The sequence below is a fragment of the Bos taurus genome, chromosome 3 (genome assembly GCF_002263795.3).
Source record: "Bos taurus isolate L1 Dominette 01449 registration number 42190680 breed Hereford chromosome 3, ARS-UCD2.0, whole genome shotgun sequence".
NCBI classification, from domain to species: domain Eukaryota; kingdom Metazoa; phylum Chordata; class Mammalia; order Artiodactyla; family Bovidae; genus Bos; species Bos taurus.
This window is the reverse complement of record NC_037330.1, coordinates 24,757,188-24,829,276: the sequence shown is the minus strand read 5'-3', so window position 1 is coordinate 24,829,276 and position 72,089 is coordinate 24,757,188. Positions and strand designations below refer to the sequence as shown.

The following is a 72,089-nucleotide window of genomic DNA, read 5'->3' as shown; positions in this document are numbered from 1 at the left end:
TCCAAGGCACTCTCAAGTTTTCTCCAACACCACAGTTCAAAACCATCAATTCTTCAGCGCTCAGCTTTCTTTATATTCCAACTCTCACATCCATACATGACTAACGGAAAAACCATAGCCTTGATTAGACGAACCTTTGTTGACAAAGCAATGTCTCTGCTTTTTAATATGCTATCTAGGTTGGTCGTAACTTTCCTTCCAAGGAGTAAGCATCTTTTAATTTCATGGCTTCAACCACCATCTGCAGTGATTTTGGAGCCCCCAAAAAGTCTGACACTGTTTCCACTGTTTCCCCATCTATTTGCCGTGAAGTGATGGGACCAGATGCCATGATCTTAGTTTTCTGAATGTTGAGCCTTATGCTAACTTTTTCACTCTCACTCTCCTCTTTCACTTTCATCAAGAGGCTCCTTAGTTCTTCTTCACTTTCAGCCAAAAGGGTGGTGTCGTATTTGGTGACACCTCAAATATCAATATCTGAGGTTATTGATATTTCTCCCGGCAATCTTGATTCCAGCTTGTGCTTCCTCCAGCCCAGCGTTTCTTATGATGTACTCTGCATATAAGTTAAATAAGCAGGGTGACAATATACAGCCTTGACATACTCCTTTCCGGATTTGGAACCAGTCTGTTGTTTTATGTCCAGTACTAACTGTTGCTTCCTGACTTGCATACAGGTTTCTCAAGAGGCAGGTCAGGTGGTCTGGTATTCCCATCTCTTTCAGAATTTTCTACAGTTTATTGTGATCCATACAGTCAAATGTTTGGCATAGTCAATAAAGCAGAAATAGATGTTTTTCTGGAACTCTCTTGCTTTATCAATGATCCAGCAGATTTTGGCAATTTGATCTCTGGTTTCTCTGCCTTTTCTAAAACTAGCTTGAACATCTGGAATTTCACAGTTCACGTATTGCCGAAGCCTGGCTTGGAGAATTTTAAGTGAGATTTACTTTACTAGCGTGTGAGATGAGTGCAATTGTGCGGTAGTTTGAGCATTCTTTGGCATTGCCTTTCTCTGGGATTGGAATGAAAACTGACCTTTTCCAGTCCTGTGGCCACTGCTGAGTTTTCCAAATTTGCTGACATACTGAGTGCAGCACTTTCAACTCACATGTAAAAAATGCTCCTCATTATTGGTGAACATAGAAATTCAATTAAATGTTAATGCAAAAAGAAATATTACTACAGACACCTAGTATTGCTAAAATGAAAAATTATTTACAACACCAAACAGTGGAAAGTCTGTAGAAAAAGAACTCTTATACATTATTAACAGCAATACCACTTTGAAAAAAAACATGGGGCAGTTTCTTGTATATTAAAGTATATACCTACCTGAAGTCAGTAATTACACTTGTGGGTATTTATCCAAATGTAATGAAAACATATAATCATAAAAATTCTTGTACAAACATGTCATAGCAGCTTTATTCATAATAGCCGAACTGAAAACTGCCCATATATCCAATAAGGACAGAATATATAAGCAATTATGGTATATTCATGTAATGGAATACTACTCAGCAATTAAAAAAAAGAAGTCAAAGAGTGCATATTGCATGATTTCATTTACAAGAAACTAGAAGACAAAAACTGGAGAAGGCAATGGCACCCCACTCCAGTACTCTTGCCTGGAAAATCCCATGGACTGAGGAGTCTGATAGGCTGCAGTCCATGGGGTCGCTTAAGAGTCGGACACGACTGAGCGACTTCACTTTCACTTTTCTCTTTCATGCATTGGAGAGGGAAATGGCAACCCACTCCAGTGTTCTTGCCTGGAGAATCTCAGGGACGGGGGAGCCTGGTGGGCTGCCGTCTATGGGGTCGCAGAGTCAGACATGACTGAAGCCACTTAGCAGCAGAAGACAAAACTAATACACTGTGAAAGAAATCTGAACAGTGCTTGCCTCTAGCAGGTCAGACTTGAGAGTGGGACAGGCGTGAACCTTCTAACATGACTGAAATATCCCACCTTTGATAGGAGAGGGGGTTACATGGGTACATACATTTGTAAATATTTAAACTCACAATTTAAGATTGTACATTTCACTGGATGCTAATCATGCCTTCAAAAAAACAATATAAACCAATCTCTCATAATTGTAAGTTTACTATTTTTCAACATTTGTTTTTTATTTTTTGAGGCTATTATAGTTAGGCTATACGTATTATACACATTGTATAAATATACATGTTACATGTGAGTATGTGTATAACCAATGAATTGACTGTATAATCATTATGGAATGTGCCTCTTTATTTCTAATCATCTTACAGCCTTGCTGGGCTCCGTCATGTTCAACTCTTTGCAACACCATGGCCTATAGCGCGCCAGGGTCCTCTGTCCATGGAATTTTCTAGGCAAGAATACTAGAGAGGGTTGCCATTTCCTCCTTCAGGGCATCTTCCCAACCCAGGGATTAAACGCGTGTCTCCTGTGTCTTCTGCACTGGCAGTCTGATTCTTTACCACTAGTGCCACCTGGGAAGCCCCCTAATCTTTTCACCCTACAAATAAAATCAGCTTGTCTGTTTATCGGTTAGTGTTTACACTTTTGTATTTTCCATTCTTTCACTTTAAACCCTTCTGTCATTTAAAAGGTACGTTTGATAAAGAACATATAGCTTGTTATTTTTAAGTTGTCTGATAATCTTAATATTTTATTAGGAAATATTTTGTTTCCTTGCACTTGACATAATTACTAATATATTTGGGCTTCAGTCTATACCTTACAAAATTTGTTTTCTACTAGCTTTGTAAATTCTGTGTTTCTTTTTCTCTTTTTTTGGGGGGGGGATTAATAATTCTCATTTTTAAAAGTTTTCCCCTCTATGAAATTATTGGTAAAAATTTAGAATTGGTCTATTTTGTTTTTAATTATAGTTTTTGCTTTGAGACATTTCAAGCATACAGTTAATAGGGAAGGTAGCCATTCCCTTCTCCAGATGATCTTCCCAACTCAGGGATTGAACCCAGGTCTGCTGCATTGTAGGCAGATTCTTTACCAGCTGAGCCACCAGGGAAACTCTAAAATCTTAACATTTTGCTACATTTGATTTAAATCTTTATTGTGAATTTTAAACATACACATACAGTTGAAGTCTCCTGTATTAATTCTCTTTTTAAGTATTTATTACTGCAGCACAATTTACATGAAAGCAAAATGACTGGGGAGAGTTTCTCTTTTACACAGAATTATTTCAAACATCACACACTTCCCAAGAGAAACAGTTGTGTCTCTTTTCTTCAGTGATGAGAAATATGTATTTAAATTACAGGATCTATTTCTTTGAACTGAATGTGCTTCATTTAGACAAAGTGCTCATGTTCAGTTGTGTCTGATTTACATTTCTGAAGAGGATGAGATGGCTGGATGGCATCACTGACTCGATGGACGTGAGTCTGAGTGAACTCTGGGAGTTGGTGATGGACAGGGAGGCCTGGCGTGCTGCAATTCATGGGGTCGCAAAGAGTCGGACACGACTGAGCGACTGAACTGAACTGAACAAAACAAAGGCAACAGATAATGACTGTTCCTGTTCCACTTATTGACATAGGACATAAACCTGGCACTGACCACTTTTTTTTTTTTTTCACATCCTGCTTGCATCTTTTTTTTTGAGTCTCACCATTCTTGGTCAGTTATTTCCTATTCTACAATCCTAATTTCCCTATTCAAAGAGACATCTTTAAAAAGGAACAAAGCTTGAGGAAATAAACAGTCCCTAAATATGTTCCTCCTGTACATGAATTTTCAGTTTCCAAATCTCCTTGACTTACACAATCGTAGTGAACTCTCAACACAACCCTGTGAGGTAGGCTGACAGATTTTATTCTATTTCACACAGGTGAAAACTGAGTTCTAATATCCTTGCCTAACATCACAAACTCACTCAATGAGGAAACTGGGGAGGAAACAAAATTCTCTAAAGCTCTTTTTACTGACCACATTTTAAGTGAACTTTCAAGAAGGCATCAAAATGTGCCTTCCATGGTGTCTTCCTAAATTTAACTTGAATCTCTCATTAGCCCAAGACCTGCCAGGCTTTTACAGCCTTCTCAGAGCTGCTGCTTGCTCCCATACCGAGAGCACTTCTCTATCTTGTTCTTCATTTTGACATCCATACCATATACTTCTGGTCTTCACCAGTGCTAAACAGCTCAGCTTTTCATTCTTTGGAGGCTGTGTTTTTGGCTGGGTGACAGGATACAACTTGATAAATTGATAGCCAGGGCATTTTTATTACCACCATATACCCAGAACACACTGGCATTCTGAAGGCAGAGGAGACAACATCTTCAGTCAAGTCAGGAATCACAATGATAGGCACTTTAGTGTCAAAAGACCAAAGATGAACACGAACACAGTTTAACTGCATTGGATAAAAGTCCCATTAGAAATAGTAGTCAAAGACATAGATTAATTATACTCTGTGAACTTGGAGCCCCAAGGAAATGGAAATCATGTTTCTTCTTGCCCACATCCTGTATAATTCCCTATACTGTAGGCTATGTGAAAAGCTGAATGCCAAATCTGTTTGATGATGCTGAACTCTCATTCCCCTCAACTTTCTTAACATCTCAAGGTTGCCAACCTGGGAAAGATATCACATCTTATTGCTTTTCCAGCCCTTAGTTCCAAGGGTAATAAGGTCCCTAGTTACTCCCATAAAGCACTGAGTTTGCTATCCACTTTTAGGCTGTCCATGTATCTGGAGGTGTAACATAATCCCTGGTTTTTAAAAAAACATGATAAAGAGAAAAATGTACAAATGAGTCCCTGGCTCAAGAAAAACCTTTTCAGCATCAAGTAAGGGAAAGGATAGGTTAAAAAAAAAAAGATATGACCTCTGTAAAAAAACAAGCACAGTTTTTTTCTTTGACAGCTAGCTCTGAATCACATATTCTTTGGTGTTAAAAGTTTTATTTCATACTGTGACAATACACTGGAACTGATCTGAAGTTTCTTCTTCCAAAGGCTCTTCTATCCCTCAGCCTCAACCTTCAATCTGTCCTTTTTCCTGTCCCTTTTGTCTCTTTTTCCAGTCTTCAGATTGTGAATTTCCTTTGGAGGGCTGTTTTCTACCAGGTCAGATTTTTGTTGAATGCCCAAGAGCCTGATGTAATTCTGACCAGTATTGATGAACTGAGCAAAGTCACTAATCATTAAGTAAAAGTTACTCCAGACAAAGGAGGAAGGGGGTTGAGAGGAAAGATGAGGCAGGGGGCCTGTGGAAAAGCAGTAGTGTTTTGACTTTTGAACTTAGCAGATTTCAGACAAAAGCTGCTATATGTTTTACACGCAAAACATCAGTGTAATGGAATACGTTAATTGCTGTCATCAGGATTTTAGATGCAATGGAGAGTTGCTGGAAGTCCTCACATGTAGAATTACTAGGAACACCCTCGGAAGAAGAGGAGTTAAGCACTGATTATAAAGGTGCGTGAAAGTCAGGCCTGAGGACAGGGCTACAGAGAGTTGTCAATTACACCTTTATCCCTGTTATCCATATCACAAATTTCTGGATTTTTCATTATCCTACTTAAGGAAGCACCAGGCCAGGGTGTCTGCCTGTTCACCACCATTCTGCCTGTCTAACTTGCTAACTAAGGATTACATTTATTGGTATAATGTGACAGCAACCATGATTTAAAACTCAACACTATGTAATTTTTTAAAATTATAAACTGTCAAGTTTTAAAATCACAGGCTCTCAGTTATCCACCCACCCCAGAATAACAGATGAAATACTCTTGGATTTTCTATCAAATCTAAGTATATTTTCCATTTTTAAAAGCATACATAGAGGATTTTTTAAAAGAACTGACTGTAGTTTAGTCCATAAAGCAAGTCTCAACAATTTCCAAGAATGAGTGTACTATAGACCTCACATTCTAACCACCAATCAAATAAATTAAAAAAGATATAACAGAATCTTGGAAATAAGTAGAAGTAAAGGGGAATTACAATACTACCTGTGAAAAAATTTTGGAATACAGCTAAAGTAGTGATTTATAGGCAAATTTATAAGCTTTAATGTTAATGCTTATATTAGAAAGTAAAAAACACTGAAAAGCAAAGGGCTAGCATACAATTCAGAGAAGGCAATGGCATCCCACTCCAGTACTCCTGCCTGGAAAATCCCATGGACGGAGGAGCCTGGAAGGCTGCAGTCCATGGGGTCGCTGAGGGTTGGACACGACTGAGCGCCTTCACTTTCACTTTTCACTTTCATGCATTGGAGAAGGAAATGGCAACCCGCTCCAGTGTTCTTGCCTGGAGAATCCCAGGGACAGGGGAGCCTGGTGAGCTGCTGTCTATGGGGTCGCACAGAGTCGGACACGACTGAAGCGACTTAGCAGCAGTAGCAACATACAATTTAAGAAGTCAAAAAAGGAATGACAGAATAAAACCAAAGACAGAAGAAAGTTTAATAAAGAACATACATCAATGAAATAGAAAGCAAAGAAACCGTAAAGACCTCCACATTGCCCAATTTGGATTCAGTTACTTTTCCTCATTAAATCTACTTTGTCCTAGAAGTCAGTTAAACTACGGGTGGATTACTTTTACTGTGTGATCACTTGATTTTAGACTCCATAAAGGTTGGCCTTTATAAGGTTTTCCCCTTAGTCTTAAAGTGAAGTGAAAGTGAAAGTCGCTCAGTCGTGTCTGACTCTTTGCTACCCAATGGACTATACAGTCCATGGAATTCTCCAGGCCAGAATACTGGAGTGGGTAGCTTTTCCCTTCTCCATCCGATTTTCCCAACCTAGGGATAGAATCTAGGTCTACCGCATTGCAGGCAGATTCTTTACCAGCTGAGCCACAAGGGAAGCCCCTCTTAGTCTTAAGGTCAATATTTTAGTCATGAGACATAATCATCATGCTTAACGAATGATCATTCTGTGGTTTCAATGCAAAGTCCAAGCCTCTCTAACTGGATTCAAACACTAAGCCTTTGACTCCCCTGCAATGGAAAGGCATTAAAACATCTGCTCAGCACCATCAGCCTTACAGCTGTTGTTTTTTTCCTTTGTAGTCTTTCCTTATGCAAAGACAATTCAGCAGTCAGTCAAGAGTTCGAGGAGAGCTGATCTGTAGATGTGAGGGATCCTTCCACTGTGGCACATTAGTTTTTAGATTTCTACTCTCTGTCTCCTCAGGACACTTAGACTGCAGTTTTGTGTTCGAGCTCCTCAGCACCATATAGATTTGGGACTACCCTCAGAAGAAAAGTCTTATAAATATGAATCTCATCTAGTGTGATCCCCTCCAATCAAGTGTCAAAGCCCTTTCCGTTTTTGATTACCTTTGGTCCCCCTCCAGTGCTTTTTAACAGTTGATTTTTATATTTTGTGCAGAGTTTATACTTGTTATTGGCAGGAAGGTTAGTCTGATGCAAACTACTCCACCATTACTCAAACCCGAAATCAGTTCTTAAGCTTGACATACTTAGAAAATGGTATGCTTCCGATGGATTCTTAAATAAATTCAGTACATAAAATAACAATTCTACTGCAGCATATTTAATCTTGAGGATACTTTATTCTCCCAAAACTTACATGTCTATGCCGAAACTTTATTGCTGTCCTTCAAAGCTTTTAATCTACCACTTCTTATATGAAATAAACCTTGATTTTTTAAAAATCCATTCACCAGGCACTGATATGTGTTTAACAGACATCATTTTTTTTTTCCAACCCTCACAACAACCTGAAAGGGAGGTAGTATTTCAATGTTCATGTCATAGCTGAAGTCAGCTTAGAGAGAAAAACTAATATGTCCAATACTACACAGTTTAGAAACTAAGAAATCTGGGATTTGAACCAAGAATATTCTATATATGCTCTTGCACATTATGTTACAGCCTCTTGGCATAACTCTCCAACCAAAATTTCTTTTTTCTTTGAATTCCCTTAGCACATTAAATCCTTTTGGCCATTAATCATACTCGGCTTCATTATCAAAGTGTGTTTCTATTCTTCTACGGGTCTTGAAGTCAGGGGCCATATCTTTTTTTTTTTTTTTCATGACCTTTCATGAGAAACTGTAAAAGAGACTTGGGTCTAAATCCCACTCTCTCACTTCCTGGATGATCTTGTACAAAACCATATAACCTTTCCAAAATTTTCCACTCATCGAGTAGAGACCACAGTACTACATATATTTATAGTAAAAATTAAGACGATGTACCTGACTCTCAGTAATCATCAGTAAGTTGTAGCCAGTGTCATTAAAGTTCTTTGGAGGCATTTTCATATATAACATCTTATTTAATCACCACCACGGCTACAAAGTCATTTGTATCTCCATTTTCCAGAAGAGAAAACTGATGCTTTACAAGAGCAGTATACTTTCAGCAACTGTTTTTGAATGACCATCAGCACAGCCTTCAAATACTTCTCCAGGCCCACAGATTCTTGCACTAATAAGGAACCCTTGCCCACCTTCCCCCTTACATGGGGGCAAGGTGAAAGGTTGGGTAGCAGCTCTCAAATCAATCTTTGAAAGTGAAAGCAGTTGACCCTTTGCCAGCACTCTCTGGTCTAATTGACTTCCCGCAGTGAAACCTTTATTTTGAAACAGGACTCCAGAGCCACCACTGGCTAAAAAGACAAAAATAATGTAGTTAACTGTGTTTATTTTGCTTGGGATAAAGTGTCCTGAACTCATAACAAATGTCCTCTTGTTAGCAAATGGAAAGGTATAATTAAGACAGCTTTTCCACCACTTTTAACGAGCTTTCAGTTTCCTCTCTACCACACCCCCTCATTTTTTTAATGAGATACCAATTTCCTCCTGTCCAGCACTCACAGATACTTTAAGCAATAAAACAGACAGCTTTGATTTTCATCTTAGTGTGGAGTTTTGGTATTAATTTATTCATCTGCGACCTGCATCACATTCATCTTGTGCTAAACGGCCTGTTAATCTTGAAAAATTAACAAGGTATCTCAGGCCAAAATATGAAAGAGAAAAGGGGAAAAAAGTGAGAGAAGGAGGCTGGGGAAGGGAAAGAAGGTTTCTTCTTAGGGTAGCATGGAAACATTGATATTTTCACCCTACTGCCTTGAACTTCAGCATCTTCAGGAAACACAGGCCCACAATGAAGACTTTTTCCTGGTTTCCTGCAACCTCTCTCCAATTAAGGTGCAAGTGTAACCTAGTCTGTCCATAAACAGGGAAGCTGGTTGGGGCCTGGCTGACATAAATAGAGACCTTGCTGTGGGGCTAGGAGTAGTGCACAGCTCTGGGAAGATGTGTAGGTGGTAAAGGGCAGAGAGAAAGGCGTTTCTAAAGGCTGTAGAATCAACTCAGCCCAGCCTGCTGCCTGCATAGATTCCTGTCCAGGCTTCCTTCCTAGCCCAGCCTTCTCTGGAGAGAAGCGGCTTTGACAGATTTGGGTAGCAAACTGCTTATTCACGAAAAGTTTTTTAAAATAACGTTAATAGCTCTTTAAGACTTTCAGAAGTCCTGGAAATGAGTTCAAAGATTAGATCTGCACTCAGCAAAAAACTATATACCTTGTTCTGTATATGCTTTACCCCTCCTTACCAAAGGCCCCATTTATGTACTGTGAGTTGGAAACCATGTGACCCTATTAAATCAGATTAGCTGTTTCTAACACAAAATGTACTTGCTTCCACTTTTATCTGTGATCGTACTTTTGTTTCTCCTCCATGTAAACAACTTTAAAAATCGTCATCATAATTAAGCTTCACTTTTTAAAAACTCAAAATTATACTGAGATATAATTAATGTACTGTAAAATTCACCCATGGAAAGTGTGCAATCCATAGTTTCAGGATAATTGGAAAGTTGTGCAAACATCATCAGAATCTAAGTTTAGAACATTGTCTTAATCCTAAAAAAAAACCCCACAAAACACCTTAATACATTAGCAGTCACTCCGCATTCCTCCTCTACCACCCCACCTCCCACCCAATCGCAACCCAAGGCAAACACTCATCTCCCATCTCAATAGATCTACTTATTCTGGACATTTCATATAAACTGCACCATATGACATATGGCTTTCTGTCACAGGTTTCTTTAAATTAGCATAATGTTTTCAAGGGTCACCCATGCTGTTGCATAGATCAGTATTTCATTCATTTTTTATAGTCAAATAATACTTCATTGTATGGATATACTACATTTATCCGTTCATCAATTGTAGGACACTTGGGTTTTTTCTACTTTTTGGCTATTACAAATAATGCTGCTGTGACATTCAAGTTTCTGTGTGGATATGTGTTTTCAATTTTGGGAGTAGTCAAATTGCTGGATCATTTGGTAACTCCATGTTTAGTATTTTGAGGAGGTGCTTCTCTCACTTTACATTCACACCATCAGTGTATGAGGGTTCAAATTTCTTTATGTGTCCTCAAGACATTGTTATCATCTGTCTTTGTGATAACAGTTATCCCAGCAGATGTGAGTAGTCTCACTGTGACTTTGTCTTTCCTTAACAACTAATGAGCAGTTTTTCACTTGCTCATCAGTCATTTGAATTCCTTCTTCGTATAGATGCTTATTCAAATCCATTGCCCATTTTGAAATCAGGTTTCCTTGTCTTTTTATTGCTGACTGCAAGAATTCTTTACATATTCTAGATGTCACTCCTTTATCATAAGTTCCAAATATTTTCTCCCATTCTGTGAGCTATCTTTTCACATTCTTGATGGTATCATTTGCAGTACATACGTTTCCAATTTTGATGAAATTCCATTTACCTATTTTTTCTTTTATCTCTCACGCTTTGGGTATCATTTAAGATTCAAGGTCATAGAGATTTATTCTTATATTTTCCTCCAAGAGTTTTATGGTTTTAATGGTAATGTTTATGTCTACGATCCATGTTGAGTTAATTTTGTATTTGATTAGAAGGGGTCCAACTTCATTCTTTTGCATGTAGGAAGCTAGCTCTCCTACCACTATTTGTTGAAAAGATTATTTTTTCCTCCTTGGATTTTTTTTGTACCCTTATTGAAAATTAACTGACTATTGAAAAAAGATAAACGTTTATTTCTGTACTCTAAATCCATTCCATTGACCTGTATATCTATTGTTAGGCCAGTACCACATTTCTGGGTCCTATAGCTACAGGAAATCATAGCTACAGGAAATTTGGAAAACATAAACTGTGAGTCCTTTAACTTAGTCCTCCCTTTTCTATTTGGCCATTCTGGGTGCCTAGAATTTCCATGTGAATTCTGGGATAAGTTTACCAGTTTCTGTAAATAGGGAAGCTGAGATAGTTATAGACATCATTCAAAATATGCAGATCAATTTTAGAGGCACTGCCATTTCAACATTATTAGTTCTTCCAATCCATGAACATAGGATATATTTCAGTTTTATGTCTTTTAACTTTCTTTGATGATGAAAGTTTTATAGTTTTTAGTACAAGTTTTGAACTTCTTTCCATAAATTTACTAAGTATTTTCTTCCTTTTGATGCTTTATTATAAATGCAATTGCTTTCTTAATTTCATTTTGACTTGTGTATTGTTTCTGCATGGAAATACAATAGATTCTGTATAATAATCCAATATCTTGGAGTTTTGTTGGACACGTTTCTTAGAGAAAATACATTTTTTTTAGTGAATTCCTTAAGATTTTTTCCATATGCCTCATCATCTATCAGAGGTAGTTTTACTTTTTTCTTTCCAATCTGGACATCTTTCTTTCTTTAATGTAAAGTGTATTTATTTTTTTAAAAAAAGCAAAATAAACTACAAGTCTGTCTTTGTTTATGGCTTTTCCTTGTAGTCTTTTACCAAAGTAGGGTCTTTCTTTGCAGCTCTAGCCAGGCAACAGAGAAGATACTTTCCATAAAAGGTTGTCTGGGACGGGGTGAGAACATATCTGGTCCATATTTTCTCTGGGGGAAAAAGTAGCTTAGTCATGGCATCTAACCCCAGTCTGCCTCTAGCCCTTGAGGAAGACCAGGCAAGGGGCGGAGAGAGGTGCTCAAGGCATTGCCAGCTGTGCACACATCTCTGTCATGGATTCTGAAGCAAGAGGCAGCTCTGGAGTACAGATCTGGTGGCTGGAATGTTAAGGGTTCTGGGATGCTGTTCGGCAATGAGCTGGAAAAACTAAGGAGTGAAAGCATTTTGGCCATTCCTACAGTTGGGTGACTGTCATTACTGTTTTTTCATTTCTTTTTCTTACCTATTTACCCTGAGTAGAATCTTCAGTACAATGATGAACAGAAGTGGTAAGAGCAGACGTCTTATCTTGTTCCTGATCTTTGTTGCGTATTTTTCACAGAGGCATGTCATCATTTGGAAGAAGTTCCCTTCTATCCTAAGTTTTTTCTTGAGTGATTTTATAAGGAAAGCATTGTCTTTGTCCAGGGCTTTGTCTTTACCATGTGGTTTCATCCTTTTCCTATCAATATGATGTGACACTGATTTCTGCATTCATGGAATAAATCATGGTGTATAGTCCTTTCTGAATCACGCTAGATTTGGTTTGCTGGTACTTTGTTGGAGATACTTGAGCCCATATACATAAGTGATATTTGTGTATAGTTTTATTGTCTTGTGATATCTTTGGTATTTCTATTATCAGTGCAATAGTGACCTCATAAGATGAGTTAGGAAGTTTCCTTCTCTTCTGTTTTTCTAAGAGTTTATTAGCAGGTGTATTAATTCTTCTTTGAATATTTGATAAAATTCCCCAGTGAAGTGAATAAAGCCTGGGCTTTCCTTTGTGGGAAGTTTTAAAATTCCTGGCTAAATATCTTCATTTTTATAGATCTGTTCACACTTTCTCTTTCTTCTTGAGTCAGTTTTCTTAATTTGTGTTCTTCTAAGAACTGTCCATTTCTTCTAAGTTATCTAATTCATCGGCATACATTTATTCAGAGTATACTCTTAACAATATTTTTCATTTCTTTAAGGTTGTTTGTGATGTCCCTTCTTTCATTCTTGATTTTTAGTAATTTTTTTTTCTGGGTCAATCTAGCTAAGTATCTGTCAATTTTGTTTATTTTCTTAAAGAAAAACATGATTAGTTGATTTCCTCTATTGTTTATATTCTATGTATTATTGTCTACTTTTAATACTAGTATTAATAGTTTATATTAATATTGTCTACTTTTAGTATTATCCCAGCTATCCTCTTCATCGATACCCTGTACTGCAAGTCATCCAGGCTGATGTCACTTGGAGAAATGTGGCTTACACTAGCAGTCATGTCCCATTACTGTCAGTTTCTCACAACAGTCATATAGCCATTTGCCCTAAATAAACAAAAGAACTAAGGGAGAATGAGGGAGAACAAAATCACCATTTTTTTGGTGGCTTTTTCTCCAAGACTCTCAGAATTCCTCTTTGGTTCCTTAACTTTATACTTGGAACCACCTGTTTTACAAACTGACTCAGCTAAGATCCAATACCAGGAATGCCAAAAAAACTGGTATGCATATCATCTCTGTCCCTTGCCCATGGAAGACACTGATTATCTTATAATTTTTTCTAGGCTCATGTGACCTTACAGCTCTCAACACAGGGAGACTCCACATAACCACTACCAACACCTATGGTGCAGGGGTTGTAACCCCATCATGTATACAATACAAATGCATATATATGTTAACCAAAGACATATACTAGACTTATTACATCAACACTGTTTGTAACAGCCTCACAGAGAAAAAACTACCAAATACTCATCAACAGTATTTTGAATAAATCAGCATGGTATCTTTACAAAATGGGTGACTACCATACAGCAATGAAAATGAAAGTTCTACAAGTATGGTGGATAACATAAATGATCCTTACTAACATAACGCTGAACCAAAGAAGCCAAACATGAAATAATATATATTGTAGGATTCTATTTATATATAGATTAAAACCATGCAAAATGAATCTGTGTTACTAGAAACCAGGATAGTTGTTACCCTTGGGAGGAAATTAGAATCATGAGGGTGGTTTCCGGGGGATGGATAATATCTGTTTTTTGATAAGAGGCTCAGTGTCACCCAGACTGTACTGAGTTTGTAAAAATCTTCATCTGGTAGTCTTATGATGTAAGTATTTCTCTGCATTATATTTCAGCATCACTTTTTTTTTTTTTTTTTTTTTTTACCAGTTTGGTTTACTCATCTCCTTAAGCAGATAGTGAACTTCTCCAGTTTTTGGAACCATGTTTCTATTTCATTGAATGTCCTTTAGAATTAGGCCAGTGATGGAAACACAACAGAAATATGTTTGCTTTACTTATTTGCTATTCCTCCTCTACATTTCAAGTATTCCAGTCCCTACTGAAATCCCACTTTTTGGAATCTGGCATCTATTTGATTCTGTAATTTATCCTTTATCCACTCAGTACAATATCCTTGGAAAATTTTGTAACTTATTCCAAGCCAGACTAACTCCATGGTGTCCCTACTCACATTCTGGTTGCTATTTTTGATACTTCAACTTTCTCCTTTTGGTGTTAGACTTTGACAAATTGTAGGATTAGGACTATTCCCTAATAACCTAGGTTGGACAAATTAATTGGGAAAATGTGAAAGAAGAAAATTTATTGGCACAGAAGCTTGTAGTGTATCTAGAAATCATACTAGTCACATGCTGTTCAGCCCCCAAACAGAAAAATGTTTAAGTACACTTAAATGCTACAAGGAGATCAAACCAGTCAATCCTAAAGGAAATCAGTCCTGAATATTCATTGGAAGGACTGATGCTGAAGCTGAAGTTCCAATACTTAGGCTATCTGATGTGAAAAGCTGACTTACTTACTGGAAAAGCCCTGAAGCTGGGAATGATTGGAGGCAGGAGGAAAAGGGGATGACAGAGGATGGATGTGTTGGTTGGATGACATCACCAACTCGATGGACATGAGTTTTAACAAGCTCAGGGAGTTGGTGATGCACAAGGAAGCCTGGTGTGCTGCAGTCAATGGGGTCGCAAAGAATCGGGCACAACTAAGCAACTGAACTGACTGAAATGCCATAGATATTGCCATTTATATATGTAGCCGGGCCACTTTCAGTAGCTTTTGAACTGGGGCTTCAATGTTTATGAGTGTTATGTGTTACCTTGGAGGCTGATACAACTATACCTAACTTTAGGCCATGCTCAGAGAAGTCAGTTTGGTTAGGTAATAAAGAAGGAATTATGTTGTGATGACAAATAACCTCCAAATCTCACTGACTTTTGTAATAAGCGGACTTCCTTGGTGGCTCAAACAGTAAAGCGTGTGCCTACAATGCAGGAAACCTGGGTTCAATTCCTGGGTTGGGAGGATCCCCTGGAGAAGGAAATGGCAACCCACTCCAGCATTTGTTTTTGTTCAAACTATATTCATTATACATCATCTATGGCTCTGCTGAACCTCATCTTCTATCTAGGACCCTAGCTGAAGGAATGATATTTTTCAGGGACATTCCTAGTCTTGTGGTAGAAAGAAGAGAGAATATTGTGTTATGGCTTTCTTCTCAGAAATGGCACATATCACGTCTGTTCATATTTAAGTGGCCAGAGCAAGCAACATAACCAAGCCCAACATCAACAGGGAAAGGATACATAATCCCTACATGTGGGAAAAGAGTATTTGTAGCAATAACTTACCATAGCAGTAACACTGAAAGGAAAAGGACACGATCCCTCCCTCTATTAATTTATAAACAAATGAGGATAATAATCACATTCCATATTTTTCTACTTTTGATTTAAATTCTTATATTTTTAGCCTGAACAATTAGGGTGAGAACACGAACTAGACATTAGTTGAACAGAAACTATCTTTGTTACAACCTTCCTTTGACCTTTCCAGAGTCTTCTCTCCCACACCCCCACATAATGTGGAAAGATGGAGGCAGGTGTCTTTCTCAAAGCATCTGGTTGATGGAAATGGGCATGCGTTCACTGATGTACCTGGATCCATTTATAGAACTATCCTCATTGAGCACAGGTATGTTGTATGAAGAATAATAAAGATAATAGAAGACAGACCATCCTAGACTCTGCCCTCCACTTACAGAATGAATGAGCCATTTACTATTTTCTAAAAATGTCTAAAGATCGCTTTTGAGGGAAAAAAAAAACCTGAGGAGGGAAGGACAAATAGAAAGAACACAAAGGATTTTTAGGGCAATAAAAATACTTTGTATGATATTATTAATATAATGGTGGATATAGGTTATCATAAATTTGTCCAAATTCATAGAAATTACAACACCAAGGGTGAACCCTGAGGCACACTATGGACTCTGTTTGATAATGATGTTTCAATGTTGGTTCATCAGACACACCAATAATGTATCCCACTCTGGTGGTGGGGGGCTGCTGACAATGGAAGAGGCTATACATGTGTTGGGGACAGAGGGCAAATGGGAAATCTTTCTACCGTCTATTCAATTTTTCTGTGAACCTAAAACTGCTCTAAAAAATAAAGTGTATTAAAACATTATGGAAATCTTCCTTATTCTTGAAAAGTCAGAACAGGAGACTGTAAAATGCCTAGAGACGTGCTTCCTAAGTCATGGAAGTGGCTCTGCTAACAAGACAGCTGCCCTCTGCTCTGTCATAACAGAACTGGTCAGTACTGCATCCTCTAGGTAGTCCCTACAGAATGCAGATCACCCGACAGGTAAGCACTGTTCAACAGAGAGAATTTCTAGTTAGCTGGAGTAGATGAATTGAGCTGCCACTGTCCTGATTAAACAGATCAGGCACTACCTCAAAGCTGCACAAACAGCCAGGTGTCTAGATGAAGGGTGCTGAGTGAATCAGTTGGATTTCGTTTCCCCTTTGATTCCAAGCACAGGAAAGGTCTGTCACTGCTGTTTGTGCAAAAGAAAGAGAGGGTGGGGTTGAAGAAGGAAAAAAAGAGGCAATGCAGCACAAAGCCCATCCTTAAATTCCTCTGAAAGGAGGGTGGCGAATGAAGAGATGAGGAGGAGGGGGAAGATTAAAAAAACAAATGTGTGCCCGGGATCCATCTGGAAGCCAGATACTCAGTGTGTGGGCAAAAACCCTCTTTGGTTCCAGGTGCCGTCTCTGGTGGCTGTGCGGCTCAGTCTGCCCCTCCCTTTACCCAAACCACAAGCCATTCCTACTCCTCTGCAACTCCTCCAAGACACATAACTTAAAGTCCGAAAGACGTTTTCTAGCAAAACCAACTAATATTATTTTCCCTACCTATTGTCTCATGAAGAGGATTTTAGATTACATAATCATGAGCTGTTGGACCATGAAGGGACTTGAGAGAGGAGTGTCATAGAAAAAAGGGATAGTGGTCAGATGTGAATTTCAATTCTGACTCCCACTCATGAGCTAAATAAACAAGTTAGTTAATTTCTCCAAAACTCAGTTTTCCTAATTTGTAAAATGGTGATGAAAACAATATAACCCTTATTCTTTATACATTCATCCATCTATCTGTTCATTTAACATATATCTATATAGTGCTTACGATGAACCGGACATCAACATATGATGTGTCCAGTACATACAGTAGAGACCCAAGGTATAGTTCTTGGCTTCACATGGTTCTTAGCTTCATGAAGCTTACAGTGTCTCTGCTGGAGAAGGCAGATATCAATGATGAATCGCATGAATAAATTAATAAATGTGATGTGAAGTCAAAAGGATCTCTGGGGTAGTAGTATTAGGGCTGAGATATGAAGGATGAATAGGAATTAGTGTAGTGAAGTACAGTAGTGAAGTACAGTAGCAATGGGACAAAGTGGTAGATTTGTCTACTTTGGGTAGAGGGAACAATCTGTTTGACAGTGCTGAGGGATGACTGTTGCTGCTGTTGCTAAGTCACTTCAGTCGTGTCCGACTTTGTGCGACCCCATAGACGGCAGCCCACCAGGCTCCCCCGGGATTTTCCAGGCAAGAACTGGAGTGGGTTGCCATTTCCTTCTCTAATGCATGAAAGTGAAAAGTGAAAGTGAAGTTGCTCAGTTGTGTCCAACTCTTCAAGACCCCATGGACTACAGCCTACCAGGCTCCTCCATCCATGGGATTTTCTAGGCAAGAGTACTGGAGTGGGTTGCTATTGCCTTCTCCAGAGGAATGAGTAAGTTTTCATAAACAACAAAAACAACACAAAGAACATGAACAAAATGAAAATAGCACAGCCAGGTAGAGCTAAAAGGAAGAAAGGATGGGTAGCAGACCATTTAATGTATTTTGAACATTATCTGAAGTGAACAGGGCAGCCAGAGAAGGGCTTTCAGCAGAGGAATGCCTATTAAATATGTGTGTAAAACATCATTTTGACGGGTATTTCATAAGATGTTTCTGTGAAAAAATGCACAGAAAGTGTGTTTGTGAAAAAAAAAAAAAAACACAAATAGTCTCATTTCTTCATTTTTATGATGAGAAGTCATAAAACCTATCACATGATTTCAGAATGACTGAAGAGAATAAGAGTACGATCATGCTGAGTTGTGAAATGGGCTTCCTTGGTGGCTCAGCTGGTAAAGAATCTGCCTGCAATCAGGAGACCTGGGTTCGATCCCTGGGTCAGGAAGATCCTCTGGAGAAGGGAATGGCAACCCACTCCAGTATTCTTGCCTGGAAAATCCCATGGACAGAGAAGCCTGGTGGGCTATAGTTCATGGGGTCGCAGAGAGTCAGACACGACTGAGCAACTAAGATTTCTTGAAACAAGTTTTTATTTGGATTGATATTAAATAAGGAAAAGATTATCTATTTGACTTTTAATCCAGGAATATTCTCCTTGGAATGGCCCAGGAGTCATGGCATTAGATCCATGGAGAAAATATAATCCTTGCTCAGGGCAATACCTTGTAGGTAGTTCACCAAATAAATCACAAGGTATCAAGCTAAATTCAAATTTCAGATAAACAACACTCTTTTAGTATAAGTATGTCCCAAATATTACAGAGAACATATTTATACTAAAAAAAATTTGTTACCTGAGATTCAAATTGGGCATCCTCTAATTTTATTTGCTATAGGGAGCATCAGTCACATCATTTGTAATACTATTATTTGTTGGTTCTCAACTTTTAGAATTGCTCTATAGGTGATATATCAAATATTTAATATTTATAGATCAGAATGTAAATTTTAACAATTTTTCATTGTTAAAAAAAAAGGCATATGGAGTGGAGGGTGAGAAAATGGGTGAAGGAATTTTTTTTTTTAAATGAAGGCAGGCATGCAAGACAGAAGATGGAGAGAGAGGAGAACAAGGAAAGGCAGAAGAATGGTGGTAAAGATCTTTATCTTAAGTAGAAGGCAGTTGAGATACTGGTAGACGTTGATGTGCATTGCCTTATCCATCTATTTCAGTGTTTTATGTGCCAGAAAAAGTTGTAGGAAATTTCATGTACCATACTTAACTTAAAGCATAAATACTGATTGCTTCTGAGTGGCCTTTTTTAAAAAATATATATATACTTTCAAAGTCTGGTTTGTACCACCTTAAGAAAGGAAGAGCACCCCCAACTTTATTAACTGCTATATAAAGTAGTTCACTGAAAGTCATCTTTATCCAATGTGGTCAGGACCAGTAGTTAATGTGTTGGTCAAAAAAGCCAGTTAAAGTGAGAAATCATAAAAAATGATATACACATAGCTTATGCATTTTATTATAACTTAAAACATGTGAATGACTATTTATGTGCCAATCTTTTGATGCAAGGCCAACACTTTTTCTTTGAGTATGAATCCTTGAGTATGAGTTCTGTGTCACCAAAAAGCAGCATCTCTCATTTCCATTTATAGTTTCTATAAAATGTAATGAGAATTTAAGTACGTTTTTAAAGCAATCCGAGTGCAGAAGCCTGTGTTTCTAAAAAAATTTCCTTCACCTTCCACACTGTCTTGCCTACAGCAACTTTTAAAATGATTTTACTGAATCTTTCCAAAGCATTCAATATAATTTCTTGCAGAAAAACCCAAACAACTGTTTCTTTGCATTTATATTCCATTGATTTTAATACTCTTTCATTACATTACAGAATTATATAACCAATAAGACAGGGATATACTGGGCAAACTTTTATAGTAGCATAGAAAATCTACTACTACTGGTACTTTTTTTTTTTTTAATTGAGGTGAAATTCACATTTTGTTTCCAAGGCAGTGGAAATAAAACAGTCAAACTATTTAGGCAAGTAAATCTTCTTAGAGGATATACTACTGGGAAGAAAAAAAAAAGAGATTAAACAATTTTTGAAGTCCAGTTTCATTCAAAATGTCACCATAATATGTATACTGATATCATTATTCAGTTTCTCAAAATGTGACATTTTCTACTTTTCTAAAATTGTGGTACTTCCATAGAAGGATATTATACTTCTTTTGCAGCTTGATTATTTCTTCTTTCCTTGACTCCCTTAAGGGTGGCACAGGGGAAAGGGGAATAATCTATTTGTTTAAGAGCCTATGAAAGATAAGTGGCAGGTTATGCTGGAGATAAATTCTCAGAAAACTTATTATATCCTCAGTTCCTTCAAGAAATCTATTTTAATGAATGTGTAATCTTACTTTCCAGGCTACATTCAGCCAGAATGCTGCAATAGAGAAAATATAATCACATTATGGAAAAAATGTTTCTATTTAGTTTTTTTCAGAATCCTAGCACTCCTGGCCTTATCCCTTCTCAATCAAGAAGGTCCATGTCCTAAAGCATAAAATTCCTTTTTGCTTCTAGAATTAAATTCAGTTTCATAGACCAGGCTAGTCCCAACTTTCTTAGCCATAAGTATAATGCTTTCCATTAATTTTTAGAATTCAAGTTTAAATTGGGCTGTTTTCCTTATGACTAACTTTCAGTAAAGCCAAATTTTTGCAAGTAACTTTTTAAAAAGCTTCTTATATGGATTTTCTGTTTTCAAATGTTTCTTTAAACCAAGAAAAGAGATTCATTGTTGAAATGATGGATTTTACTTTTTGTTAAAAAAGACAGAGTGCTCAGGGTGGGGTCTGGTCATTTCCTGCTTAAAAACACAACTATAAAGATCAGTCATGCGAAAGGCCTAAACAATCTGACAAGATCCCTTTAAAGGCAATAGCATATAAAGGTAATTCCCAACAGGGAGCTTAGGGAAAGGTAGCTGGGTTTAATTCACCCTTAATGAACAGTTTCTCCTACTGGTAACACTGCCTCAGTACAGGAGCCATCAGGGCAGGCCAGGACACTCCTCAGGAGAGCACGTTTCCTTGGCTAAAATGAATGGATCTTTTAAAGACTTAAAGGGCTCTAAGTCTGTTGAAATCCTATTCTTCCTTACAAACCCAGATTAAAGGCTACCTCTTTCCTCGATTGAACAAGTCTGAATTGACTGCCCTTTTCTGAAATCCCATTGTATTTGCTTCCTTTATTTTAGTTCACAGAGACTATACTTATATTTTACTTTTTAACAAATCTGACCTCTCCACTAGATTCTAAGCAATTTGAGGAAAGGATTCTGTATCATTTGCCAGTGTATCTCCAAGGCACTGTGCTAGGAACAAAGGATATAAGATAAAATAAAGATGCATTCATTCTTAAGATCATACTGTAATGGAGGACAGTATTCCCTAAATAAATGTTTGAAATACAACTTGCTAATGGTTATGTTAAAAGTGTGTACAAGGCATTATGGAAACAAAGAGGAGGGAAGAAACTTATTTTGTTTCAAGATTTAATAAAGCATCACAGTTTTACACATACACACTATCTTAGCTAATCAAATGCACAAACTTCCAATCCTAAAATGCACCTATTTATACATAGAAACTTGAGGTCTACATTTGACATATTTTTAAGTTGTCTGAAGAGCCCTCTACTATCCTTTTCTAGAAAGTTCTACTTGACTCCCACTTCAGACCATATTTACTTCTGACCCCATCATTTAGCAGTAGGTGACTAACCCAGGAGAAGGATCTACCTCAAGGTGGACTAATCCAACAGGGAGTTGCAAATGTTGTGTTGCACTGGATCCGTCATACCTACCAATACTTCTCATCTTATGCTACTCTAGGTACAACCACTGTATGCATAGCATTAAACCTGTACTGAATAAAAAATCACACCCTGGAAATGAACTTTGTTAAATAAGTCAATAAGACCAATATCAAAACTTACTGTGTCAATATACTTACGGTCAATTAATTTATGACAAAGGAAGCAAGAATATGCAATGGAGAAAAGATGGTCTCTTCAACAAGTGCTGCTGGGAAAACTGGACAGCTACAATTAAAAGAATGAAATTAGAACATTCTCTAACACCACATACAAAAATAAACTCAAAATGGATTAAAGACCTAAACGTGAGAACAGAAACCATAAAACTCGTAAAGGAAAACGAGGCAGAACACTCTTTCGCATACATTGCAGCAATAGTTTTTTTGGCTCTATCTCCTAAAGTTCAGTTCAGTTTGGTCACGCAGTGATGTCTGACTCTTTGAGACCCCATGGACTGTAGAACACCAGGCCTCCCCGTCCATCACCAACTCCTGGAGTTCACCCAAACTCACGTCCATTGAGTTGGTGATACCATCCAACCATCTCATCCTCTGTCGTCCCCCTCTCCTCCGGCCTTCAATCTTTCCCAGCATCAGGGTCTTTTCAAATGAGTCAGTTCTTCACATTAGGTGGCCAAAGTATTGGAGTTTCAGCTTCAACATCAGTCCTTCCAATGAATACTCAGGACTGATCTCCTTTAGAATGGACTGGTTGGATCTCCTTGCAGTCCAAGGGACTCTCAAGAGCCTTCTCCAACACCACAGTTCAAAAGCATCAATTCTTCAGAGCTCAGCTTTCTTTATAGTCCAACTCTCACATCCATACATGACCACTGGAAAAACCATAGCCTTGACTAGACGGACCTTTGTTGGCAAAGTAACGTCTCTGCTTTTTAATAAGCTGTCTAGCTTGTTCATAACTTTTCTTCCAAGGAGTAAGTGTCTTCTTATTTCATTGCTGCAGTCACCATCTGCAGTGATTTTGGAGCCCCCCAAAATAAAGTCAGCCACTGTTTCCACTGTTTCCCCATCTGTTTGCCATGAAGTGATGGGACCGGATGCCGTGATTTTAGTTTTCTGAATGTTGAGCTTTAAGCGAACTTTTTCACTCTCCTCTTTCACTTTCCTCAAGAGGCTCTTTAGTTCTTCTTCACTTTCTGCTGTAACGGTGGTATCATCTGCATATCTGAAGTTATTGATATTTCTCCCGGAAATCCCGATTTCAGCTCGTGTTTTATCCAGCCTAGCATTTCTCATGATGTACTCTGCATAGAAGTTAAATAAGAAGGGTGACAATATACAGCCTTGATGTATTCCTTTCCCAATTTGGAACCAGTCTGTTGTTCCATGTCCAGTTCTAACTGTTGCTTCCTGACCTGCATACAGATCTCTCAAGAGGCAGGTCAGGTGGTCTGGTGTTCCCATCTCTTTCAGGATTTTCCACAGTTTATTGTGATCCACATGGTCAAAGTTTTTGGCATAGTCAATAAAGCAGAGAAAAGGAATTAAAAGCAAAAATAAATAAATGGGGCCTAATTAAACTTAAAAGCTTTTGCATAGCAAAGGAACCCATTGACAAATTGACAACTTACTGAATGGGAAAAAATACTTGCAAATAATATGACAAGTAATGGATTAATATCCAAAATATATAAACAGTTCATATAGCTCAACATCAAAAAATGGGCAGAAGACCTGAATAGAAATTTTTCAAAGAGGATATGCAGATGACCAACAGGCACATGAAAAGATGTTCAACACTGCTAGTCATCAAGGAAATACAAATCAAATCAAATATAAATCAAAACTTTTCAGAATGGCTTTCATCACAAAGAACACAAATGACAAATACTGACAAGGATGTGGAAAAAAGGGGTTGGTGCAGCCACTGTAGAAAATAGTATGGGGATTTCTAAAAAAACTAAAAATAGTACTACCATACAACCCAGCAATTCCACTCCTGAGTATATATCTAAAAAAGCCAAAAATACTAATTAGAAAAGATACACACACCCCAACGTTTCTAGTGGCATTCTTTACAACTGCCAAGATATGGAAGCAAGTTAAGTGTTCATCAACAGATGAATGGATAAATAAAATGTGGTATATATATATATATATTATATATGTGTTTGTGTGTGTATTTATATATACACACATCAATATTATATTGTATATACACACATATAATGGAATACTATTGAGTCATAAAGAAGAATAAAATTTTGCCACTTGCAGCAATATGCATGGATTGGGAGGCTATTATGGTAAGTGGAATAAGTCAGACAAAGACAAGTACTGTTTGGTTTCACTTATCTGTGGGATCTAAAAAATCAAACAAATGAATTAATTTACAAAATAGAAACAGACCCACAGATATAAAGAACAAACTAGTCGTTAGCACTAGGGCTTCCCGGGTGGCTCAGTTGGTAAAGAAGCCACCTGCAATGCAGGAGACCTGGGTTGATCCCTGGGTTGGGAATATCCCCTGGAGGAGGGCATGGCAACCCACTCCAGTATTCTTGCCTGGAGAATCCCCATGGACAGAGGAGCCTGGTGGGCTACAGTCTATGGAGTTGTAAAGAGTTGGACACGACGGAGCGACTGAGCACAGAACAGTGGTTAGCAGTGGGGAAACAGGAGGGGGAGGGACAATAAAGGGATAGGAGGTTAAGAGGTATAAACTATTATGGATAAAATAAGCTACTAGGATATATTGTATCACATGGGGAATATAGCCAATATTTTATATAATCAATATTTTATATTATTACTATCATATATAGCCAATATTTTATAACTATAATAGGAATATAACCTTTAGTAATTGTGAATCACCATATTGTACACCTGTAACTTACATAACTTACTATAGCCTGCCAGACTTCTCTGTCCGTGGAATTCTCTAGGCAAGAATATTGGAGTAGGTAGCCATTCCCTTCTCCAGGGGATCTTCCTAACCCAAGGATCAAACCCAGGTCTCCTGCACTGCAGGCAGATTCTTTACTGTGTGAGCCACCAGGGAAGCCCAACTTACATAATACAGTATATCAACTATACTTCAATTTTTAAAAAAGAGTGAAAAAAACAAACCAAAAAACCCAAGAAACATTACTGGGGAAAGTCCTTATTGAAAACTTGTTTATCAGTGGCTATCATTGAGTCAATAAAGGATAAATGAGATGTAGTCCCTTCCATCCTAGACATTCATGTAGAGAAATAATTACAATACATGGAAAGCTAGCAGGCAGCAGCAGCGGCAGAGTGGTCTAGCTCTGCTTAGGATGTGACCCTCTGGCTCTATGCCACTCTGAGATTTGTCATCTCCTAGGCACAATTACAAACCAGGAAAATGTTTTAAACAAGATTTTGGTGTTTTCCCTCTCATCAAAGTATGGTAAAAGAAATCTCCTTAATGTCAGTGCACATTAGATTCCACAGTCAGATATACTGTAACCTTTCTGTGTGTGTTGTTTTTTTTCCCCCCTCTCTTCTTTATTTTGGGTTATTGAGCAGAAGCTGACTAGCTCCAGTCTGTTCTTTCAGCCTGAAAACCCAGTCCTTCAGGGTTGCCAGACCTAAGGGACAGATATCCAACATGGAAACTCTTGAAGGGGGTGGCATCACTCACTGAGGGGTCCTCAGTTGGGAAACTCAGGGACGACAGAATCCTTTCCTGGTTTCTATTCCTCCATTTGCCCTGTTTTATGGGAATAGGAGACTCACTGAGGCAGCTGGGGTATGTGTGTTAGCAGCTAACAGGGGCAAAAACTGGCACTGAAAGGAACTACTTCCAGGGAGGAGATCCTATTTCCACCATTACCACTTTCCTAGGACTTATTCAGCACCCAGGCTCTGGGAAGATTTATGAGCTGCTTAAGACATTCATGTTTACTTACTGCTGATCATTGGAAATTCAAGGGTGAGAACCAGATTGTTAGTAGTCAGGGAGCCCTCTGTTCCAGGCCCGTGGGCTCTGTACACCCCCTTAGGTTTATCTCTCTATGCTTTGCTTCACAGCTCCCCCTGAGGCACATGCCACAGATTTCCTCCTGGGCTTTACTTGAATTGGCCAAAATTTCGTAAATGTGCAACAGATTGGGAGAGCTAGAAAATAATCAAATAACCTGGACAAGAACTCATATTTGTGAAGTAGTTTACGGTTTACAAGGTACATTCACATACATTATCACCTAGTTCATTTGTTCATTCATCCATTCATGCATTCCTACCTCATATATTTACCAGACACCAAATGTGTGCCAAGAGTTGAATCTTGCCCCTATATCTTACCAAATAGAAAATACTGCTTAATTTCTGCAGGCCTGTATTTAATTCTGTAAAATCTATTTATTTAACACTTTTGAAACAACTACACTGTGCAAAGCATTACATCTGGTATAAAGAGTAGTTAATACGTGTGAAAAATATAAAAATCAATAAATTGGGGTAAAGACAATAAAGACATGATCTAGTGAAGGAAGTGGATGTTATACAAATAAAACAAAGAAATGCAATGGGGTGGGGAGAAGGAAGGGAATTAAATAAGGAATCCAAGCTCCTAGGTGTCAAACTGAAACGAAGCTTGAAGTTGAGGTGCAGTGGTACTAATTTTCAATTCTGACTAGGAAACACAAGCAGCATTGTGCTATGCTTAGTTGCACAGTCGTGTTCAACTCTTTGTGAACCCATGGACTCTCCGTCTATGGGGATTCTCCAGGCAAGAATACTGGAGTGGGTTGCCATGCCCTCCTCCAGGGGATCTTCCCGACCCAGGAATCGAGCCCTGGTCTCCCGAATTGCAAGCAGATTTTTAAAGTCTGAGCCACCAGGGAAGCCTAAGAATACTGAGGTGGGTAGCCTATCCCTTCAGAGAGGGCAGTGGCACCCTACTCCAGTACTCTTGCCTGGAGAACCCCATGGTCGGGGGAGCCTGGTGGGCTGCAGTCCATGGGGTCGCGAGGAGTCAGGCACGACTGACTGACTTCGCTTTCATTTTTCTTTCGCTTTCATGCATTGGAGAAGGAGATGGCAACCCACTCCAGTGTTCTTGCCTGGAAAGTCCCAGGGATGGGGGAGCCTGGTGGGCTTCCATCTCTGGGGTCGCACAGAGTCGGACACGACTGGAGCGGCTTAGCAGCAGCAGTAGCAGCCTATCCCTTCTCCAGGGGATCTTCCCCACCCAGGAATGGAACCAGGGTCTCCTGCATTGCAGGTGGATTCTTTACCAGCAGAGCCACCAGGGAAGCCCCACAAGCAGCATTAATACCATCCAAGTCTAGAGTAAAGAGAGTTATACAAAAGAGCTTCTTTAAATATGAAGTGTTGGAGTAGAATAATGGTTATTAAAAATGGACTCCAAGTAAACCAGTGGTATTTTGTTTTGCTTTTGCTACATACTAGAACAGCTTTGCTGTTTTCCTTTATTCACTTTGAACTTCAGGAGTAAGCTATAATTTGAACAAGGATTCCAAAGTTAAAAGAGGAAAGAAAAAAAAAAGCACACAAATTAAAATCTAATTATGAATCTGAAAAAAAAAAAAAAAAAACTATTGGAATAGCTGGCCTCTAACATCTTCTGGCTCTGTTTGTTACCACTACGTTAGCACATCCTTGGGATATTTAGATTTTAATAAGAAAAAAAATACACGAACAAAAAATTTGTAATGAGATTTCAGACATCATGCCAGAAAAGATACGGGGGAGGGGAGGGGCTGCTGAAAACGTCAAATCCCTTCCTCCAAACAACCAGCCTTGTGGTCCACGTGTATTCAATCCTGACCTCAATTTTACGCATTTAACAGTTTTTAATGGTATAAAGATACATTGAGATATGCCTTACCTTAGATAGATCTTTAACTCCTCTTAAGTTTCAAAATTCCTTGCATCACCTGCTCTGGATAAGCACTGAGAAATTTTGGAAACACAAACGTGTGCATTTAGGAACCTCCAGGTTCAGCCTTTCTGCATCCGGGAACTTAGAACACTATGACTCATGGGAAGTCAGGTATTTCCGGTAGGGCTGCGGCCTTCAATACTTTGGCCCGCGGATGCTCCAAACAAGGTGCCCGAGGGCAGTCTCCCATTAGAAGCTGTGTCTGCTACAGCCCAGGTGTGTGCACTCCAGCGTTTTAAAGGTTTTGGGAGGTATGAATTGGAACTTTATCAGACGTAGCATATGAATAATTCATTTATGAAGCCATCAGAACCTCATGGAGTTTAAGCGTGGACCTCTAACTCTCAGAGCAGGGAGCCTCCCGAGCCACAACTGCAGGCTGCGTGCTGAATACCAGCTGGTAAGTTTGTTTCCAAATTAGACACTAGACTTCAGGGTCTTCTTCTTGGGGTCCATACTGAATTGATGTGCCCCAGGAAGGGTTTCCAAGGGACTTAGGGCCCAGGTTTGTGATGCCAGTAAGGAAAATTGAGTTTGGTGTCAGTGGGACAGGCTTTTATTCAATGGTCAGAGAATGGAGAAGGGGAGTTTATACTCTAAAGGCACCTTCTGGAAGGGAGGAAAGTGTGCGTCACCAGAAAGTGGGAAAGAGGGCCGAGAGGGCCAGGAGCAGCTGGCCAAGAGCGGTGCCTCAGGCTCCTTTGCACCAGGCACAGATTATGCCTAGCAGAGTACAAGTCCCCCCTTTTTGGCAGAGGTCTTAGCATGGTGGGAATTAGAGGTACCTTTAGATGCCAACAGGTTTCATATGTGGTTCCTGTGGTCAAATCATAGCAGGTTTAGTCTGGATTTTTGGTTCTGCCTTTTGTGGTATCCTGTTAATTGAACACAATTAGCCTGCGTGTTTAAAAACATTGCTGCACCTGGGGCCTAGCAAGGGTTAACAGTTCAGTCCTGAACCTTCTAAAGGAAATGTTTACTCTCTGGATTCAAGTTTGGCCTCATTTTCTTGTTCTACATGGTTTTTCTGGGAGAACATATGTACATTTTGACTGTTACCAAGTTCTGAACCTTTGACAACCAATAGAAATCTTCATCTGGATGTCCCACAAGTATGCAAATTCAAATGCACAGAAATTTAATATCCGCTTTTTCCCAATGCAGACCGTGTCTCACTCTCCTTTAGAGATCAAACATTAGTCTTTAGAGGTAGAAATATCTTCCTCCTCCGCCCACTCCAGCCCATCTGTTTAGGCAATAAGACCTATGAAGTGTACCTCATAAATGTCTCTGAAATCTTCCTCTTTACTTTATTCATTACTTAAATTTTTTGAGCACCAAGGTGTTCAGTTATATATCCTTATCATGCTTTATAGAAGGTACTTCATAAAGTTTTTTTTAGTTAATTTAAGAATCGTACCCTCAGAATTTTCTTTTCTGTGGTTACCCACTATCACCACTAAAAAAAGAGGGAGAAGAGAAGCAGCAGAAAAGCAGGATTTTCCTTTGGCTAAACATCACATTGGAGAACAGGTAGGAGGCTCAAAAACTGGGGAAAGATTTTTTTGAGGTCTAGATTGAACAACGTTTCCTTATGAAAGCCTGAATATTACAAATGGGGACCACTGTAGCATGTCTGGAGTGATTAGAGAGTTGGTTTGTATCAGATGAGATCAGATCAGTCGCTCAGTCGTGTCGACTCTTTACGACCCCATGAATCGAGCAGGCCAGGCCTCCCTGTCCATCACCAACTCCCGGAGTTCACTCAGACTCACGTCCATCGAGTCAGTGATGCCATCCAGCCATCTCATCCTCTGTCGTCCCCTTCTCCACCTGCCCCCAATCCCTCCCAGCATCAGGGTCTTTTCCAATTAATCAACTCTTCGCATGAGGTGGCCAAAGTATTGGAGTTTCAGTTTTAGCATCCTTCCTTCCAAAGAAATCCCAGGGCTGATTTTCAGAATGGACTGGTTGGATCTCCTTGCAGTCCAAGGGACTCTCAAGAGTCTTCTCCAACACCACAGTTCAAAAGCATCAATTCTTCGGCGCTCAGCCTTCTTCACAGTCCAACTCTCACATCCATACATGACCACAGAAAAAACCATAGCCTTGACTAGAACCTTTGTTGGCAAAGTAATGTCTCTGCTTTTGAATATGATATCTAGGTTGGTCATAACTTTCCTTCCAAGGAGTAAGCGTCTTTTAATTTCATGGCTGCAGTCACCGTCTGTAGTGATTTTGGAGCCCAGAAAAATAAAGTCTGACACTGCTTCCACTGTTTCCCCATCTATTTCCCATGAAGTGGTGGGACCGGATGCCATGATCTTCATTTTCTGAATGTTGAGCTTTAAGCCAACTTTTTCACTCTCCACTTTCACTTTCATCAAGAGGCTTTTGAGTTCCTCTTCACTTTCTGCCATAAGGGTGGTGTCATCTGCATATCTGAGGTTATTGATATTTCTCCTGGCAATCTTGACTCCAGCTTGTGTTTCTTCCAGTCCAGCGTTTCTCATGCTGTACTCTGCATATAAGTTAAATGAACAGGGTGACAATATACAGCCTTGATGAACTCGTTTTCCTATTTGGAACCAGTCTGTTGTTCCATGTCCAGTTCTAACTGTTGCTTCCTGACCTGCATACAAATTTCTCAAGAGGCAGGTCAGGTGGTCTGGTATTCCCATCTCTTGAAGAATTTTCCACAGTTTATTGTGATCCACACAGTCAAAGGCTTTGGCATAGTCAATAAAGCAGAAATAGATGTTTTTTTCTGGAACTCTCTTGCTTTTTCCATGATCCAGCAGATGTTGGCAATTTGATCTCTGGTTCCTCTGCCTTTTCTAAAACCAGCTTGAACATGAGGAAGTTCATGGTTCACGTATTGCTAAAGCCTGGCTTGGAGAATTTTGAGCATTACTTTACTAGCGTATGAGATGAGTGCAATTGTGCGGTAGTTTGAGCATTCTTTGGCATTGCCTTTCTTTGAGATTGGAATGAAAACTGACCTTTTCCAGTCCTGTGGCCACTGCTGAGTTTTCCAAATTTTCTGGCATATTGAGTGCAGCACTTTCACAGCATCATCTTTCAGGATTTGGAATAGCTCAACTGGAATTCTATCACCTCCACTAGCTTTGTTCGTAGTAAGGCCCACTTGACTTCACATTCCAAGATGTCTGGCTCTAGGTCAGTGATCACACCATCGTGATTATCTGGGTCGTGAAGGTCTTTTTTGTACAGTTCTTCTGTGTATTCTTGCCATCTCTTCTTAATATCTTCTGCTTCTGTTAGGTCCATACCATTTCTGTCCTTTATTGAGCTCATCTTTGCATGAAATGTTCCTTTGGTATCTCTTTGCATTGATCGCTGAAGAAGGCTTTCTTATCTCTTCTTGCTATTCTTTGGAACTCTGCATTCAGATGTTTATATCTGTCCTTTTCTCCTTTGCTTTTCGCTTCTCTTCTTTTCACAGCTATTTGTAAGGCCTCCCCAGACAGCCATTTTGCTTTTTTGCATTTCTTTTCTATGGGAATGGTCTTGATCCCTGTCTCCTGTACAATGTCACGAACCTCATTCCATAGTTCATCAGGCACTCTATCTATCAGGTCTAGGCCCTTAAATCTACTTCTCACTTCCACTGTATAATCATAAGGGATTTGATTTAGGTCATACCTGAATGGTCTAGTGGTTTTCCCTACTCTTCAATTTAAGTCTGAATTTGGCAATAAGGAGTTCATGGTCTGAGCCACAGTCAGCTCCTGGTCTTGTTTTTACTGACTGTATAGAGCTTCTCCATCTTTGGCTGCAAAGAATATAATCAATGTGATTTCGGTGTTGACCATCTGGTGATGTCCATGTATAGAGTCTTCTCTTGTGTTGTTGGAAGAGGGTGTTTGTTATGACCAGTGCATTTTCTTGGCAAAACTCTATTAGTCTTTGCCCTGCTTCATTCCGTATTCCAAGGCCAAATTTGCCTGTTACTCCAGGTGTTTCTTGACTTCCTACTTTTGCATTCCAGTCCCCTATAATGAAAAGGGCATCTTTTTTGGGTGTTAGTTCTAAAAGGTCTTGTAGGTCTTCATAGAACCATTCAACTTCAGCTTCTTCAGCATTACTGGTTGGGGCATGCTGCTGCTGCTAAGTCGCTTCAGACGTGTCCGACTCTGTGGGACCCCATAGATGGCAGCCCACCAGGCTCCCCTGTCCTTGGGATTCTCCAGGCAAGAACACTGGAGTGGGTTGCCATTTCCTTCTCCAATGAATGAAAGTGAAAAGTGAAAGTGAAGTCGCTCAGTAGTGTCCAACTCCTAGCGACCCCATGAACTGCACCTTACCAGGCTCCTCCATCCACGGGATTTTCCAGGCAAGAGTACTGGAGTGGGGTACCATTGCCTTGACTTGGATTACTGTGATATTGAATGGTTTGCCTTGGAAACGAACAGAGATCATTTTGTCGTTTTTGAGATTGCATCCAAGTACTGCATTTCGGACTGTTTTGTTGACCATGATGGCCACTCCATTTCTTCTGAGGGATTCCTGCCCGCAGTAGTAGATATAATGGTCATCTGTGTTAAATTCACCCATTCCAGTCCATTTCAGTTCACTGAGTCCTAGAATATCGGTGTTCACTCTTGCCATGTCTTGTTTGACCACTTCCAATTTACCTTTTTTCATGGACCTGACATTCCAGGTTCCTATGCAATATTGCTGTTTACAGCATCGGACCTTGCTTCTATCACCAGTCATATCCACAGCTGGGTATTGTTTTTGCTTTGGCTCCATCCCTTCATTCTTTCTGGAGTTATTTCTCCACTGATCTTCAGTAGCATATTGGGCACCTACTGACCTGGGGAGTTCCTCTTTCAGTATCCTATCATTTTGCCTTTTCATACTGTTCATGGGGTTCTCAAGCCAAGAATACTGAAGTGGTTTGCCATTCCCTTCTCCAGTGGACCACATTCTGTCAAATCTCTCCACCATGACCCGCCCATCTTGGGTTGCCCCACGGGCATGGCTTAGTTTCACTGAGTTAGACAAGGCTGTGGTCCTAGTGTGATTAGATTGACTAGTTTTCTGTGAGTATGGTTTCAGTTTGTTTGCCCTCTGATGCCCTCTTGCAATACCTACTGTCTTACTTGGGTTTCTCTTACCTTGGGTCTGGGATATCTCTTCACGGCTGCTCCAGCAAAGCGCAGCCATTGCTCCTTACCTTGGACGAGGGGTATCTCCTCACCGCCGCCCTTCCTGACCTTCAATGTGGGATAGCTCCCCTAGGCCTTCCTGCGCCCGCACAGCCATGGTTCCGGGTAACTCCTCTCATCGCTGCCCCTGGCCTCGGGCATGGGTTGCTCCTCCCGGCCGCCCCCCCGGCCTCGAACGCCGGGTAGCTCCTCTCGGCTGTTCCTGTGCCGTCGCAGTCTAGTACTCTCCGACACTGCCTCTGACCTTGGACGTGGGGTAACTCCTCTTGGCCACCGCCCTTTGGGCATGGGGTCCTTCCGGCTTCTGCCCCTGATCTTGGACGTGGGGTGGCTCCTCTTGGCCGCACTATGGCGTGCCTGTTGGTTTGTATAGAGACTTCTTATTTCTCAGAACTGTAAGAGGAGGTATTTTCAGTCAAAAGAGTTTCCCCTGCTCAGTACTTCAATTTGAAAAAGTTATTTGTTTGAAGATTTTGATGTGCATGTGTGTTTATCAGAGAGAGTGGGGAGGGGAGGGAAAGAGAGAGGGAGAAAGTAAAGTATGAATTAGCATGTGATTTTTCCACTTTTAACAGATTTGTGAGTATATTTGCAAATCTCTTCTGTATTATGATTTTGCATATTGTTTCCTTGTGTTTATGTGGGTGTGTTTATTTTATGTGGGAGTGAACTATATAAAAATGTTTGGTTTTCCTGTGAGAAATAATTCAATAGAGTAATGTGTATATGTGCATGTAGGTAGTAGACCAATTAGACTCTAAAATCACTGCAGATAGTAACTGCAGCCTTGAAATTAAAAGACATTTGCTACTTGGAAGAAAAACTATGACCAACCTAGACAGCATATTAAAAAGCAGAGACGTTACTTTACCAACAAAGGTCTGTCTAATCAAAGCTGGTCATCATGTATGGATGTGAGAGTTGGACTGTGAAGAAGGCTGAGCACCGAAGAATTGATGCTTTTGAACTGTGGTGTTGGAGAAGACTCTTGAGAGTCCCATGGACTGCAAGGAGATACAACCAGTCCATTCTGAGGGAGATCAGCCCTGTGTGTTCTTTGGAAGGAATGATGCTAAAGCTGAAACTCCAGTACTTTGGCCACCTCATGCGAAGAGTTGACTCATTCGAAAAGACTCTGATGCTGGGAGGGATTGGGGGCAGGAGAAAAGGGGGATGATAGAGGATGAGATGGCTGGATGGCATCACCAACCTGATGGACTTGAGTTTGAGTGAACGCCGGGATTTGGTGATAGACAGGGAGGCCTGGTATTGCTGCAGTTCATGGGGTCGCAAGGAGTCAGACACGACTGAGCGACTGAACTGAACTGAGTCAAAGCTATGGTTTTTCCAGTAGTCATGTATGGATGTGAGAGTTGAACTATAAAGAAAGCTGAGCACCAAAGAATTGCTGCTTTTGAACTGTGGTGCTGGAGAAGATTCTTGAGAGTCCCTTGGACTGCAAAGAGATCCAACCAGTCAATACTAAAAGAAATCAGTCCTGAATATTCATTGGAAGGACTGATGTTGAAGCTGAAACTCCAATACTTTGGCTACGTGATGCGAAGAACTGACTCCTTGAAAAGACCCTGATGCTGGGAAAGATTGAAGGCAGGAGGAGAAAGGGATGACAGAGGATGAGATGATTGGATGGCATCACCGATTCGATAGACATGAGTTTGAGCAAGCTTCAGGAGTTGATGATGGACAGGGAGTCCTGACATGCTGCAGTCCATGGAGTCCCAAAGAGTTGAACATGACTGAGTGACTGAACTGTGAGATATTGTAAATTTTGAAAGCATATTTATAAACAGATCAGAGTCTATAATTATATTAAATTTCAACATGTATTAATTATCTCAAGGATTTATGAATGAACAACTTTTAGAAGTAATAGATATTATACCTATACAATAATGTATGCATAAATCTTTGCTTTCTTTTCTTTCCAAATTGTGAATTTTGCAGAAAGTATCATACACAGAAATTATAGAAGCTAGAGAAGGTGCCAAAAGAATGACTTCCATAGCATCTTGATTCTTTGGGTGGGATTTGGGCAGGGTGTTCTGTAAGAATTGATGACTCTTGTCCTACATGTGCGACAGTGACCGAGCCCATCTCTTTGTTCCTCCTTGTACTTCTAAAATGAGTTAATGACAGTGAGAAAGCACTTCAACTAGTGACCGTTAGGACTGAAGGCTGAGGTGAGTCTTTAACAATGCCTAAAAGAGAGGGAAGCAGGCTTTCAAGTCGTTTTGAATCTGGGTCTAAATCACAGCTCTGCTGCTTCCCAGCTGTGTGGCTATGAGTACCTGACTCCACTTCTTCAAGTCTTAGTTTCCTCATCTATTCAATGAGGTTAATAACACCTACTTCACCTTTCAGGGTGGTTGTTAGTAAAATGCTCTGTATGGTGTCTGGCAAAGAGGTCAGAGTTCAGGAAATAGTGTTGCCCTTATCAAAAGAAGTGATCAAAATATCAAGTAATGGCCCTGAAAGAGAAGTGCTCACTTTTCATTCCTCTGAGATCAGCTAGGTATGAAGCCAGGTGTGAAGATTCTGAGCTGGGCTGGCTGGCAGGTGATTAAAAAATACATTAAGCCAGGTTGGCTGAGAATATTATTTTCCAGGGACCATAACCCTGTGCATGGTAGAGAGTGGAGAGGTACTTTAGTTATACTGTGCCCACCTCCCTGAAGCTTCCCAGGATCCAGCCTTCTGCCTTTATTGCCAGAACTCAACCCAGTCAGGAGTTGGAGCGGAAAGTCTGTGCTTCCTCCCCCACTTTTAGGGCACACCTAAAAGAAAAGGGATTTGAGCAGAAGCTTTGCATTGTAATGGAAAAGGAAATGGCAGCCCACTCCAGGGCTTTTTTCTTGTTTTCTCTCCTGGAAAACCCCATGGACAGAGGAGCCTGGCAAGCTACAGTCCATGGGGTCACAAAAGAGTCTGACATGACTTAGCAACTAAACAACAGTTGCATTGTGAATAGGCTGCCCATGCTTCTTAGTAAACAGTAGGTTTTATTTAGAGCAAACAAAAGAAAACTTGCATGAGACAAAATAGGAATGTGTGTGAGCTGAGTCTGGGATTCAGCAAGTATCTTGATTCCTGCAAAATGGAGCCAGTGTGAGCTCAGCATGGTACTTAAGGCCAGTATCATATTTAATCAATTGAATCATTAATTACTTTGAGAAGCAAGAACACTTAATTTCTAGTTCATGTGTAGTTTAAAAGGGGGAATGCAGTACATATGGTTCTGATTCAATTAGACTTATATCATCAAAATAGATTCTTTTTTTTTTTTTTTTTAAGTGATATCTTGGCCAAGAAATTCAATGAGTCTTTTAAACAAGCGGTTTAAGCCTTATTTCTTTAAAACAGGAAGTCATATTTGACTTTGGCTAAGCCATTTCCTCTGGACAAGTTTTAGGAATGGCTAAGTTTTGGACACTTGCAAATCCTAAGTTGGTTTCAGTCATGCAGAAACTGGGTTTTGAACTTCAGAGCAAACTCTCAGACCCTCGGAGTGGTGACCATGTTGCTCAACAGTTAAGCTCTTTGCAAATAACCTCCTGCTGGGCATAATGATATATTCTAGAAAAGCTCTGATTCTTTCTTGCTTGCTTTCTTTTCTGCCTGCCTACTGCTCAGTCTCAGTCACATCCCTACCAGTTGGTCATTTTAATTCCACTAGTCACTTGAACTGTAGAAGCCTCGTATTTTTAATGCTCTGCTCTAAGGTTCTTTTCAGTTTGAAAATGCAGGGTTTCTGGAGCTCTATAATCAGTACACATTTAGAACCATGCTGTCAAGGTACGATTTCAAATTTAGGTTAAAATACTAGAACTCAGTAGCTATTCTCTACTAGGACACATTAGCTGTTTGACCTTGGGAAAATAATTAAAACTCTAGGTCTCAATTGTATCATCTGTAGTTATCTGAGATGTAATGAAGGGCCCACCACAGTATCTGGCTCAAAGTAATCACATGTATCTTTATTCCTTTGTTTTCTCCTTCCTTCCTCTTCCTATCTTTCTCTCTCTTTTTTTTCCTCTTCACTTCTTTCCCTTTTTTCCCTACTTCTGGTCTTCCCATCATACTTTTATCTTTTTATAATGTGAAGATTTTTACTGTCTTATACCATTTTTTTCCAAAAGATTCATATGTGTGATTTCATCTCCTGTAGTTGGTGAGCTGTTAGAGGATTGAACAATTACTTCTGTTTGATCATCTCTGCATTGCCTCATCAAGGGTCCCGAGGATGGTCATTCCTAGGTTAGTGCTATGACTGGGCTGGCCTTAATGATTTTGACAGCTGTTCATACTTATAGACAGGTAGATTCTGTGAAAGAGCTCATCTTTTTTACTGCCTTGTTCAACTTATAGTTATCGCATCACTTTACTTAATCCATACAACATGGATTCTTGGTGTTTTGAAGCTATCACATCACTTTAATCCATAAAACATGATTTCTTGGTGCTGGTTAGATTCTGTACTTCTTAGGGTAAATTTATATTCTTTGAGAAAAGGTCATGCAAAGACCTGAATATATTTTTAACTGTAACACTGCTAATGAAATTTAAATCCCAAGAAAATCAGAAAACTGAGGGTCAGACATGAGACCAATGAAGCAAGACTTATTGCCCTTCCATGAATACTCTACAAATCATTTTGAGACTATATTTAGGCTGTAAAATTTAGACCTTCTAATGCCTGGATTATTTAAAGATGTTTTGATCCTTACAAAATGTGAATCAGGACACTCTTTAGGGATTAAATTTAATAAAAATGTCTTTTTTCCCTTTTAGCAGTTCCTGTACCTATATGATAAAAAACATTTCAACTGCACTTTCCTGCCAGATAAACTGTCTAGTTCAGAATTCAGCATTTTAGACTCTTCATGTAAGTAGTGCCTCTAAGAGTAATGCTTCTCAAACTTTAATGTACCTGTAAATAAACTGAAGATCTTTTTAAAATATAGGTTCTGATTCAGTGGGTCCAGGATAGGCCTTAAGATTTCTGCATTTCTAGTAAGTTCTTAGGTGATGCTGAGGCTGCTGGTCTACTGACCATACTTTAAGTGTAATAGCTAAGTCTTAGATAACTAAGCATTTGGATCAACTTGAATCTCAAATTACACACTTCATGATAAGTGTTCCTGTGAGCTTTCATGACAATATGGACCTTAATATCTCTTTATAGATTGGAGAGGTAGTAGCCTATGGTCTTCCTTGCTTTGGGAGAATTTTTTAAGGAATCTGTAAGATCATCAGAGCCTATAAAACCATAATCTTAGAACTTAAGTATATTTCTCTTTGGACTTTGCTTTAAATATGTTTAGTGCTTTAGAAAAGGTCTCAGCTGCCAAAGTTTTGCCACCTCCTTATCTATATTTCTGCTGAGCCATAATGGTGTAGCTGATGGATCCTCAACTTATCCAAGGGTGATGAAGTCAGAGCTTATGCTGTATATTAGATCACCAGCTCTACCTAATGGTGCGTGTACACAAATCCTGTTTAGGTTTTGATTTTAATCAGGACATTTTAGTAGGAGATGATGAGAGTAATATAGAAAGTTTACAAGCTTTGGTCAAGGAGCCCCACATGTCTGTGTTTCAGTACCCTTCTCTGTAAAATGGGTACTAGAAATTTGCAGGGTTGTTATAAGAATTAGAGATAACTTTAGAGTGCCTGCTAGAATGAATGGTAGGTATTACTATTGACATTAGTTATATTTGTCATTCAGCATACCTGATACAATTGTCCAAGATAACTGGGGACAGTAGTGAACCTGTTTGTTATTCAGATCTAATTCACTGTATAGATCTGGCTAGAATAAAGATAGTGAATTCTGGTATTGAAACTTAAATAGTTTATTGTGTCAGTGCTCTCATTACAATTGCATTTAAGATCATTCAGTATAATATATCGATATTGACCAGGGCTTTAAAAAGCCACATTAAAGTTGAATGATAACCAATAAAAGTAGTTCATATAATTGTGTTTTGTAATTGGTGAATGTGTTTTTAAAATATGCTTCTAACACTCTTACCAGATGAAAGTAGGTAAAGGTTATTTGATGGGCGTTTTAGCCCCTTCTCAAAACACATTTTAAAGTTGTTGTTCAGTTGCTAAGTCATGTCTGACTCTTTAGAACCCCATGGTTATGCAGCACACCAGCCTCCTCTGTCCTCCAGTATCTCTCAGAGTTTCTCAAATTCTGTCTATTGAATCAGTGATGCTATCTAACAATCTCATCCCCTGTAACCCCCTTCTCCTTTTGCCTTCAATCTTTCCCAGCATCAGGGTCTTTTCCAGTGAGGTAGCTCCTTGTATCAGGTGGCCAAAGTATTGGAGCTTCAGCAACAGTTCTTCTGATGAACATTCAGGGTTGATTTCCTATAGAATTTACTGGTTTGATCTCCTTGCTTTCCAAGCATAGGAAATAAACAGAACTCATGGCAGCTGGCATGCTGCTGCTGCTGCTACTGCTAAGTTGCTTCAGTCATGTCCAACTCTGTGCGACCCCATAGATGGCAGCCCACCAGGCTCCCCCGTCCCTGGGATTCTCCAGGCAAGAACACTGGAGTGGGTTGCCATTTCCTTCTCCAATGAATGAAAGTGAAAAGTGAAAGTGAAGTTGCTCAGTCGTGTCCCACTCTTTGCAACCCGTGGACTGCAGCCTACCAGGCTCCTCCGTCCATAACGCTTCCTAATCAGATTTGGAGGCGTAGCATAGTCCACAAGGGTGTCTGCCCCATTAGTTCTGCCTTATTTAATTTCCCCCGAAGTTTTCAAAGGTAAGAAGGACATCCTGGTGCTTTCCTTAGCTCTCTCAACAAGGTCATACTGGGAAAACTGAAGCTTTGTTCACTGTGTTATCTCTTTGTTTTGTTTTTTACTTTCCCATAACTTTCTTCTCCATCTGATGCAGGAGAGGAGTGAATGCTCCTTCATTGATCCATGCTTGTGCAAAAGCCCTGAGGTCCACTTAAAGAGATTAAGAGGCAGTAAATAAAATGAGTGGACTGGACATTAAATCACTTGGTGCCTAGCAGAAGCAGATGTACTGGAAGACTGGATAGGCTTGTATGCTTGTATCCATAAGGCTACTCAACACCTTTACCTTGTGTAAAAGACAGTTGCAATTGGAGAAGGGCTTTCCTCCAAGCAAGCTCCAGGAGATGGGGAAGGACAGGGAAGCCTGGAATGCTGCAGTCCATGGGGTCGCAAAGAGTCAGCCATGACTGAGTGACTGAACACAATTTCCTGCTCTTGCCCCCTTCTCTGCCTCCTGCTGTGTTTTCACAAATACAGTGATGTTTCTGAGAAGTGAAGCATGCTCTTCCATGCTCTGTACTTACCCAACCTTTCATAGTCTTCATCTACATTTTTTCTCATTTTTTCCCAAGCGTTTTATTTGGGAGATGTTCTTCATTTTAGTTCAACATTGACAAAATGAAGAAGGAAAAGAGCTGTAAACTTAATTTTTTGTATTTTAGTTTTAGGAGTTATCAGATCAAGCTGTTACATTGTCTCTACAGCCTCGTTTGTCATCCTAGCCTGTCTATGTGCACACCTTTGTACACAAGCAAGTTCGCTTATGTAAAAGTGTATAAATGACTCTGAGGCTTGTTTATATTGCAGATTGCCCCATTTATATTTAGGCAAGCAGACAGCATATGTGTGGTATATATTTGTAAATGGTTTGATGTACACATTTGCAGGTAGCTTATGTCGCTTGGTATGTCCTGTTAATTGGAGAATTTGTAGACTGTGGAATCTGAGTTGGAAGGGTCCACAAAGACAATCTTTTTAAAAAATGACTCATTTGATGCTTGAACCCTCTGTATGACTTTCTTATCCTAGTGTTTACCAGCCTTGACTTGAATACCTCAGTTGTCAGGAAGCTTCCTAACTTTCCAAATTGCCTATCTCATCTTCAGTTGTATTTCTTCTCTTGATCTGTGTGTTACACATGTGGATATATTTCATAGCTGCCTATATCAGAGGTGGGGTCCTGTCTATGGCATGTGTAAATGATAGCAGTCAGTGTTCTTTCTATGAGAATCTGGGCATCACAAGCAAGTTGTACCCAGACCGATCCTCTCTCCCTATGCAAAGAGCCCTCTTGGGGTCTGTATACCTAGTGTGTGAGTCTCTGATGCTGAAGACTGCTAGTCCTTACGGGTTTCTCTCAGCTTCCTGGAAGACTTTCTTAACTGCACACTCAGAGTAGCTTCCTGCTCACCTGCAGTACTCTTTCAGCAAACAGAGAGAAGTTAAGTTCTTCAAATCCCTTGGGCCTTGGGGTGAACCCACACCCACAGTTGGGATGGCTTCCATTAACTAAAATACTCACACTTGTTTTTGACAACAGTTCTCAGGTTAAATTTCACCAATTGCTATTTTGGGTAGGGAACTATGGCAGAAATGTCTCCAGATTCCAGGTGGCTGTAATGCCTCCTTAAAGCCACCTTTCAGCATGCTCCATTTGCTGTGCTTTCAAGGACTCAGCTGTGATGGTGTCTTCATAAGATTCAACCCCAAAAGGCAAGTGGGGGACCTGAGAAAGGCTTTTGAGAAGAAGCCCCTGGGGCAGGCCACTCTAGGAATCTCCCTTGCCTGAGATGACTCATTCTTTGATATTTTGAAGCAACAGCAAGGGGTGGCTTCCAAGTGTCTGTCTGTGATGATGGATGAGTTTGGCCCTGCAGTCTGGGGAACAGATAGGAGTCAGCAGAACACAGACGTTGCAAGGCAGCCAAATTAATCTTTAATGGGAATGTACAAGTTGGGCACTCATTAGAATATCTAATGGCCTAACCTCACTGCAAAGCAAGAGCCAGTCTTACAGAATAGACTCTAACCTACAACCTTCCAGGTCTTGCTAAGGTTGAGGCATCAACTGATTTATGTGTGTAAGGATTTCTTAAAAAATCTTTCTAATATGTGTGGGGAAGATTTCACAGCCAGGAAGAGAATGGTTTAAAGTGTATGTGTTTTACAGCCTTTCTAGGGGAGTTGGAACTCTGGGTAGTGGGCCCTTGAGCTTTATCTAGTCAGACTGAATCAGGTACACGTGTGTGTAAGACAATGTAAGAACTGAATCCCATGGGAGGTCTTGGGTGAGAAGGACCCTTTTCTGAAGAAATACTTCCAGAGAAACAAGTATTTCATGGCCTGGGAAATTGGACTTATTTTCTTTCTCCGTTAAGAAAGACTATATGATAACTGACCTACATTAAAGTTGCTACATGGCTGTATAGAAATGTGTAGAAAGAATTGTTGACATCAGAGACCAAATGCATTTTGGGTAGCTTTTATTCTTCTAAATTAGAGGTGGATCTCTGCATTTATATCTGCATAAATTATGCCTAGAATTATAAAACCTTCAGGGAGTTTTTCTTCTTCTTGATTGTAAGGGTGCCATGTAGAAGTAGAGAGCCTTGTGAGTCCAGGCCTTCTTTCAGTATACTTTCTGAATAAATAAGAAAGAGTAATTGAGGGGAGAGATGATTATCATAAATAGAATCAGAAAAATATATGTAACAATTAAGTGGCTTATACAAGATGCCTGACGAGTCCAACAGAAATCAGTGTTACTCATCTGATCCAGGGATACCTAAGTTTATAAAAGACATTGATCATGCATTACATCAGGACCACATAGTGGGTCTTGGAGAAGGAAATGGCAACCTACTCCCATATTCTTGCCTGAAGAATTCCATGGACAGAGAAGCCTGGTGAGCTATATATAGCCCATGGGGTTGCAAAGAGTCAGATATGACTGAGAGACTTTCACTCATGTTACATAGTGGGTCTTTTATTTCCTTTAAAAAATTTATTTATTTTAATTGGAGGCTAATTAGTTTACAATATTGTAGTGGTTTTTGCTATACATTGATATGAATCAGCCACGGGTGTACATGTGTTCCCCGTCCTGAACTTCCCTCCCACCTCCCTCCCCATCCCATCCCTCAGGGTCATCCCAGTACACCAGCCCTGAGCACCCTGTCTCATGCATCGAACCTGGACTAGCCATCTATTTCACATATGATAATATACATGTTTCAGTGCATATAGTGGGTCTTAAGTGAACATTCATAGACACACCACCCAGAGACAAGATGCAGTTTACTTAATGCCAAATGCATAATATTTACAGACAAATATGCATGTTTGGAACTTCTGTGAACCTGAGATAGGAGATAGTTTTTTAAGAAGTAAGGGTAATGATACCCTTCTTTCCAGGCCATTGGGAGGATTTCAGATCTAATTAAGTGCTTTACAAGAAAAAGCTTATTCCTATTTATGTCAAGTATAATGATGGAAAATAATACTAATGATTGTTTCTGTAGCTCATTATAATGGAGCAAAGTTTAGGTCTAAGGAGGTTTCTGAGAGAGCATCAGGGCCTGTGTGGTAATCTCAGCTTTCATTCCTTTCTGCAGAAAAATAGGAGACATAAGTGCCATCTGCCCCAAGACAGTTGGTAGGGAATTTGTTTATGGACATTAGCTATCCCTTTCTGATGTAGTCATTCCTTAGACATCCACAAATAGAGTTGAAACTAGCATTCTCTAGAAAGTGAAAGCGAAAGTTGCTCAGTTGTACCTGACTCTTTGTGACCCCATGGACTATACAGTCCATGGAATTCTCCAGACCAGAATACAAGAGTGGGTAGCCTTTCCCTTCCCCAGGGGATCTTCCTGACCCAGGGATCAAACCCAGGTCTCCTGCATTGCAGGCAGATTCTTTACCAGCTGAGCCACAAGGGAAGTACTCTGTACAAGAAAAGAAAAAAGAATTGATGGAATTAATATACAAAGACTAAATATCTATTATAAATAAATACAGGGATTTAAAAGAAAATTTTGGTCATAAATAGGAATGAAATAAAAATCTCAATAGAGAAATGACAATTAACCAAAGGAACCAAATGGAAATTTTAGAACTGTAGAAGCAATATCTACAGTGAAAATTTGCTTAATGGGCTTGTTATCACATTAGATACTATAGAAGAACATATTAGTGGATTTGAAGCAGAAACAGAGAACAGAGCCATTAGTGACTTGTGGGAAATATTAAAGTATCTTAAACATATCTGTAATTAGAGAGCTAGAAGGAAAAGAGACTGACATGGAAAAGAATATTAAAAAAGTTAATAGTAGAATTTTTTCCACATTTGTCAAAAATATAAGCTGACAGATCAAAGATGCTCTGTGGACCCCAAGCACTGTAAACAGACATACAGATAGACATGCACAACAAAATTGCTGAAAACCAATGATAAAGGGAAGATCTTAAGAGCAGAGAAAAAGACAAATATAGCAGAAGAACCAAAAGGCTTACTAATAACTTCTCATCAGAAATTATGGAAGCCAGAAGATAATGGAATGAGATCTTTAAATTGCTAGGAAAAGAGCCAACCTAGAATTTCAGTTCCAATGAAAATATTTCTCAAAATTAGAGTGAAATAAAAATAGTTTTGGTTAAACAGTGGAGGGACTTACTTTTCAGGAGACCTGCAGTATTCAAATCATTAATGGAAGCTCCTCAGAGTGAAGAAAAATGATACAACATGGAAATTCACATCTACAGAGAGTACTGAGAATGACAAGTATGTGGGTAAATAGAAAAGATATATTTTTTCATTTCCTAATTTCTCAAGAGTGTTGTCTCGTGAAATCATAACAATGTATTGTGGGATATACAACATGTTTAGAAGTAAAATATATAAGAATAGCAAAAGTAATGAGAGAAGGATAATTATTGCATACTGTTGTTAAGGACCTTACATTGTACCCGAAGTGATTTGATATTAACTACTAGGAGATTATGAAAGATTGAAAACCCTGAGAAATCACTTAAAAAAACACACAAAGCTATAGTTAACAGGACTGTAGAGAAGGTAATAAATACCAAAAAATATACAATCCATAGAATACTGAAAAGGAGAGAAAAGATGAAAAAGGAATGACTGTAATAACTAATAAATGTCATAAATAGAAAATAAAACTAAAACTAACCATATTGGTAACTGTATTTGAAAGTAAACCAAATACGTACTTTTTATAAGTGAGACACTTAAGGATGACAATTAAAAGTAATGCAGTTGAAGAAGATGTAGCATGCAATCATTACACATAAGAAATATGGTGTGGCATGGCTGGGTTTGTGTTATACAAAATGGACTTAGATAGTATTATTAGAGGAATATTTCAGGAATATTTCATAATGGTAAAAGGGTCAGTTCCATCAGGAAAAAAACAGTCCAACAAAATTAGGTATAATTCTTGGTTGATTTCAGTCTATTGCTTTGGTTTAGTATAAAGAACTATTAAGCCACAAGAAAATAGTAAATATATGATGTACAGGGAGTGCTGGATAGCACCCTAAGAGCTAAGGAAAACTTTCTAATTAAAGATAAACTTTGAGGGGGGAATCACTCCTCAAGCCTGGAGTTCAGATCTCATTGGAGAAGGTATTGTTCCAGCTCAGGGAATGGCAGAGAAATTACCTATGCTGCCCAGATTATTGTTGGAATATTTGGATAGCCAGACGTATAAACATAAACCTAGACCATTACTTTGTACCATTTATGAAATAATTAGCCCCAAAGTGAACCAGTTATCTAAATGTAATAGCTAAAACTGTAACACTAGTAGAAGAGAACATAAGAGGAAAACCTATGTGACCTTTGGTAAGGGAAAGATTTCTTAAATAGGATATAAAAGCACTAATCAAAAAGAAAAAAAAAAAAGGGTGAATTTGATTTCTTCAAAATTCAAAAGCTTTGCTCTCCAAAGATACTATGAAAAAATCAAAAGGTAAGCCACAGAGAGGAAGAAAATATTTGCAAAACAAAAAACTATAGCTTGTATCTGGAATATGTAAAGAACTCTTACACTTAATGAGACAAACCAATTAAAAAACAGGCAAGAGAGATTTGACTAGACACTTGCAGAGAAGATATATGAATGACATATAAGCACCTGTAAAGATATTTATTTCATTAACCTTAAAAGCTTCTGCACATCAAAGGAAACTATTAGCAAGGTGAAAAGACAGCCTTCAGAATGGGAGAAAATAATAGCAAATGAAGCAACCGACAAACAACTAATCTCAAAAATATACAAGCAACTCCTGCAGCTCAATTCCAGAAAAATAAATGACCCAATCAAAAAATGGGCCAAAGAACTAAATAGACATTTCTCCAAAGAAGACATACAGATGGCTAACAAACACATGAAAAGATGCTCAACATCACTCATTATCAGAGAAATGCAAATCAAAACCACTATGAGGTACCATTTCACACCAGTCAGAATGGCTGTGATCCAAAAGTCTACAAATAATAAATGCTGGAGAGGGTGTGGAGAAAAGGGAACCCTCTTACACTGTTGGTGGGAATGCAAACTAGTACAGCCACTATGGAGAACAGTGTGGAGATTCCTTACAAAACTGGAAATAGAACTGCCTTATGATCCAGCAATCCCACTGCTGGGCGTACACACTGAGGAAACCAGAAGGGAAAGAGACACGTGTACCCCAATGTTCATCGCAGCACTGTTTATAATAGCCAGGACATGGAAGCAACCTAGATGTCCATCAGCAGATGAATGGATAAGAAAGCTGTGGTACATATACACAATGGAGTATTACTCAGCCATTAAAAAGAATACATTTGAATCAGTTCTAATGAGGTGGATGAAACTGGAGCCTATTATACAGAGTGAAGTAAGCCAGAAGGAAAAACATAAATACAGTATACTAACGCATATATATGGAATTTAGAAAGAGGGTAACAATAACCCGGTGTACGAGACAGCAGAAGAGACACTGATGTATAGAACAGGCTTATGGACTCTGTGGGAGAGGGAGAGGGTGGGAAGATTTGGGAGAATGGCAATGAAACATGTAAAATATCATGTAGGAAACGAGTTGCCAGTCCAGGTTCGATGCACGATGCTGGATGCTTGGGGCTGGTGCACTAGGACCGCCCAGAGGGATGGTATGGGGAGGGAGGAGGGAGGAGGGTTCAGGATGGGGAACACAGGTATACCTGTGGCGGATTCATTTTGATATTTGGCAAAACTAATACAATTATGTGAAGTTTAAAAATAAAATAAAAAAAAATACAAATTGAAATCACTGTGACATACTACACATCCATTGTAATGAATTAGGTTTAACAAGATAGGCAGTACCAAATCTTGGAATGTTATGAGGATGTGGTAGAGCAGCCTGAACTCTTTTATGTTTTTGGAGGGATTACGGAATGGTACAGTTACTTTGGAAAACAATTGGATGGTTTCTTCAAAAGTTAAACATTCACCTACTGTATTGAACCTTCAGTTTTACCGTTAGCTGTTTGCCCAAGAGAGATTAAACATGTATGATCACACAAAGACTTATATTTATGTAGCCATTGTAGCATTATTCATAACAGTCAAAACAGAAACAACTCAAATGTCTGTTACCTAGTTAATGGATTTTCCAGGCAAGAGTACTGGAGTTGGGTGCCATTGCCTTCTCCCATCATGATCTCTAGATCATTTCATATTGCTGCGCATGGCATTATTTCATTCATTTTTTTTATGACTGAATAATATTCTATTGTGTATATGTACCCTATCTTCTTTATCCATTCACCTATCAATGGACATTTATGTTGCTTCCGTATATTGACTATTGTAATAGTGTAGCAATGAACATTTGGGTGCCTGTATTTTTTGAAATGTGCTTTTCTCTGAATATTTGGCCAGGAGTGGGATTGCTGGGTCTTATGGTAGCTCTATTTTTAATGTTTTAAAAAAACTTCTGTACCGTTCTCCATAGTGGCTGTCCCAATTTAAATTCCCACCCACAGTGTAGGAGGGTTCCATTTTCCCCACACCCTCTCCAGCATTTCTTGTGCATAGACTTTTTGACTGATGTGAGGTGCTATCTCATTGTAGGTATTTGCATTTCTCTAATAATTAGCAATGTTGGAATATATTTTCATGTGCCTGTTGATCATGGATAAAAAACTGCTTTTATGTTTAATTAAAATGGCAAGAGTGGGCATCTTTGTCTTGTTTCTTAGATGAAATGCTTTGAACTTTTCACCATTGAGTGCTGTGTTAGCTGTGGATTTCTCAAGTCTGTTTAGTTGCTCAGTCATGTCCAAGTCTTTGCAACCCCGTGGACTATAGCCATCCAGGCTCCTCTGTCCATGGGGATTCTCCGGGCAAGAATACTGGAGTCGGTTGCCATGCCCTCCTCCAGGGGATCTTCTCAAACCAGGTCTCCTGCATTGCAGGTGAATTCTTTACCGTCTGAGCTACCAGGGAAGCCTGAGAATATTGGAATGAGTAGCCTATCCCTTTTCCAGGGGATCTTCCCAACCCAGGAATTGAACTGAGTCCTCCTGCATTGCAGGCAGATTCTTTACCAGCTGAGCTACCCGGGAAGCCCAGGTTTCTCAAATATAGCCTTTATTATGTTGAGGTAGGTTCTGTTTTTGCCCAATTTCTGAAGATTTTTTAAAAATCATAAATAGGTATTGAATTTTATCAAAAGCTTTTCTTGAATCTATTGAGATGATCATATGGTTTTTATTATTTAGTTTGTTAATGTGGTATGGTAAACTGACTTGTGAATGTTAAAGAATCCTTGCATCCCTGGGATAAATCCCACTTAATCATGATGTATGATCCTTTTAATGTATTGTTGTATTCAGGTTAGTATTTTGTTCAGAATTTTTGTGACTGTTCATCAGTGATATAGGTCTGTAATTTTCTTTCTTTCTTTTTTTTTTTTTGGTGGTATCTCAGTCTGGTTTTGGTATTAGGTTGATAGTGGCCTTATAGGATGAGTTTGGGAGTATTTCTTCCTCTGCAATTTCTTGGAGTAGTTTCAGAAGGATAGCTGTTAACTCTTCTCTAAATGCTGGATACAATTCTCCTGTGAAACCATCTGGTCCTGAACTTTTGCTTATTGCACATTTTAAAATCACAGTTTCAATTTCAATACTTGTGATTGGTCTGTTCATATTTTCTATTTCTTCCTGGTTCAGTTTGGGAGATGGTAGCTTTCTAGAATTTGTCCATTTCTTCTGGGTTGTTTGTTTTATTTCCATATAGTTGCTTTTAGTAGTCTCCTGTGAGCCTTTGTATTATGTGGTCTCAGTTGTAACTTCCTTTTTCATTTCTGATTTCATTAATTTGAGTCCTCTCCCTTTTTTTCTTGATGAGTCTGTCTAAAGGTTTATCCATTTTGTTTATCTTGTCAAAGAACCCACTTTTAGTTTCACTGATTTTTTTGTTGTTGTTTTCTTCATCTTTATTTCATTTATATCTGCTCTGATCTTTATTTTCTTCTGCTAAGTTTTGGTCTTGTTTGTTCTTTCTCTAGTTGCTTTAGGTGTAAGATTAAGTTGTTTATTTGGGATTTTTCTTGTTTCCTGAGGTAAGATTTTATTGTTGTAAACTTCCCTCTTAGAACTGGCTTTACGATATCCCAAAGGTTTTGGTTTGTTGTGTTTTCATTTTTCCCTAGGTATCTTTTGATTTTCTTTGATTTCTTCAGTGATCTATTGGTTGTTTAGTAGCATATTCTTTAGGCTCCACATGTTTATAATTTTTACAGTTTTTTTCTTGTGCTGCTACTGCTAAGTCACTTCAGTCATGTCCGACTCTGTGTGACCCCATAGACGGCAGCCCACCAGGCTCCCCATCCCTGGGATTCTCCAGGCAAGAATACTGGAGTGGGTTGCCATTTCCTTCTCCAATGCATGAAAGTGAAAAGTGAAAGTGAAGTCGCTCAGTCATGTCCAACCCTCAGCGACCCCATGGACTGCAGCTCACCATCCATGGGACTTTCCAGGAATGCTGTGGTCAGAATAGAAACTTGATGTGGTTTCAGATTCCTTAAGTTTTTCTAGGCTTGCTTTATGACCCAGCATCTGATCTATCCTGGAGAATGTTCTATATATGCTGTTGAGAAGAATGTATGTTTTTCTGTTTGTTGATGGAATGACCTATAAATATCAATTAGTCCATCTAGTCTAATGTATCATTTAAAATCTTTGTTTCCTTATTGATTTTCTGTCTGGATGATCTATCTATTGACCTGTGTGAGGTGTTAAAATCCCCCACTATTACTGTGTTATCGTTTATTTCTATTTTTATGGCTATTAGCATTTGCCTTATATATTACGGTACTCCTATTTTGGTCCTACAATATTTACGTTATATTTAATGATGTTCAATTATTTTATAATTGTTATATCATCTTGAATTCATCCCTTGATCATTACGTAGTGTCCTTCTTTGTCTCTTTTAACAGTCTTTATTTTAACGTCTGTTTTGTCTGATACAAGTAGTGCTGTTCCAGCTTTCTTTTTCTTTTGATTCCCATTTGCATGGTATATCTTTTCCCATCCCTGCAGTTTTACTCTGTATGTGTCCCTATGTCTGAAGTGGGTTTCTTGTAGACAGCATATTTATGGATCTTGTTTTTGTATCCATTCATCCAGTCTGTGTCTTTTGGTTGGAGCATTTAATCCATTTAAAATTAAGGTAATTACCAATATGCATGGGATTGTTTTTGTAGATACTTTTCATTCCTTTCCTTTTTGTTCTCTTCTCTTGTGATTTGATGACTATCTTTAGTATTGTGTTTGGATTTTTATTCTTTTTTTGTGTGTGTATCAATTGTAGATTTTTGGTTTGCAGTTACCATGAGATTTTGATTTAGCAGTCTGTATATGTACAAGGTTGTTTTAAGTTGCTGGTCTCTTAATTTCAGATGCATTTCCAATATCCTCAGTTTGTAGTCTTCTGTTTTTACAGTTGTTGGTTTCCATGTCTAATTTGTATATGGATGATTTCCCACCTTTACTGTATGTTTGCCTTTACTGGTGAGCTTTCTCATTTGTAATTTTTTTATTTCTAGTTGTGGCCTTTTCTCTTCCTTCTTGAGAAATTCCTGTAAGCATTTGTTGTAAAGATGGTTTAGTGGTGCTGAATTGTATCAGTTTTTGCTTGTCTATAAAGCTTTCGATTTCTCTGTTGCTTCTGAGCCTGAGTCTTGTTGGGTAGAATGTTCTTGGTTGTAAGTTTTTCCCTTTCATCACTTTAAATATCTAATGCCACTCCCTCTGGCCTGCAGAGTTTCTGCTGAAAAATCAGCTGATAACCTGTAAGGATTCCCTTGTGTATTACTTGTTGCTGTTCCCTTGTTGCTCTTAATATTTTTTCTTTGTCTTTAACTTTTGTAAATTTTATTAATATGTGTCTCAGCATGTTCCTCCTTGGGTTTATCCTGTATGGGACTGTAAGGAAGTTTTCAGCTATTACCTCTTCAAATATTTTCTCAGGTCCTTTCTCTCTCTCTTTTCCTTCTGGGACTCCTATAATGCAAATGTAGATCCTTTTAATGTTGTCCAAGAGGTCTGTTACATTGTCCTCATTTCTTTTGTTTCCTTTATTCTGTTATTTTGCAGTGATTTCTACCATTCTGTGTCCACCATTCTGAGACTACTCACTTATCTGTTCTTCTGCCTCGTTTATTGTCATGCTGATTGCTTCCAGTGTATTTTTCATTTCAGTTATTGCCTTTTTCATCTCTGTTCTTTGAATTTTCTAGCTGTTTGTTAAACATTTCTTGTATCTCCTTGGTCTGTACCTCCATTCTTTTTCTGAGATCTTGGATCATCTTTATTGTCATTACTCTGGATTCTTTTTTAGCTATATTGCCTATCTCCACTTCACTTAGTTCTTCTTCTGGGATTTTATCCTGTTTCTTTATCTAGAATATATTCCTCTGCTGTCTTGTTTTTGTTAATTTTCTGTGTTTGAGGTCACACAGGTAGCGGAATTATGGTAGCAGATAGCAAGTTCCTCTTGCTTCTAGTGTCTGCCCCCTGGTGGGTGAGGCTGGTCTAAAAGGCTAGTGCAGGCTTCCTGTTGGGAGGGCCTGATACTTGCCATTGGTGGATGGAACTGGGTTTTGTCCCTTTGGTGGACAGGACTGTGTCAAGGTGTGTGTTTAGAGGCAGCTGTGGGCTCAGGAATACTTCAGGTAGCCTGTCTCCAGATGGGTGGATCTGTGTTCCTGCCTTATTGGTTGTTTGGCCTGAGAGATCACAGCACTGGAGCCTCTGGGCTGTTGGTTGGGACCAGGTCTTGGCTTCAAAATGTCAGCCTCCAGGATTGCTTTTGCCAATGAGTGCTCCCCAGTACATCCACCACAAGTGTTTTTGTCCCTGAAGTGATCCACAGCCACTCCCTACATCTCCAGAAGACCCTCTAAGACCTGCAGGTAGGTTTGGACAGGTTTGGCTCTTATGAAGTCACTGCTTTTACCCCGGGGTCCCTCCCAGTGTGCCTGAAACCGCTGTGTGCCCTCCAGTAGTGGTGTTTCTATTTCCCTCAGTCCTGTGAAGTTCCTGTGATCAAACCCCTTCAAAGCTAAGTGCTCTGGGGATTCCTCCTGATGCCATACCCACAAACTAGGGAGCTTGACCTGGGGTTCAGAATTCTCCTGTGGGAGAACCTCTGAGATACAATTATTTTCCAGTTTGTGGGTCTGGAATTTGATATCATGAATGTACACCTCCTAACATCTCATGGCTTCTTTGTTTTTGAAAGTAGAATATCTTTTTTTTTTTTTTATGTCAATTGTTGTTCAGTGGTTAGTTGTGAGTTTGGTGTTTTTGTGAAAAGAAGTTAGTTCAGGTCCTTGTACTCTACCATCTTGTCTGGGAACTCTCCTGTTAGGTCCACAGTCTACAGACATATGTGCACCTCCTCGTCTCAGTGGCTCCTGCTTCCCCTCTGCCTCCTGCTGCTGCCATCACTGCTGGTTGCCCCTGGAGACTGGAACAGGATGAGCTCAGGACTCCAGGGCCATGTCCACTGTGCTGTGAACTTCATTCAGTAATCCCTCTTATGTAAATGAAGACCTCAGCTTCATAGAGGTGTAGTAAGTGATGGAGTGAGGTACATTCTACTGTGGACCGAAATAATCAGAAAAATCACAGTGGATGATATAGGATTTTATGGGTACTATAAGTTATGACCAACCTAGGTAGTATATTCAAAAGCAAAGACATTACTTTGCCAACAAAGTTTTGTCTAGTCAAGGCTATGGTTTTTCCTGTGGTCATGTATGGATGTGAGAGTTGGACTGTGAAGAGTGCCGAAGAATTGATGCTTTTGAACTGTGGTGTTGGAGAAGACTCTTGAGAGTCCCTTGGACTGCAAAGAGATCCAACCAGTCCATTCTGAAGGAGATCGGCCCTGGGATTTCTTTGGAAGGAATGATGCTGGGGCTGAAACTCCAGTACTTTGGCCACCTGATTCGAAGAGTTGACTCATTGGAAAAGAGTCTGATGCTGGGAGGGATTGGGGCAGGAGGAGAAGGGGACGACAGAGGATGAGATAGCTGGATGGCATCATTGACTCGATGGACATGAGTCTGGGTGAACTCCGGGAGTTGGTGATGGACAGGGAAGCCTGGCGTACTGTGATTCATGGGGTTGCAAAGAGTCAGACATGACTGAGTGAGTGATCTGATCTGATCTGATGAAGCATGAAGGAGGATTTCCAGTATATGGAGAGAATAAAGAGGAATATTAGAGACTGAAGACACAGTATAAGCAAGGATGAAGTAAATCTGAGGAAGCAATAATCTAGACTAGCTTGAGTTGAGTTTTTCAGTTTAAAGATAACATATGAAAAATAAATATAGTTTAATTTGTAGTAAGACTTAAATACCAAGCTCAAGGGGTTTAGAGTTTGTCTTATAGGAAGCAGAGTGACATTGAATCTCAATAATTTAAAATTGGAATAACCTGAAATATTATGTTGTTGTTCTTCCTCTTCTTTATTACCATTTCTAGCTTAATTCCATAGAGCAAGGAGGTTAACTTCTGGCCCAATTGACCAGAACAAAGGTTCTTAACTCTTGGTCAAATTTTGACTATCAGGGTTTAATGTCTCATGGTATCTGTTTCATGATTTGGAAACCGTGTTCAAGCTATTATCAGAGAATTAATGATGCATTGAGCCAAGCCCCTTAGATTGAAAATATCTAGTTTGAGGCTTTTGCCTTTAGTAAAACTTACAATAGTAATGGAATAGGTTTGAAAGGAAGATGAGAAAAGAAAAAGTAGGCAAAGGTACAATGGAGACGTGTCAAGAACTACTTGGAGGTCCTCCTGCAGTAAGGAAACCAACTGGCTGTGGACCTCTTCTAGGTAAAATGTACACTATGTGGTTAAACATACTATGTCAAAGTATTTTTTGGAAAGCACACCCAAAATAAAAATTATATGAAGAAGAGATGGCAGGCTATTATGAGCTGAATTTGTGTCCCTCCCCATTTTACCCAATTCATATGTTGAAACCCTAACCCCAGCACCTCAGAATGTAACCAGATACAGAATTAAGGTCTTTAAAGGGTAATAATTAAGTTAAAAATGAGGCCATTGGGGTGGGCTCTACTCCAGGTATACTGGTGTCCTTATGAAAAGAGATTAGAACACGTAAATGTCAAGGATGCATATACACAGAAGAAAGGCCATGTGAGGGGCTGTCTGCAAGTGAAGTGAGAAGGTGACCGTATGCAAGTTGAGGAGACAGTCCTCAGAAGAAACCAAACCTGCTGACACCTGATTTTAGACTTGAGAACTGTGCAAAAATAAGTCTGTGATATTTTGTTATAGCAGCCCTAACAAACTAATACACCAGCCTTGGTACCCTAGCACCAATGATGAAGCTATCTCTAATTCAAGTGCATAACTTAAGCCAAAGCATTTTCTGGCACAGGATAGCAAAAAAGTAAAATGATGCTATAAGAGGAGAGTAAGGAAAGAAGAAAATAGAAATCCTCAATGAAAAATATGAGTTTTTGTGGCCAGGTAGCTCCTATTGGAAAAATTCTCTCAGAGATAGTACATATAAGCTCTGGAAAAAAAAAATAATTGTAAAATCTATCTAAACGCTCTAAAGATGGACCAAAAACAGACAGACTCTACAGAGGATACGATGCTTGGAAGAAAGAGATGGTGCTAAGTGAGTTTCATATTTTTATGACTTTTGCAAAGACAGGCCCCAAGCAGCACTGTGCAGGACATCTAGAACTCTGATGGAAAAAATCTACAATTTTATTGGCTTGAATAACTAACCAGAGTACAGAATTTGAAATAATCACAGTAATTGGAAAGTGAGGGCAGACATTCTGAAAAAGAGAAATCCAAAAATAGAGTATTGCTAAAGCTATGGATAATTTCTAGCTTAATCTCTGGTGGCTCCTCCTTGAGATACACATTTGAGGGTAGATTTGAAGCAGCCAGTGAAAGGAAAAAGAGCTGAGTTGAGATTATTTGAGGTACCATTTACCACAGAGTTTCCAGTAGAAGTCCAGTCGAGAAATGTCTGCTAAAACACACAAATCCAAAGTCAGGGTCTTCAGAGGAATATGAAAGAATCTAATGTCTACAACATATTTTCAGTGTCCATGATATAAGGTAAAATTGATAAACAAAGAAGAAACAGGAAAACCTGACCAATTCTCGAGGAGAAAAGCAATTAGGGGAGACCAATTCTGATAGGACCCAGATGTCAGAATTAATAGACAGTTTTATAGCAATGATTATAACTCTACTTAAAAAAGTAAATGAAAATCTTCTCATAGTGAATGCAATGATAGAAAATCCTTAGCAGAGGAACAAAAGGGGAACTAAATAGAACTGAAAAAGGCAGTACTTGAAATATTAAAAATTCTCTAGATGGGTTTTAATGGAGCTGATACAAGAGTCAGTGAACTTGAAGATGAAGTATCCAGTTGAAGAACATAGAGAAGTTTTTTTGGAAGGGAGAGGGATGAAGAGATCTGCGGGGGCCTGTGGAATAATATTTGGAAGTAAAACATACATGTACCTGGAATCTAGGTGGATAGCAGAGAGACAGGGGTGCAGAAAGCCATAGTTGAAGAAATAGAAACATGAGTTCAATTAGTGATTCATGTGTTACTTGTTATTAGTGGCATTCTTGGGATGGGGCATGGAGAACAGTCCACCCTGGGTACATTGTTCTAAAGACAATTTGTAACTGAAATAAACTCATTCAAAGTTTATCTGCTTTATATTATCACCATGTGCTAGCAATTTTAAAGAACATCCATGGTAAATATTTCTCCCAGAATTCCTTGTTTGTCCAGCTAGATAACTGCCATGGTTAATGTTGATTTTTCAATAATTTATATTTTAGCTTTTAATTAGCACATTTTAAACTTAATTTTTAATAAATACTATATTCCATAAAGAAGTTAATATTGAGTACTTCCAGTTGTATGCTTAAGCTTGAACACAGTCAGACTCAGGTATATGTATTCATTCCAAGCATAACTTAATAAAATTTGAATAATTTGAGTGTGTACTCTGTGTACTATTTCACCTGCAATCCTTGTAGAACAATACATTCCTGCATTTAAACTGTATTTGAAATAAGCAATAATAGCATTGTAATTGTAAAAATGAAGAAACAGTATAGTTACTTCAATTTTGTTATTCTGTAATACTACATGGAGTTGTTATTTGTTTAAAATTTAAACAGTGGAACAGAGTGAAAACTGAGGTGAGATATTTTTCTTTCCAAAGTACAAATTTTAGTTAATATGTTAAATTTTTAATGATCCTGGAAAATATTTTAAAAATTGAAATATATTCCACTTTAACTTTTTGTTTTTAAGCTAAAGAACAAATCAAGAAAATATTGTTCTAGTGGTACAATTTAGTCATTGTATAAATTGACCCTTCCTCTGATATTTTGGTCATATTAAATTTCACTAACTAATTATTAGACAGTTATTTCCATAAAGTATTTTGCATAAGATTCTGATAAAAGACATCAAAATTAAAACTACTAGGTTGATATAAAAGTTACTGAATTCTACACTTTTGTCCTACAGGAATTTGAAGTACCTTTCAGTCATTTGGAAAATTGTTCTAAAATTAGAAACTGCTTAATAATTTTTTGTGAATTTCATAAAGTAATTTGAAGTCAAAACCAATGCCAACATGAAAGGGTAACAACTCAGTGGAGCTCAAGAAGCAAAAGAGGCAATTTCAGCAGTGTCTGGATCTGTTTTGAAATGTGTAATGCCTTCAACATTGCCCAGACTTTATAAAAATTGTGAGGAGTGCAAGTTGGCACATCCAAAGCATGCATACGAGAAACAACACAAGATTCAGATGACAAAGGGATGAAAGACAATAATGAATCATTTACTATAAGCACTGACAATGCGGAAGAGAAAGGAAATGTTAGTAAGCGTCAACACTGACAGCATTTTTTTTTTTTAATGGAGAAGAAAATTATACTAGTAAAGCCAAGACTTTGATGAAGAAGAGACAGTGAATGATATTTTAATCTATTTTGATATTTCTGCTTGGTCAATACTATTTCCAGATGAAGAGAGTTAATCCAGTTAAGAAAGGAAGTGAATCTTTTTAGAATAAATATGAACCTTTCTCTACAGTTCAAAGAAGAGGAGAAAAGAGCAAAGGAAGCAGTCAATACTTGACAACTTCATGATTTTATAAATCCTTACCAAACACTGAAAAAAAAAAAAAAAAGATGCCAGTGTTCTCCAATTGAAATAATTGTTTTTGTCTGTAGACTTTGGATGTTGGGACAAAAAAATGAACATCCAATCTTGTAACTGACTTTAAACCTGGTAGAAATTAAAATCTGAGGTCTGGGAGATATCTGAACAATACCTCTCCTGCTGTTTTTAACCATTATTAATTTTATTTAATGACTATTACTGAAAAGTTTGTCATGTCAAAGAGGGGATATCAAAAAAAGGATTCACTAAAGGTATCAAATTGATGACTATGTCATTGTTCATTAATAATATCAATAATTCTTCTAAAGCAATCATTTTGATGATAGATATGAGTGGAGACCAGCCCTGGGATTTCTTTGGAAGGAATGATGCTAAAGCTGAAACTCCAATACTTTGGCCACCTCATGCGAAGAGTTGACTCCTTGGAAAAGACTCTGATGCTGGGAGGGACTGGGGGCAGGAGGAGAAGGGGACAACAGAGGATGAGATGGCTGGATGGCATCACTGACTCGATGGACATGAGTCTGAGTGAACTCCGGGAGTTGGTGATGGACAGGGAGGCCTGGTGTGCTGTGATTCATGGGGTCGCAAAGAGTCGGACACGACTGAGCGACTGGACTGAACTGAACTGAACTGATGAGTGACTTGTTGAAGTCATACTTTTGATGACTCTCTTAGATTTCAAAAAATCCACAGATGAGCAACAATTAGTATGTTGTTGCTGTTTAGTCACTAAATTATATACAACTCTCTGTGACCCCATGTACTGTAGCCCACCAGGCTCCTCTGTCCATGGGATTTGCCAGGCAAGAATACTGAAGTGGATTGCCTTTTCCTTCTCCAGGGGATCTTCCCAACCCAGGGGTCAAACCCACATCTCCAGCTTCTCAGGCAGATTCTTTACCACTGAGCCACCAGGGAAACCCAACAAATAATATACAAATATAAAAAATTACTTATCCTTTGTATTAGAGAAGTGTAAATTAAAGCAACCTAATGGTGTCATCTTACATATATGAAATCAGATTTTCAGATTATTGTTATAATACTTAGCACAAGTAAGACTAGCACATCTATATAGTGCTGATAGCAGTGAAACTTTGGACACCAACATGAAAACAAATAGAAAAAAAAAACTAGTGAAATGTCCACATATTAGGCCCAGGAATCTGAAATCTTATACACCTTGGAGAATATACACACACACACACATGAATATATATGTAAAACATTGCTTGTATAAATTTCTGTATAAAATATACAGATATGCCATAGTTTATTCTACTTACCTATATTTGGGAATTTAGAGTATTTCCAACATTTTGCAGTTACAAAACAAAGCTGTACTGTGCAGCTTTACTTTCATATTGTTGGAGGAGCATTTTTTTTTTTTTTTGGAGGAGTATTTTAAGGTAAATTTCTAGAGGTGAAACTTAGTCAAAAGGTAAGCACATTCCTAATTGTGTTAGATAGTTCTACCTGGGTACCAGTGCGCAGTTGTGTCTGACTTTTTTATGACCCCATGGACTGTAGCTCACCAGACTCCTCTGTCCATGGAATTTTCCAGGCAAAAACACTGGCATGTGTAGCCATTCCTTTCTCCAGGGGATCTTCCCGACCCAGGGATTGAATCTGGATATCCTGCATTGCAGGCAGATTCTTTATGATCTGAACCACCAGGGAAGTCCCAGATATTTCTCCATTTCTCACCAAAAAGGTTTATGCTAATTTGGATCCCTGTCAGCAATGTATGAATATGCTTGTTTCCCCAAAGCCCTGCAGGCAGAATGTTTTCTCATGTTTTTCTCATTTTTGAAATGATATCTCACTTGTAGTTTTTGTTTTGTTTTGCATTTGGGTCCATCACACATTTTTATTGGCTTAACCATAGTCATAAAATTTTTAAGTTAGAGAACAACTTTAGGTTTTTTAAAAATTGCAAATACATAAAACATCTTACCACCTTTAAGTGTACAGTTCTTTGTTAAGTATTCACATTGCTGGTGCAGCCAGTCTCCAGAAGTTTTTCATAGTGCAAAGCTGAGACTCTATACCAATTAAACAACTACCTATTTCTCCTTCCCTAGGGCCCCTGGAAATCACAATTTTACTTTTCTGTTTTGTAAATTTGACTACTTTAGATACTTTGTACAGATGAAATCAGTGTTGGTTATTTTGTGACTGGCTTTTTTCACTAAATATAATATCCTCAGTGTATATACATGTTGCAGCACATGTTAGAATTTCCTTCCTTCTATGTACCACATTTTGTATATTCATTTATCTGCCCGTGAATACTTGGGTTTCTTCTACTTCTTGGTTTTATGAATAATACTGCTATAAACAGAGGTGTACAAATATTTCTTCGGGATACTAGTTTCAGTTATTTTGGATGTATACTGAGAAATGAAATTGCTGTATCACATAGTGATGTTTTTCTTTTTTTTGGTTTGTGTTTTTTTGAGGAATTGCCATATATTTTTCCATAGCAGCTACAGCATTTTACATTCCACCAACAGGGTGCAAAGATTCCAGTTTCTCCACATTCTTCCTGGCTATATTCTGTTTGTTTTTGATAGTAGCTATCCTGATGGATGTAAACTGATACTGCATTGTAGTTTTGATTTGCATCTCTCTAATGTTAGAACTGGGCGTGGAACAACAGACTGGTTCCAAATAGGAAAAGGAGTACGTCAACGCTGTATATTGTCATCCTGCTTATTTAACTTCTATGCAGAGTACATCATGGGAAACGCTGGGCTGGAAGAAGCACAAGCTGGAATCAAGATTGCCGGGAGAAATATCAATAACCTCAGATATGCAGATGACACCACCCTTCTGGCAGAAAGTGAAGAGGAACTAAAAAGCCTCTTGATGAAAGTGAAAGAGGAGAGTGAAAAAGTTGGCTTAAAGCTCAACATTCAGAAAATGAAGATCATGGCATCCGGTCCCACCACTTCATGGGAAATAGATGGGGAAACATTGGAAACAGTGTCAGACTTTATTTTTTGGGGCTCCAAAATCAGTGCAGATGGTGATTGCTGACATGAAATTAAAAGATGCTTACTCCTTGGAAGGAAAGTTATGACCAACCTAGATAGATAGACATCATATTTAAAAGCAGAGACATTTCTTTGCCAACAAAGGTCCGTCTAGTCAAGGCTATGGTTTTTCCAGTAGTCATGTATGGATATGAGAGTTGGACGGTGAAGAAAGCTGAGCGCCGAAGAATTGATGCTTTTAAATTGTGGTGTTGGAGAAGACTCTTAAGAGTCCCTTGGACTGCAAGGAGATCCAACCAGTCCATCCTAAAGGAGATCAGTCCTGGGTGTTCATTGGAAGGACTGATGTTGAAGCTGAAACTCCAATACTTTGGCCACCTCATGCAAAGAGTTGACTCATTGGAAAAGACCCTGATGCTGGGAAGGATTGGGGTCTGGAGGAGAAGGGGACGACAGAGGATTAGATGGTTGGATGGCATCATCGAATCGATGGACATGGGTTTGGATGAACTCCAGGAGTTGGTGATGGACAGGGAGGCCTGGCATGTTGCGATTCATGGGGTCGCAGAGAGTCGGACACGACTGAGCAACTGAAATGAACTGAACTGAACTGAATGGTTACTGATGTTGAACATCTTTTCATATGCCCATTGGCCATTTGTATATCTTCTTTGGTAAAATGTCTATTTAAGTCCTTTGCACATGTTTTAAATGGGGTATATTTTGGTTGTTGTTGAGCTGTGCATGCGTGTTCAGTCACTCAGTTGTATCTGACTCTTTGCGACCCCATGGACTGTAGCCCGCCAGGCTCCTCTGTGCATGGAATTTTCCAGGCAAGAATACTGGAACAGGTTGGCATTTCTTACTCTAGGGTATTGTCCTGACCCATGGATGGAACCCATGTCCCCTGAATCTCCTGCATTGGGAAATGGTTTCTTTACTACTGGGACACCCTTGTTGAGGTATAGGGTTTTTTAAAAATATATTCTAGTGTTTTATATATATATATATATACACATACATTCACGTATATATGTGTGTGTGTGTAGTTTTCAAATACTCTTTTGCATTCTATTAATTGCATTTTCATGCTGTTGGTTGTAATTACACAGTTGTACATGGGTGCACATGAGTTTTTCATTTCAATGGAGTCTCATTAACTTATTTTTACTTTTATTGTCCATGCTTTAGGTATCATATCCAAGAAATCACTGCTAAATTCAGTGTCATACAGCTTTAAGCCTGTGTTTTTGTATGTTTTTTACAGTTTTAGCTCTTGAGTCTTTGATCCATTTTTGTATATGTTATAAGATAAGGACCAGCTTCATAATTTTCCATGTGGATATCTAATTTTCCCAATGTAGGTTTTTGAAGAGATTGTCCTTTCCTTGCTGAGTGGTCCTGACACCCTTGTCAAGAATCATTTGACCATATATACAAGAATTTATTCCTGGGTTCTCTAATCTATTCTATTGGTGTATGTTTGTCTTTATGCCAGTATTACATTGTTTTGATTATTATAGTTTTGTGATGCTCATTAGTTGCTCAGTCGTGTCTGACTCTGCGACCCCGTGGACTGTAGCCACCAGGCTCTTCTGTCCATGGAATTCTCCAGGCAAGAATACTGGAGCGGGTAGTCACTACCTTCTCCAGGAGATCTTCCCAACCTAGGGATCAAATCCTGCATCTCCCATACTGCAGGCAGATTCTTTACCCTCTGAGCCACCAGAGAAGCCTTAAAAGTAGGAAGTGTGAGACTTCTAACTCTGTTCTTTTTCAAGAATATTTTGGATGTACAGTTTCCTTGAGATTCCAAGTGAATTTTAGGATTTTTTTTTTTTTTGGCAAAAAATGCAACTAGATTTCTGATAGTGATTGTATTAACTCTGTAGATTTCTTTGGGTAATATTAACATTTTAGCAATATTATTTTAGCAATATTAAGTCTTCCAATGCCATGAACACAGATGTTTTCCCATTTATTTGTATTCTCTCTAATTTCTTTTCACAGTGTTTTATAGTTTTCAGTATATAAATCACCTCCTGAATTAAATTTATTCCAAAGTGTATTATCTTTTTTGATGCTGTTGTAAATAGAATTTTCTCAATTTCCTTTTCATATTGTTCAATTGTTAATGTACAGGAAGAAACACAACTGATTTTTTGGTTAGTATTATGTTATATATTTTAAAATAGTTTTTAAATTTAATTTAAAATTTATTTTTATTTATTTTTAAAATTTTTCAGTGGGAGAATCTTTTTGTTTATTTTCACATTAGAAATTTTAAAACACACTTCTATATCCCTTACTAAATTTGTATAACTGCATGCTAAGAAAAGCAGCATATATAAAAGTGTGTGGGATATAGCTACAGTAGTGCTTAAGAGATAATTTATAGATTTGCCTACTTATATTGGAAGAGAATAAAGCCTGAAAATTGATGTACCATGCATACAACTTATTGAAGAAGGAAATGGCAGCCTACTCCAGTGTTCTTGCCTGGAGAATCCCAGGGATGTGGGAGCCTGGTGGTCTGCTGTCTATGGGGTCGCACAGAGTTGGACATGACTGAAGAGACTTAGCAGCAGCAGCAGCAGCATACAACTTAAGTGAGAAAAATAAAAAAGAATATACCTGTCAAGTAGAAAGAAAGAAATAATCTTGTTAAAATAAGGGGAAAAAGAGAAGGCATAAACATCAGACTTTGAAAGGGTATGCTCTAACTTCAGTTTTAACAGGGGTAAAAAGGTAAAATAAAATTATGATTAACTTTATTTAACACATTTGAAAGCTTATGAAATATTTAATTCCTAGAAGAAATATAAAGTTAACTGTATTCAATAAGAAACAGAAAAACTGAATAGTTCTGTAACTATTGAAGAATTTAAATACTGTTTTAAAAAACATCCTATGATGAAAATAACAAGCCTAATTTTGTAGGTAACTTTTACCAAACATCCGTGGATTAGAAAATGCAAACAGTACAAAACGTCTTTCAGATCATAGAGGGAAAGAGGGAAACCATAATGGTCTTGTATAATTGTAATAACAAAACCAGATGAGAACAGTTTAAAGAATGAGAAATAGTACAGGTCAGAATCACTCATGAACAAGTATTATAAAATCTTAAACAAATATTAGCAACTGAACTTAGCAGTGTGTGGGAAAAAATACACTATGACCAAGTAGTGAATATTCCAGAAGTCAGTTTAGTTCAGAATTAGGGGAAAAAAATGTATTGAGTAATGCCTCTCAAGCAAGAAAATTATATGATTTTTGTTCAACAGATACAGAAAAAAATGTAAGAAAAAAAATGAAGGCATAAGAAATGTAGAGGAAAAGCACAAAAGTGCTAGTGGTAGCAAGTAATGTAATTATTTATATGCAAAACAAAATATAATATACAGAGAGAGAGAGAGAGAAATATACTAAATTCGTGGAGGGAAAGACCTAAGTAATATGTGAAATAGATGACCAGTCCAACTTTGATTTGTGAAACAGGACACTCAAAGCCAATGCACTGGGACAACCCAGAGGGGTGGAATGGGGAGGGAGGTGGGAGTAGGGTTTGGCACGGGGGGACACATGTACACCTGTGGCTGATTCATGTCAATGTATGGTGAAAACCACCACAATATTGTAAAGTAATTAGCCTCCAATTAAAATAAATAAATTGAAAATAAATAGAAAAAAAAAAGAAGTTAATTCTTGTCAGATTTAGTAAAGATTTGATCAGAATCCCAGTCCATTTTAGTTGCTGATTCCTAAAATGTCAGAGCTCACTCTTGCCATCTCCTGTTTGATCACTTCCAATTTGCATGGATTCATGGACCTAACATTCCAGGTTCCTATGCAATATTGCTCTTTATAGCATTGGACCTTGCTTCCATCAGAAGTCACATCCACAACTGGGTGTTGTTTTTGCTTTGGCTCCGGCTTTTCATTCTTTCTGGAGTTATTTCTCCACTGATTGCCGGTAGCAAAATGGGCAACAACCAAGCTGGGGAGTTCATCTTTCAGTGTCCTATCTTTTTGCTTTTTCATACTGTTCATGGTGTTCTCAAGGCAAAAATACTGAAGTGGTTTTCCATTTCTTTCTCCAGTGGACCACATTTTGTCAGAACTCTCCACCATGACCCATCTGTCTTGGGTGGCCCTACATGGCATGGCTCATAGTTGCATTGAGTTAGACAAGGCTGTGGTCCATGTGATTAGATTGGTTAGTTTTCTGTGATTGTGGTTTTCAGTCTCTGTGCCCTGAGAAGGCAATGGCACCCCACTCCAGTACTCTTACCTGGAAAATCCCATGGACAGAGGAGCCTGGTAGGCTGCAGTCCATGGGGTCGCTCAGAGTTGGACATGACCGAGCAGCTTCGCTTTCACTTTTCACCTTCATGCATTGGAGAAGGAAATGGCAACCCACTCCAGTATTCTTGCCTGGAGAATCCCAGGAACAGGGGAGCCTGGTGGGCTGCTGTCTGTGGGGTCGCACAGAGTCGGACATGACTGAAAGCGATTTAGCAGCAGCAGCAGCAGCCCTCTGGTGGAGAAGGATAAGAGGCCTATGAAAGCTTCTTGATAGGATATACTGACTGAGGCGGATGTCAACATTTTAGGAATCAATGAACTAAAATGGACTGGAACGGGTGAATTTAACTAAGATGACCATTATATCTATTACTGTGGGTAAGAATTCCGGGGAAGAAATGGAGTAGCCATCATAGTCAACAAAAGAGTCTGAAATGCAGTACTTGGATACAATGTCAAAAATGACAGAATGATCTCTCTTCGTTTCCAAGGCAAACCATTCAATATCACAGAAATCCAAGTCTATGCCCAACCAGTAAGGCTGGGGTTGAAGAAGCTGAAGTTGAATGGTTCTATGAAGACCTACAAGACCTTCTAGAATTAACACCCAAAAAAGATGTCCTTTTCATTATAGGGGACTGGAATGCAAAAGTAGGAAGTCAAGGAACACCTGGAATAACAGGCAAATTTGGCCTTGGAATACAGAATGAAGCAGGGCAAAGGCTACTAGAGTTCTGCCAAGAGAATGCACTGGTCATAACAAACACCCTCTTCCAAGAACACAAGAGAAGATCTACACATGTCGTCACCAGATGGTCCACACCAAAATCAGATTGATTATATTCTTTGCAGCCAAAGGTGGAGAAGCTTTATACAGTCAGCAAAAACAAGACCAGGAGCTGACTGTGGCTCAGATCATGAAATCCTTATTTCCAAATTCAGACTTAAATTGAAGAAAGTAGGGAAAACCACTAGACCATTCAGGTATGACCTAAATCAAATCCCTAATGATTATACAGTGGAAGTGAGAAATAGGTTAAAGGGACTAGATCTGATAGAGTGCCTGATGAACTATGGATGGTGGTTCATGATACTGTACAGGAGACAGGGATCAAGACCATCCCAAAGAAAAAGAAATGCAAAAAAGCAAAATGGCTGTCTGGGGAGGCCTTACAAATAGCTGTGAAAAGAAGAGAAATGAAAAGCAAAGGAGAAAAGGAAAGATATAAGCATCTGAATACAGAGTTCCAAAGAATAGCAAGGAGAGATAAGAAAGCCTTCCTCAGCGATCAATGCAAAGAAATAGAGGAAAACAATAGAATGGGAAAGACTAGAGATCTCTTCAAGAAAATTAGAGATACCAAAGGAACATTTCATGCAAAGCTGGGCACAATAAATGACAGAAATGGTATGGACCTAACAAAAGCAGAAGATGTTAAGAAGAGGCAAGAATAAACAGAAGAACTGTACAACAAAAATCTTCACAACCAAGATAGTCACAAAGGTATGATCACTCACCTAGAGCCAGACATCCTGGAATGTGAAATCAAGTGGCCTTAGGAAGCATTAGCTTAACAAAGCTAGTGGAGGTGATGGAATTCCAGTTGAGCTATTTCAAATCCTGAAAGATGATGCTGTGAAAGTGCTGCACTCAATATACCAGTAAATTGGAAAACTCAGCATTGGCCACAGGACTGGAAAAGGTCAGTTTTCATTCCAATCCCCAAGAAAGGCAATGCCAAAGAATAGTCAAACTACTGCACAATTGCACTCATCTCACACACTAGTAAAGTAATGCTCAAAATTCTCCAAGCCAGGCTTCAATCGGAGAAAGCAATGGCAACCCATTCTAGTACTCTTGCCTGGCAAATCCCATGGACGGAGGAGCTGGTAGGCTGTAGTCCATGGGGTCACTAGGAGTCGGACACGACTGATCGACTTTACTTTCACTTTTCACTTTCATGCATTGGAGAAGGAAATGACAACTCACTCCAGTGTTCTTGCCTGGACAATCCCAGGGACAGGGAAACCTGGTGGGCTGCCGTCTCAGGTCTCACAGAGTTGGACATGACTGAAGCAACGCAGCAGCAGCAGCAGCAGCAGCAGCAGCAGCAGCAGCAGGCTTCAATAATATGTGAACTGTGAAATTCCATATGTTCAAGCTGGTTTGAGAAAAGGCAGAGGAAACAGAGATCAAAACACCAACATTTGCTGTATCTGAAAAAGCATGAGAGTTCCAGAAAAATATCTATTTCTGCTTTATTGACTATGCCAAAGCCTTTGACCATGTGGATCACAGTAAACTGTGGAAAATTCTGAAAGAGATGGGAATACCAGACCACCTGATCTGCCTCTTGAGAAATCTGTATGCAGGTCAGGAAGCAACAGTTAGAACTGGACATGGAAGAACAGACTGGTTCCAAATAGGAAAAGGAGTATGTCAAGGCTGTATATTGTCACCCTGCTTATTTAATTTATATGCAGAATACATCATGAGAAACTCTGGCCTGGAAGAAGCACAAGCTGGGTGAAGCAGAGAAGAAGGAGGTATGTGTGGTTTCAGCACAGCATAGCTGTGGTCATCCGTTTGCAAGGTCTCCCAATTGTGGCGGGGACTATGGACATTCGCTGCTTCTTCTCTGGATTGACCATTCCTGATGGGGGTGTGCATATTGTAGGGGGTGAACTGGGTGAGGCTTTCATCGTTTTTGCCACTGATGAAGATGCAAGGCTTGGTGTGATGTGCACAGGTGGTACAACTAAAGGATCAAAAGTAACACTGTTGTTGAGTAGTAAAACGGAAATGCAGAATATGATTGAACTGAGTCGTAGGCGTTTTGAAACTGCCAACCTAGATATACCACCAGCAAATGCTAGTAGATCAGGACCACCACCTAGCTCAGGAATGAGTGGCAGGGTGAACTTGCCTACAACAGTCCCCAACTTTAATAATCCTTCATCCAGTGTAGTTACTGCCACCACTTCTGTTCATGAAAGCAGCAAAAATGTACAGACATTTTCCACAGCCAGCATAGGAACAGCTCTTTCAAACATGGGGGCTTCCTTTGGGAGCCCAACGTTTAGCTCAACTATTCCGAGCACAGCCTCTCCGATGAACACGGTCCCATCTCCACCAATTCCTCCAATCCCAGCGATGCCATCTTTGCCGCCAATTCCGTCTATTCCCCCAATTCCAGTTCCTCCTCTGGTACCTACAATGCCTCCTGTGCCCTCAATTCCCCCAGTCCCTTCTGGGTCACCCATGACCCCACTGCCACCCATGTCAGGTATGCTACCTTTGAACCCACCACCTGTGGCACCTCTACCTCCTGGAATGAATGGCTCTGGAGCACCTGTGAATCTGAACAATAACCTGAACCCTGTGTTTCTGGGTCCGTTGAATCCTATTAACCCTGTCCAGATGAACTCGCAAAGCAATGTGGAACCACTTCCCATCAACCCTGATGATCTATCTGTATGTCAGTGTGCATGGAATGCCCTTTTCTGCAATGGAAAGTGATGTCCGAGATTTTTTCCATGGGCTCCGTGTTGATGCGGTGCATTTGTTGAAAGATCATATAGGTCGAAATAACAGGAATGGATTGGTTAAGTTTCTCTCCCCTCAAGATACATTTGAAGCTTTGAAACGAAACAGAATGCTGATGATTTAGTGCTATGTGGAAGTTAGTCCTGCCACAGAGAGACAGTGGGTAGCTGCTGGAGGCCATATCACTTTTAAGCAAAGTTTAGGACCTTCTGGACAAACCCATCCCCCTCCTTAGCCACTTCCCAGGTCAGAATCGCCCAGTGGGCAGAAAAGGTCAAGGTCAAGATCACCACATGAGGCTGGTTTTTGTGTTTACTTGAAAGGGCTGCCATTTGAAGCAGAAAACAAACATGTCACTGATTTTTTTAAAAAGTTGGATATTGTGGAAGATAGTATTTATATTGCTTATGGACCCAATGGGAAAGCAACGGGTGAAGGCTTCGTAGAGTTCAGGAATGAGGCTGACTATAAGGCTGCTCTGTGTCATCATAAACAATACATGGGTAATTGCTTTATTCAAGTTCATCCAATTACCAAGAAAGGTATGCTAGAAAAGATAGATATGATTCGAAAAAGACTGCAGAACTTCAGCTATGACCAGAGGGAAATGATCTTAAATCCGGAGGGGGATGTCACCTCTGCCAAAGTCTGTGCCCATATAACAAATATTCCCTTCAGCATTACCAGATGGGTGTTCTTCAGTTCCTAGAAGGAATCCCAGTGGATGAAAATGCTGTACATGTTCTTGTTGATAACAATGGGCAAGGTCTAGGACAGGCATTGGTTCAGTTTAAAAATGAAGATGATACATGTAAGTCTGAACACTTACACCGTAAAAAACTTAATGGGAGAGAAGCTTTTGTTCATGTAGTTACTTTAGAAGATATGAGAGAGACTGAGAAAAATCCTCCTGCCCAAGGAAAAAAGGGGTTAAAGAGGTCTGTGCCAGGTAATCCTGCAGTTCCAGGAATTCCCAATGTGGGAATGCCCAATGCGGGATTGCCCAGTTCAGGAATGCCCAGTACGGGACTGCCTGCTGCGGGAATGCCCAATGCAGGAATGCCTGCTGCAGGAATGCCCAATGCAGGAATTCCCAGTGCAGGAGTGCCTGGTGTGGGAATGCCTGGTGCGGGAATGCCTAGTGCAGGAGGTGAAAAGCATGCCTTCTTGGCTGTAGGATCTAAGGAGGCCAACAGTGGGCCTCCATTTAACTTTCCTGGTAATTTTGGTGGGTCAAATGCCTTTGGAACACCACTCCCTCCTCCAGGATTAGGAAGGGCCTTTGGTGATGCTAGGCCTGGAATGCCTTCAGTTGGAAATAGTGGTTTGCCTGGTCTAGGACTGGATGTTCCAGGTTCTGGAAGTGGACCAAATAATTTAAGTGGACCAGGATTTGGAGGGGGCCCTTAGAATTTTGGAAATAGCCCTGGTAGCTTAGGTGGCCCCTCTGGCTTTGGAAGTGGGCCCCCTGGCCTTGGAAATGCCCCCGGGCATTTGGGCCTCCAGGCTTTGGCCCTGGCTCTGGCTCTGGCCCTGGCTCTGGCCCAATCCACATTGGTGGTCCTCCTGGCTTTGGATCTAGTTCTGGAAAACCAGGACCAACAATAATTAAAGTACAGAACATGCCCTTCACTGTGTCTATTGATGAGATTTTAGATTTCTTTTACAGTTATCAAGTGATCCCAGGCTCAGTTTGTTTAAAGTACAATGAAAAAGATATGCCCACCAGTGAAGCTATGGTGGCTTTTGGATCTCGGGATGAAGCCACAGCTGCTGTCATTGACTTAAATGACAGACCTATTGGCTCTAGGAAAGTAAAGCTTGTATTAGGGTAGCTGTTCACATCATTCTTCATAGGGTAGATATAGTCTTCATAGTGCTGTGATTAATGCATTCAGATTCTTTTTCTAGTGTTTCCAGGTTAGAACCTGTGGATTGTTTCAATTGCATATAGATTGGTTTCCATAACATAGAGTGTTGGTTGACTGTTTACAGAAGACTCACTACCAAGATAAACATTGCTGTTGCTGCTGCTGCTGCTAAGTTGCTTCAGTCATGTCGGACTCTGTGCAACCCCATAGACGGCAGCCCATGAGGCTCCCCCATCCCTGGGATTCTCCAGGCAAGAACACTGGAGTGGGTTGCCATTTCCTTCTCCAATGCATGAAAGTGAAAAGTCAAAGTGAAGTCGCTGAGTCTTGTCCGACTCTTAGCGACCCCATGGACTGCGGCCCACCAGGCTCCTCCATACATGGGATTTTCCAGGCAAGAGTGCTGGAGTGGGGTGCCATTGTATAGTAAAGCTGTCTCGAGAGAACACAAAAATGATTTTGGCATACCATTAGAGAAACCATTTGTAAAACTCAAATGGCCACATAAAGCTTATCAAGGAGTCTAGATTGGTTTTTTACCATATGGATGAAGAAGATAGAAATGTCAGTAGAGCTCATTAAGGGTGCTCTTGCCAGCTGCTGAAAAATAGCTGGCTACTCTTGGAATTTGGTTCAAAGCTGGACAGATTTGCTTTGTAATAGGGTCAAAGCATTGTCTAAAGTTCTCGTTTTCTTTTAAAATTGAATAAAATCTCTGTATACAGAAAAAAAAAGTTGGAATCAAGATTGCCAAGAGAAATATCAATAACCTCAAATATGCAGAGAACACCACCCTTATGGCAGATAAAGTGAAGAAGTACTAAAGAGCCTCTTGATGAAAGTAAAAGAGGAGAGTGGAAAAGTTGGCTTAAAGCTTAACATTCAGAAAACAAAGATCATGGCACCCGGCCCCATCACTTCATGGCAAATAGATGGAGAAACAGTGGAAACAGAGGCAGACTTAATTTTGGGGGGCTGCAAAATCACTGCAGATGGTGACTGCAGCCATATAATTAAAAGACGCTTATTCCTTGGAAGAAAAGTTATGACCAGCCTAGATAGCATATTAAAAAGCAGACACATTACTTTGCCAACAAAGGTCCATCTGGTCAATGGTATGGTTTTTCCAGTAGTCATGTATGGATGTGAGAGTTGGACTATGAAGAAAGCTGAGTGCCAAAGAATTGATGCTTTTGAATTGTGGTGTGGGAGAAGACTCTTGAGAGTCCCTGGGACTGCAAGGAGATCCAACCAATCCATCCTAAAGGAAATCAGTCCAGAATGTTTATTGAAAGGAGTGAGGTTAAAGCTGAAACTCCAATACTTTGGCAACCTAATGTGAAGAGCTGACTCATTTGAAAAGACCCTGATGCTGGGAAAGATTGAAGGCAGGAAGAGAAGGGGACAACAGAGGATGAGATGGTTGGATCACATCACCAACTCAATGAACATGAGTTTTAGTAGGCTGCAGTAGTTGGTGATGGAGAGGGAGCCCTGCATGCTGCCTTCCATGGGGTCACAAAGAGTCGGACACGACTGAGTGACTGAAATGAACTGAATTAAACTGATAAAAATCCCAATAGTTTTTTTATGAATTTAGCAAATTGATTCCATAATTTACATGGTATAGCAAAAAGCTAAGAATGGCAATGTCATGTTTGAACAAGAGTAGATTTTCTCTACA

At 39.2% G+C, this 72,089-nt stretch overlaps 1 long non-coding RNA gene and 1 pseudogene across 1 annotated transcript; both read left to right on the top strand.

Annotated features, from left to right (window-relative positions):
* The first annotated feature begins 27,913 nt into the window (after nt 1-27,913).
* Nucleotides 27,914-58,484, top strand: LOC132344987 (uncharacterized). The gene is made up of 4 exons (XR_009494086.1): nt 27,914-28,258; nt 37,240-37,328; nt 37,863-37,956; nt 57,018-58,484. It is a non-coding gene; the product is annotated as an uncharacterized lncRNA (long non-coding RNA).
* A 7,302-nt stretch (nt 58,485-65,786) lies between these two features.
* Nucleotides 65,787-70,560, top strand: LOC100141072 (RNA-binding protein 12-like; annotated as a pseudogene).
* Nucleotides 70,561-72,089: the final 1,529 nt, after the last annotated feature.